Source organism: Mobula birostris, chromosome 7 (assembly GCF_030028105.1).
Source record: "Mobula birostris isolate sMobBir1 chromosome 7, sMobBir1.hap1, whole genome shotgun sequence".
Taxonomy (NCBI): Eukaryota; Metazoa; Chordata; class Chondrichthyes; order Myliobatiformes; family Myliobatidae; genus Mobula; species Mobula birostris.
The window spans coordinates 102951249-103023337 of record NC_092376.1 but is presented as its reverse complement, the minus strand read 5'-3'; the positions used below and the strand labels follow the sequence as shown (position 1 = coordinate 103023337).

Below are 72089 nucleotides of genomic sequence, written 5' to 3'. Positions count from 1 at the left end.
AGTCCAGGTGTTCTGAAAATCCCTGATGAGACTTCCCCTTTTGCCATGGTACTGTAGCCACATGCAGGGCTGGACTTTAGGTAGGGCTAGGCTGGGCTGCAGCCCAGGGGCCAGAGCTGCAGAGGGGCCCAAAATAGGTAGCTATCATCATGGCAGACAAAAAAAATACAAGAGTGGAGCACAGAAAAGAAAAAAGAAACAAGAAAAAGAGGACCGTGAGAAAGAAGCATTAAAAAAGACATTGAAATTGACAGAAATTTTTAAACCTTTTCTCGATGATGCAGCAGTACCATCGCTCTTGTCACAGTCTGAGGCCGGGGGACAAATGGAGACTTGTTCAACAGCTAGTACTAGCACCAGCGTTAGCGCAGGACCACCGTCCTTGCCACAGCAGCTAACGTTGAAGAGGCAGAGAGCAGGACTTTGGGATTCCCGACCACAGAGGCCTCTGAACAACCAAGTCGGGCCACCATTGATGTTAACGTTACCGCTACTGAGGATCCTTACAGCACTGATCCTGCTCGCTGGGGAAAGGAAACGTTAGATGATTCAGTCCGAACATATTGGGCTAAGAAAGGGCCGGAGTCCTGCCAGGATAAGGATGTGGATATCAAAGCTTCGGAACGAGTACACAAACAGCAGAGACGTTTTTCTCCAAGTTTCACTTCAAACGTAAGCTCGTAAATGGTGAGTACATATCAAGGCAATGGCTCTTATATTCCCCTCCCACTGGCTGTGTGTCTTGTTTTGCATGCCGCATCTTCAGTGATGGTAACTGTCAGTCCACCTTCGAAACTAGCTTTAGCGACTGGAAATATGCCGCTGAGCGCATAGAAGAGCATGAAAATAGCAAACACCACAGGAAAACGATACTGACCTATGTTACACTAGCATCTGACAGCAGAAGAATAGATACAGAACTGCAAAAACAGTTCGAGTCAGAGTGTGTCTACTGGACCAACGTATTGAGAAGAGTGGTGGCAGTTGTGAAGTTTTTGGTCGAGAGGGGACTGGCTATCCAAGGCTCCAGTGACTTATTTGGCAGGCCTGATAATAGAAACCATAGAAACTACAGCACAGAAACAGGCCTTTTGGCCCTTCTTGGCTGTGCCGAACCATTTTCTGCCTAGTCCCACTGACCTGCACACGGACCATATCCCTCCATACACCTCCCATCCATGCATCTGTCCAATTTATTCTTAAATGTTAAAAAAGAACCCGCATTTACCACCTTGTCTGGCAGCTCATTCCATACTCCCACCACTCTCTGTGTGAAGAAGCTCCCCCTAATGTTCCCTTTAAACTTCTCCCCCCTCACCCTTAACCCATGTCCTCTGGTTCTTTTCTCCCCTTGCCTCAGTGGAAAAAGCCTGCTTGCAATCACTCTATCTATACCCATCATAATTTTATATACCTCTATCAAATCTCCCCTCATTCTTCTATGCTCCAGGGAATAAAGTCCCAACCTATTCAACCTTTCTCTGTAACTGAGTTTCTCAAGTCCCGGCAACATCCTTGTAAACCTTCTCTGCACTCTTTCAACCTTATTTATATCCTTCCTGTAATTTGGTGACCAAAACTGAACACAATACTCCAGATTCGGCCTTACCAATGCCTTATACAACCTCATCATAACATTCCAGCTCTTATACTCAATACTTTGATTAATAAAGGCCAGTGTACCAAAAGCTCTCTTTCAGACCCTATCTACCTGTGACGCCACTTTTAGGGAATTTTGTATCTGTATTCCCAGATCCCTCTGTTCCACTGCACTCCTCAGTGCCTTACCATTAACCCTGTATGTTCTACCTTGGTTTGTCCTTCCAATGTGCAATACCTCACACTTGTCAGTATTAAACTCCATCTGCCATTTTTTAGCCCATTTTTCCAGCTGGTCCAAGTCCCTCTGCAGGCTCTGAAAACCTTCCTCACTGTCTACTGCACCTCCAATCTTTGTATCATCAGCAAACTTGCTGATCCAATTTACTACATTATCATCCAGATCATTGATATAGATGACAAATAACAATGGACCCAGCACTGATCCCTGTGGCACACCACTAGTCACAGGCCTCCACTCAGAGAAGCAATTCTCTACCACCACTCTCTGGCTTCTTCCATCGAGCCAATGTCTAATCCAATTTACCACCTCTCCATGTATACCTAGCGACTGAATTTTCCTAACTAACCTCCCATGCGGGACCTTGTCAAAGGCCTTACTGAAGTCCATGTAGACAGTATCCACTGCCTTCCCTTCATCCACTTTCTTGGTAACCTCCTCGAAAAACTCCAATAGATTGGTCAAACATGACCTACCACGCACAAAGCCATGTTGACTCTCCCTAATAAGTCCCAGTCTATCCAAATGCTTGTAGATTCTGTCTCTTAGTACTCCCTCCAATAACTTACCTACTACTGACGTTAAACTCACTGGCCTATAATTTCCCGGATTACTTTTCAATCCTCTTTTAAACAACAGAACAACATGAGCCACTCTCCAATCCTCCGGCACCTCACCTGTAGACATTGATATTTTAAATATTTCAGCCAGGGCCCCTGCAATTTCAACACTAGTCTCCTTCAAGGTCTGAGGGAACACCCTGTCAGGTCTTGGGGATTTATCCAGTTTAGTTTTCCTCAAGACAGCAAGGACCTCCTCCTTTTCGATCTGTACAGTTTCCGTGATCTCGCTACTTGTTTCCCTTAATTCCACAGACTTCATGCCAGTTTCCTTAGTAATGGTAACTACATGGGCTTCCTAGAGGCAATAAGTGAGTTTGACCTGTTTTTGAAGGCGCACATACAGAAAATTGGAAATACAGGATCAGGCACCCCTTCATATCTTTCACCTAAAACATGTGAGGAGTTTATTGAGCTCATTTCCATTTTACTTTCTCAGAACACACGGTTGAGAAAAATACCTAGATAAAAATGCTTTGGCATTGTTTGAGAAATAAGGCCTATGGTATGTGCAGCAATAGCTAAATAAAGATTTAAGATTGGGTATATCATACTTCGTCTCCCTCATAACTTTACTAAGCCAACTAAGCCTAGGTCAATTTTTTAGATTAGATTATGAGGACACGCAGTCCTTTTTTATTGTCATTTTGTAGCGCATGCATTAAGAAACGATACAATGTTCCTCCGGTGCGATATCACAGAAACACAGGACAGACCAAGACTGAAAAACTGACAAAAACCACATAATTATAACATATAGTTACAACAGTGCAAGCAATACCATAACTTGATGAAGAACAGGCCATGGGCACGGTAAAAAAAAGTTCAAAGTCTCTCGAAAGTCCCATCATCTCACGCAGACGGTTGAAGGGAGAAACTCTCCCTGCCATGAACCTCCAGTGCCGCAAACTTGCCGATGCAGCATCCTGGAAGCACCTGACCACAGTCCGACTCTGAGTCGTCCGAAAACTTCGGGCCTCCGACCAGCCCTCCGGCACTGAGCACCGAGCACCATCTCTGCCAAGCGCTTCGACCCCAGCCCCAGCCGCTAGCAACAGGCAAAACCGAAGATTTGGGCCTACCCTCCAGAGATTCATGATCGCACAGTAGTAGTGGCAGCAAACAGGGCATATCAGAAGTTTCTCCAGATGTTCCTCCGTGCTTCTCACGTCTGTCTCCATCAATTTTTGAGTGCTTTAGATGCTGCCCTTCAAACTAAGAATCTGCATTACTTTCTGTCCTCCCTCTTAAGGCCTGTAAGTTTAGAGCCTACGTATTGTACTAAACCAATGTCTTGGTCCACAGCATTGATATTTAGACCAGTACGACCTTTGCTCTTGTTCTTGCCTTTTTTTGCTTGGTACAGCAGTGTTTTGCGGTGTCGGCAGTGGCCCATCAGGGCCTCCAGCCCAAGGGCCCCGGCCCTGGCCACATGTAACAAAGTAGGAGGTGTCAGCTATACCTTCCAGGTCAATGAACCAAATGGATGAACAGAAACTACTTCCAGCCACATTGGAATGCCATGTTGTAGTTTGGAGTACAGTTACAGCCATTACACTACACCACAAGAAAGATGTGGTGGTTATGGAGGGAATGTAGAAATGATGTACCGGGATGTTGCCGGAAAAGTAGAGCTGTAGTTATAAAGAAAGACTGGGTGGGTTTATACTTCATTGAACTTACTTGATCACTCTGGGCATCAAGACTTGAAAAAATCAAGAGCAGCTTCGGGCTGGGCGGTGAAATCTAGTCGATATGTTCTAGGCCCAGAGCCTTTTACTACAGCAGTGTCTGAATCCTACGGTGAAGTACAATACACTGTTTGGACAATTTAAATAATAAACTAGAAAGGCAGGGTGTCAGGACTGGAAGCGAGAGTCAATTTCCCTCGCTGTCCTGCAATGTTAACTCCTCTCCCCACGGCGCTGAGGCTATGAAGAATGCCCCTGGCTGCTGTGCTCTGTGCCCTCTAATATGATGGACAGGTGCCAAGGCTTGGGCCTACTCCCGGCTTTTCTGGGGTTTGGAGCTAAGGACTCATTTTTGTTCCGAGTGTTGTTGCTCACTTCTTTCGTTTGCATGATTTGTGTTTTCTCCCCCTTTCTCTGTGTAACGGGTGCTGGCCTTTATTTATTTTTTAATTGGGTTCTTCCATGTTTCTTACTTTGTGGCTGCTTGTAAGCAAGCAACCCTCAAGGTCGTATACTGTATATTCTTTGATAATAAATGTACCTTGAATTCCTTTGGAACTTAGGAGACTGAGGGGTGATATAGGAGTTCATAAAATGACAAAGGTCGTAGATAGTACAGATAGTTAGAAACATTTTCCCAGTCTAGAACTAAAAGATACAGGTTTAAGTTGACAGGGAAGAAATTTAGAGCAAATCTGAGGGGTAGATTTTGCACACAAATATTGGTAAATATTGGAATAAGCAGTCACAGGCTGTAGGAAAGGGTGATACAATTTCAAAATTTGCAAAAGCTTTTGAACAGGTACATGAATAGGAAAGGACTAGAGGGATATGGGCCTAGTGTAGGCAAATAGGATAAGTGAAGTTCGGCATTTTATACTGGATGGTGTGGATCAAAAGCACATTTCTCTGCTGCACATTAATATGATTCTAACTGCCTGTGTCCCAACCTTCTGCAGATCTGGACTACATTCCTGATCTTTCTTTTGCCCCAGACCCAATAGCAAAATCTTGTTAAAACATTTACCCTTGTTTTCATTTCTCACCACCTCTGTAACCTCCTCCAGCCTTGCAACTCTGCAATCATTTACTCTGGCTTCTCATTTCTTCTTGTTTATAATGGTTTCACCATTCGCAGCTGTGCTGTCAGCTGCCAAAGCTAGAGCCAGGAATTCCTTCCCTAATTCCCATCCCTATTTCTCCCTCCTTCTCCCTCCTTCCTCCTTTCAGATGCACTACTTCTATGACTAAGCTCTTGGTCATTCACCATTTATAGCTCTGTGTTAAATTTTGTTTGATTCAGCTCCTGCAAAGTACTTTTGATTATTGTTGTTGTTGGTACAGTATTGAAATCGTCTGGATCACTCAGGTGACAACCTGTCCCAAGGTGGTGCAGAAATCTGACCGGCTTAGTATCCCTCTGAAGGGCTGATCTATATGGCTGTATACTGAGGTCAAGTAGAGGATAATTGCCATTGTTGATGGACATTTGTTGGTTTAAAATACTCTAAAACATGAACAGGGCTTCCACATTACTCTGGAGACTGAGCAAAAGGCTTAACGGCCTTCTACTGCTCTGGATTGGCAATGAATTGTAAAGATCAACAAGTAATGACTTGGTATCTTTGCATAATGTTTCCAAAAGAGCAACAGGCAACAGAGCAACCCCATCAGTCCATGATAGACTTCATTTTCCCTACCTACTGCTATATAGGTTGTAATCAAAGTTGACAGACGATTGAAGGAATTTCTATCTTCAAGATTAACAGTTTGAAATGTTAAAGACGATACAAATAGTGATTAGTTAGATTAGATTAGCTTCATTTGTCACATGTACATCAAAACATACGGTGAATATACACACATCCTTTCTCTCTCTCTCCTTTTTCTCCCTCTATCCCTCTGACTATGCCCCTTTCCCATCCTCTGGGTTTTCCCCCCCTCCCCCTTTTCCTTCTCCCTGGGCCTCCTGTCCCATGATCCTCTCATATCCCTTTTGCCAATCACCTGTCCAACTCTTGGCTCCATCCCTCCCCCTCCTGTCTTCTCCTATCATTTTGGATCTCCCTCTCCCCCTCCCACTTTCAAATCTCTTACTAACTCTTCCTTCAGTCAGTCCTGACGAAGGGTCTCGGCCTGAAACGTCGACCGTATCTCTTCCTAGAGGTACAGTGAAATGTGTTGCTTGCATCGGGGATGTGTTAGGGACAGCCCACAGGTGTCGCCACACTTCCAATGTCAACATAATTAGCCCACAACTTGCCAACACATACAAACTTTGGAATGTGGAAGGAACTGGAGTAGTGCAGCAGTTAGTGCTGTTGCCTCAAATCTCAAGTGACCAGGTTGAATCCTGACCGTGTCTAGGTGAAGTTTGCACATTTTCCCAGTGACCGTGTGGTTTTACCTGGGTGCTCCGGTTTCCTCCCACATTCCAAAAGACACGCAGGTCACCAGGATATTTGGTCAATATAGATTGCCTCTCACTGTAGATCAATGGCAAAATAACTGAAAGGAGTTTATGTGATAGAGAATGAATTGCAAGGATACAGAAAAGTAAGAAGAAAGGGAATGGGACATGGAATTGCTCCCTAGAGCTGACATTGACTCAAAGGACTGAACGATCTCTTTCTATGCCATTACAAGAACGTTATCATATCAGGACAACTATCCAGCCTGGTCGGCTGGTGGTTTGTGAAATGACTGCTGGGAATTACGTTTCATTCCATCCGGAAGGTGGCAGATTTTGGGAATGGTTTGTTGGTTGCCAAGCTATTGTTCATTTGATTACCCTCTTGGTGATGAAGGTTGCCTCTCAACCTGTTGATGGGAGGTAGGATCACCTAAACAGGTGAGTGGCTGAGTGGGATCCTGACTACTGTCTCTGGCTCAGTTTAAGACCTCTGGGGGTTTCTAGTAAAACATTACTCATACAATTGCTTCCTGCAACTCAAAAATGGTAAGTCCAGGAAATATCACAGAGGGTATCCATGAGATGAAGGAAGTAACAACATCAGCAGGTACAAATAGAAGACAGAGGAACTCCCCATACCATAAAGAATGCTGACAGGTGAAGAAGAATCCTGGTGCGGAGCCAACAACCTGTCTGTGAATGTGAACAAAACAAAAGAGATGGTTATTGACTTCAGGAGGACACGGAGCATCCACTCTCCGCTGAACATTGACAACTCCTCCATAGAGATCGTTAAGAACACCAAATTTCTTGGTGTTCACCAAGGTCCACCTCCCACCCCCCATCCTCACCACATTTGACAGAGGTTGAATTGAGAACATCCTGAGCAGATGCATCACTGCCTGGTTCAGAAATTGCACCATCTTGGATCGCAAGACCCTGCAGCGGATAGTGACGTCAGCTGACATCATCGGGGTTTCTCTTCCCGCCACTACAGACATTTACACCACACGCTGCATCGGTAAAGCAAACAGCATTGTGAAGAACCCCACACGCACCCCTCATACAAACTCTTCTCCCTCCTGCCATCTGGCAAAAGGTACCCAAGTATCTGGGGTCTCACGACCAGACTATGTAACAGTTTCTTCCGCCCAAGCCATTAGACTCCTCAATACCCAGAGCCTGGACTGACACCAACCTACTGCCCTCTACTGTGCCTATTGTCTTGTTTATTATTTATTGTAGTGCCTGCACTGTTTTGTGCACTTTATGCAGTCCTGAGTAGGTCTGTAGTCTAGTGTAGTTTTGTGTTGTTTTACGTAGTTCAGTGTAGTTTTTGTATTGTTTCATGTAGCACCATGGTCCTGAAAAACATTGTCTCGTTTTTACTGTGTACTGTACCAGCAGTTATGGTCGAAATGACAATAAAAAGTGACTTGCCTTGACTTGACTTGACGTGTCTACCTGAGCTAGGGAGCCGGGGACCCAGTGGGCACCAAGAGTGCTGAGTCCTTGTACTGTGGCTGAAGAGGCAGGATTGAGGGTTCAGGCATTACTGGATAATGTTCCCAGGTGTTGCTCAGGGGAAGTCACAGCCTTCAAAAGAATAGAACCAAGATGTCAATACACAGATCTAAACACCAAGGTATCACTACATCCTCCTGGAATTCCCTTCCATTCTAAACTGAAGCTGAGATTAAATACCACTAATTGCAGGTTTTTAGTCCCCTACAGCTTGTCATGAACCATCTGCACCTGCATCTGAGCTACAATCAGGTATGTGCTGATAAAGCTTAATAATGCTTCTTTTTTCTTTTTCTATTGTTAAATGTGTTTTTATACATAGCAAGACTATTCTTGACTCCAATAATTATGTGTACAGCAGATCTGCTGAGTCAGTGAGTTGTTCTTTGTTTGGAGTAACTAGCCGGAGTTTCGTAAGAGCCAACCAGCAGTTCAGAGAGGGTAAGTTGGCCTATCGGGCCAAGAGACTTGAGTTGGCCCATTCGAGTCAAGTCAAGTCGAGTCGGGCCGAGGGATTCAGGTTGGGCTGGGAGATTCGGGTCAGGCCGTCTTGTCGGGCCGTAGGGCCGGGGATTCGGTTCTGGCTATTGGGCCGAGGGGTTCGGATCGGGCCGTAGGGCCGAGGGATTCGGGTCAGGCCGTCGGGTCGGGCCGTAGGGCCGGGATTCGGTTCTGGTTATCGGGCCGAGGGGTTCGGGTCGGGCCGTAGGGCCGAGGATTCGGGTCTGGTTATCGGGCCGAGGGGTTCGGGTCGGGCCATAGGGTCCGGAGATTCGGGTGTGGCCGTTGGGCCAAGGGATTCGGGTCTGGCCGTTGGGCCGAGGGATTTGGGTTGGGTCGGGTTGAGGTATTCAAGTTGGGCCAAGGGATTTGGGTCTGGTTGTCAGGCCAAGGGACTCGGGTTGGGCTGTCGGATCGGGGTTTCAGGTCGGGCCGAGGGATTTGGGTCTGGCTGTCGGGCCGAGGGATTTGGGTCTGGCTGTCGGGCCAAGGGATTTGGGTCTGGCTGTCGGGCCGAGGGATTTGGGTATGGCTGTCGGGCCGAGGGATTTGGGTCTGGCTGTCGGGCTGAGGGATTCGGGTCGGGCTGAGTCAGGCCATTGGGCCGCAGAAGGATCCAGATTACATTCAGTAAAGCTGCCCTGGGTGTAGATCATGCTGCTGCCTGCTACTCAGAGGCACTGCAGTTGGTGCTTTCGAGTTTGTGAGAAGGTGACATGTAGTAAAACTGTGAGTGACTGTCTTGGAGGTGTCTTTTGGGATCACAAGATCCTGTTGGACCCTGACTGCCGTAGGCCTACTTCTCTTGTTTGGTGGCATCAAGCTGTGGGTTTGTACCCTCCAGTGTTGGATCAGTGGAATACAGGCTGGACTACGGGGAACCATCAATTTGTGGGATTTGCCACTCAGGGTCTTGGACTAAAAATGTGTTTTCTTATGTGACTACGCCTTTTTGTTTCCATTCTCACTACTTTGAATGCACGGGTATGATTTGCACCTTGGCCCCAAAGAAACACTGTCTCATTCAGCCTTCTCCTTGTATGGTTTGAATGACAATTAAACTTGATTTGATTTGATTTGATTTAAAGTAGCTTGGCTGCTAGGTGCACTCATACCATGCAAATACTAAGCATTACTATCTTCCACAGTGAGAAGTCTAACAACATATCTTCTATATGCTCCCATCATTTATCTTGGATCCCACACTTCAGAGTGGTTCCAGGCTCATCAACCATCCACGTAATCTCTAAGTCTTTCCTGCCAAAGGGATTCAGCCTGAAATGTCGACTGTAATCTTTTCCCAGATGCTGCCTGGCCAGCTGAGTTCCTCAGCATCTTGTGTGTGTTGCATCTGCAGATTTTCTCCTGTTTATGAATCTCTAAATCTGATGCATTACTCTCATCAAGCCTACAACTTTCAACATTGGGGCAAAAGGATCAGAAACATAAAGAGATCAGCAGAACTTTATAGCAAAAGACCCAGCTTCCAAACACCACTTCCAACATCTGTCCACGGTCTACAAGGTGTGAACCATGTTTGGTGGAACATGTCCCAGCTCCTTGAATGATGCTAGCTCCAAAAACACTTAGAAGCTGCCAGAACCAAGCTACCTATTTGACTATCATGACATTCACTCTGTTCTTTGTTTAAGTCTCCGTGATGCATTGACTGATGGTCCTTGACAGGGTTAAGCAGACCCACTCTGAAGCAGAAGTTAGAAAACACTTGGAACTTGGACCATCAGGCTGAAGGACAGCTTCTAAACCACTGTTAACAGATTCTTGAACAGACCATTCATACACCAAAAGATGAACGTTTGATCTCTCACTCTACCTACAAAAGTTCAAAGTAAAATGTATTATCAGAGTACATGCATGTCACCACATACAAACCTGAGATTCACTTTCTGCAGGCATACTGAGCAAACCTATAGAACATAAACTGTTGACATCAGGATCTGAAACTGTAAATATCAGGAACTGTTAACTGTAAACAAACAGATAATACATAAATAGCAATAAATAACAAGCATGAAATATCAAGATAAGAGCGTTCTTAAATGAGTGTAGCTATCCCCTTCTGTCCAAGAGCCTGATGGTTGAGGGGTAGTAACTGTTTTTGAGCCAGGTGGCGTGAGTCCTGAGGCCTCTGTACCTTCTACCTGATGACAGCAGTGAGAAAAGAGCATGGCCTGGGTGGTGAGGATCTTGGATGACGGATGCTGCTTTTCTACAGCAATGTTTCATGTAGACGTGCTCAATGATTGGTAGGACTTCACCCATAATGTACAGGGCAAAATCCACCTCCTTTAGTAGAATTTTCCCCTCAAAGGCATTGGTGTTTCCATACCAGGCCATGATCCAGCCAGTCAGCACACTTAACACCACACATCTATGGAAGTTTGCCAAGGTTTTTGATGACCTGTTGAATCTCTGCAGATTCCTGAGGAAGTAAAGGTCCTGACATGCTTTCTTCACAATCATATTTATAAGATAGGTCCAGGACAGATCCTCAGAGATAGTGACATCCAGGAATTTAGAGTTACAGACCCTCTCCACCTCTGACCCTCCAATGATGATTGGCTCATGTACCTCTGGTTTCCCTTTCCTGGAGGCTACTTTCAGTTCCTTGGTCTTATTGACATTGAATGAGAGGCTGTTATTATTATACCACTCAGCCAAATTTTCAATCTCCCTCCTGCATTCTGATTCATCATCCACTTTGATACAGTCCACAACAGTGGTATCATCAAAAAACTTGTATATGGTGTTGGAGCTGTACTTAGCCACACAGACATAGGTGTAGAGCGAGTAAAGCTGGGGGCTAAGTACACATCCTTGCACTGCTCCTGTGCTGATGGAGATTGTGGAGATGTTTTTGCCAATCCGAACCGTCTGGGGTCTGCAAGTGAGGAAATCCAAGAGCCAATTGCACAAAGGGGTATTGAGACCCAGGTCTTGGAGTTTACTAACTAGTTTTGAGGGGATGATGGTGTTAAATACCAAGCTGTTATTGAAAAAGAGCATCGTAACATATACTTCTTTGCTGTCCAGATGCTGCAGGGTAGTGTGAAGAGCCAACGAGATAGCAGCTGCTGTGGAGCTGTTGATTCAGAATGCTAATTGGAGCAGATCCAAGTCACCATTCAGACAGGTGCTGATCTGCTTCAACACCAGCCTCTCAAAACACTTCATCACTGTGGATGTACTGTACGTGCCACTGGGTGACAGTCATTTAGACAGGTTACCAGGCTCTTCTTGGGCACTGGTGTGATTAAAGCCTGCTTGAAGCAGCTGGGTACCACACACTGCCGGAGTGAGAGGTTGAAGATATCCGTAAATGCACCAACCAGTGGTCAGCACAGATCTTCAGTACTCAGTGAGGTACTCCTTCCGGACCGGATGCTTTCCTTGGATTCATCCTCTTGAAGGCAGTCTGCACATCATCTTCAGATACTGAGACCAGAGGATCATCGGGAGACATGGGGGGGTGCGATGGATCTTCCCTGTTCTGGTGATCAAAGTGAGCATGGAAGGCACCGAGCTCATCTGGAAGTGAAGCTCTGCTGTCCCCTATGTCGCAAGATTTAACTTTGTGGGAGGTTATGGCATTCAAACCCTGCCACAGCAGCCAAGCATCCCTCATTGATTCCAGTCGAGTCTGGAATCTCCACTTCGTTGTGGCCTTTGCACTTTATTTGTCTATTTGTACTGCAATTTCTCTTTAAATGTAATTATTAATCCTGCACTCTGCTTTTGCTTTGTACTATTATCGAGGTACTTATACGTGGAATGATCTGGCTGGATGGCATAGCAGCAAAAGTTTTTAGCTGTATTTCAGTACATGTGACACTAATAAACCAAAACTGATACCCTGAGGTCCCCAAGACTGTTGTCACATGGGACACCACTTCTTGGTAGTTCTTAAAAGTCAGAGAGCATTTTGAATTGAAAATGTGTTGCTATTCCTCTATTGCTGCTAGGTTACGAGCTCTCTACCCTTATCACGCCAATTAAAACCGTTCAAGAAAGTAGCTGATCACCAACTTTTCAACAGCTACCAGGTTGAAGCAATAAAGTTTGACCTCCTTACTGCCATGTGAACCTCTGGGTGAATGATGATGAAATTGGACTGGGTAGAAAGAATCTGGGTGTCTAAATGCCCTGAAATGAGGGAGGAAGAATTACACCTGTGGTGTAGTCACATGTCAGAAAATGCACTTGGCAAAGTCCATCAAAGACCAAGGAGATAAATTACAAGGCGCAGTAGCCTATTTTAATATTTGATTATGTAACAAAATATAAGCTAAATCATTAGGAGTAACTTCACACTCTTCTGTTAACATCCTGGATTTTTTAAATTCTACATATAGGATCAAATGAGCTCTTGATTTAACAACACACATCAAAGTTGCTGGTGAACGCAGCAGGCCAGGCAGCATCTCTAGAAAGAGGTGCAGTCGACGTTTCAGGCCGAGACTCTTCGTCAGGACTAACTGAAGGAAGAGTGAGTAAGGGATTTAACAGTACATGCTCAAAAATCCATTCTACAATGATTGTACTTTGGTCTGATATTTGGTCTCATATGTTCAAGAGATCAATTTATCTTAAGGCCCCTTGAACAATGAGACTAAATATCAGAGCAAAGTACAGTGATTGTAGAATAGATTTTTCAGCAGTTGCTAGGCCATGTCTTGGGGTTTTTATCAGGGTGAACTGGTAAAAAAAATTGCAAATGTTTTGAAGAAATGGAAGTGCTGTTCAGTAAGGGAGTTATGAGGAAAACACCCAGCTTACAGATTTGATGAATGGTCAAAGATTACTGCAAGGTGGTGCAAAATTTGGGAGGATGGGTTTAAGAGTTGATCCTGGCTTCCAAGTGGACTTGGAAGCAAATTGGACAATATTTAGGATAGCTCTGAAAATGTCTGCAAGCTCCTGTCCACCCCTTTCAATGTTCCAAGCTTCCTGTGGCATTCTAAACTTCAGACTTAACAAAGCCCAGATGCAGCTTCTTTCAATTATTAGAACATCGACTACCCAAACAGAAGTTCTTATCATCAGCCAGATATGGCTTCGAATTCTTTCACAAAAGCATTGTGCTATGAGGTGCTCTATCTACATTTTCATAAATAATGTTTCCATGCGAAATGATAAGATACTTGTGCAGGTTCTAAATTTTAGACTAAACAGAAGTATTTTACTTACACAACAAAAACACTCCCAATGAATTTAAAGCAGCAGCAAGCCAATGTTCCCAAAACTACTGGGGCACCGTCCTTAAAACTTTACATCTACCTCTTCCTCTCCAAAGACTAAGTTACAATCCTTCAGCCAAACTGTTAGTCATCCATTTTAATTGTCTCCATCTTTGGCTTAGCAATTTTTTTTCATTATTACATCTCATGGGCTGAGAGATGGCAGATGGAGTTTAACCAAGATAAATGTAAGGTACTGCATCTCTGTAGGGAAAAAAAACATGTTGCTGAGCAGAGAAATCTTGGGATCGATGTTCATAGCTCCTTGAAAGTGGCTATACAGGTCGATAGGATGGTTATGAAGGCTTATGAAATACTTGCTTTTATTAGTTGAGGCTTTGAGTTCAAAAGTTATGTTGCAACTTTATAAAACTCTAGGTAGACCACATGTGGAGGATTGCATACAGGTCTGGTCACCCCACTATAGAAAGGATGTTGAGGCTTTGGAGAGGGTGTAGAGGAGGTTTACCAGGATGCTGCCTGGTTTAGAGGACATGCGCTATCATGAGAAGCTGGACAAACTGGGGTTGAGCACTGGAGGTAGAGGGGAGAGCCGATAAAGGTTTCAGGATTATGTGAAGCATAGGTAGAGTGGACAGAGAGTATCTGTTTCCCAGGGTGGAAATGTCTAATACCAGAGGGCATGCATTGAAGGTGAGAGGGGGTAGTTTCAAAGCAGATATGAGGGGTAAGTTCTTTACTCAGAGAATCATGGATGCCTGGAATGCATTGCCTGCTATGGTGGAGAGGCAAATATATCCAAGGCTGTTAAGAGATGTTTGAACAGGCACATGGACGTAAGGAAGATAGAGGGGAGAGATATGGACATGGTGTCGGTAGGAGGAGTTGGTGTTCTGGTGTTTTTAATTTGCTCTTTAGTTGGTTTGGCACAACTTTGTGGGCTGAATGGCATGCTCCTGTGCTATACTGTTCTATGTTCTATGTTTGATAAATCAACTTAGGACATTTTGTTTTATATAAAAAGCACAATATAAATGCAAGCATTAAGAACTTTCAATGATTTATGCTACTAATGTCTTAACTATAAATTGCTAGGGGAGTTGGCTAAGATTGGGTGAATTAGTTAAATTATGACCACAGATAAAGATATGCCAACTCAAATGTGCTTAGCATCAAGTGAAGCTTTGTGAGTGTCAAGTTAGTGCTGTCAGTCGAAGCAACTCCTTGCAGAAGCCTGAAATCTTGTTTTTCTATGAATAAATCAAAATGATAATAGATTGGGAAAGAAAAATATTACACTTAAATAAAATTGGTTTTGTAAATCTAACAAAATGAATATGAAAAGATATGATTAAGAAATAGATTTACACAAGGCTCGTTATATTCAAGGAAGAAGTTGATTATTTCAGGTGAGCTACTTTATCTGACCTCAGGGGAAAAGTTACAAAGACATTTTGCTCCTTTAGCACCACATAATAATGTCCAAATTTAATGCATATGCATGGTAGATATAATGCTATAATGTCATTCAATCTTCCTTAAGTTTTTGCTATGATAAGGTAAACTCAGTCACTTTGATATTACTGTGTATTATCACCATGATATCAGTATGCTATATCAATATGATGTCACCAAGCACTGACATTGTTCCATTTACTGCATCACGTACCGTGGAGAGCATTCTAACTGGTGACTTCACCGTCTGGTACGGAGCGGCCACAACACAAGATCGGAAAAAGCTGGAGAAAGCTGCAAACTGCCTGTAGTAGTAATCAATAGTGTTATTCTTAAGTCACTCAGTTAGCCACTCCCACAATGGAAGAATTCACATTTTGAACAACAAAGTTATCAACAAAGTTTAGTTGAATATCCTGCAAGGTTGGCCTGCCAGTGTGTATTCTGTGCTATCCCTCAAATATGGAATACAGCATGGTGTCAGAAGTGGTTGATCTTCAATGAATTGGTGCTACAGACCAAGTGAGATTCCCAACAATCAAAATTGACGGCAAGACCGTTTGCATTTATCTGTGAAAAATATCCAGAGACTTAAATTTACCAATTGTATGCACTGCATGAATTGAGCTTGGCAACACCTTCAGCTGCATTCTAAAGTAGGTACATTATAATAATCTGTGGGCAACTGGGTTGGGGAAGAGGCACAGATGCAGCACAGAAGTCAGAGAAGTTAGTCAAACTCTTAGGAAGAGAAAAGGAGACTTCTGTAGTCAGAATAAATTAAATAATAAACAAACACACAAAGAGGAAAATGGAGCAAATACCTTCAGTACCTACATCTACTTACCTAATAAAGCCCTCCGAGAAATTTGATTTCTCTAAACCAAAGGGACTTTGAGAGATGGCTCAGATGCTTTGAGAGATTTAGGGTTGCAAGCAATCTCACTCAGGCTTCAGAAGAGCATCAAGTAAGCACACTGACTTACTGCATGGATGACAAAGCAAATGACATAATGAGTGGATTAAGACTGACAGATGCTCAGAAAAAAGAGTAAAAAACAATGCAGGACAAATTGGAAGTATATTTCACAGGAAAGCAAACTGCTATATATGAGAGGGCAAAATTCAACTCCAGAAAACAGGAGCCATTTGAAAGTGTAAATGACTTCATCACAGCATTGTATGCCCTGTCAGACAACTGCGCATAATAAAGTCTAAGAATGAATTCATTAGAGACAGGATGGTGTCAGGCTACTAGAAACCAAGTTGTCAGCAACACTTCAAGTGCAGGCAAATCTCACATCAGAGAAAGCTTTTAATGTGATCAGAAAGAGTGTGAACGCTCACCAGCAACAGGTAGAAAAACAATGCTGAGGTAAAGCTAAACACTGTACAAAAAGGATACAGAAAGACTATAGAAAGCGTGACATTAGAGCTCAGCTCAAACAAAACAGACAAGTGAAACAAAGAACTAGTAAAATGTCCAACTGCAGGAGATTCAGCAAGTCTCCATTCCACGTCCAACTGAAGAAGTGAAATGCCACCAATGCAATACAAGCCAGTGTCACCCAAAAACATTTCTTCAGGAGATTAAAAAAGATCATGATTCGGATGAAGAGAGAGCTTTCCTTGGGGCTGTAGATTCAAATAGACAAAATGGACACTGGGACAGATGTCACAGCCATCCCCAAATGTCTGTCACAGAACTGGTGAACAAAACAGACATTATGATAAACTCAACAAAGGAAGTGTTCATGGGGCCAGGGAAACATAAGCTCAGTGTGAAATAAATATTTACCACTTCCATCGTAAAAATAAAAAACAGTTAAAAGAGGATATCTATGTTGCTCAGAATCCCTTCTCTCCACTATTGGGACAACATGCCAGTGAGAAGTTGAATTTCATTGCAAGGTTGGATTCACTAAACAATGTTCATAGGCAGGAGAAGTTCCCGGAATCGTTCACAGGCCTGGACTTAATGAAAGAAGAGTATCTTATCCAACTGAGGCCAGGAGTGGCCCCTACTCTCTGACCACAGTCAGGTGTATACCAGTCCCATTGATGGACAAATCAAGCTGAACAAGAGAATGGAGTCATTTGGCATCGTAACTAGAGTGAATGGACTTACTGACTAGTGTTTGGATATTGTTCCTCTTCCCATGCTAGGTGGCACAGTGAGGATCTGTGCTGATTTGACGATATTGAATAATGCAGTGAGGTGGGAGAAGTTTATTCTGCCTTCTGCTGAACACACATTGGGTATGCTGAGTGGAGCAAACTAGATACAAACACAGGGTTTTGGCAAATCCATTTAGCTCCCGAGTTACAGGAGCTCACAACCTTTATCACACTATATGGATGCTATCTCGTCAAAAGACTCCCTTTTGGCATCTCATTAGCCCCTGAACTCTTTCAGATAAGGATGTACCAAATTTTGGAGGGACTGGAAGGTATAGCCTGCCACATGGATGATATACTCATCTTCAGAGGCTCCGGTGAAGAACATGCCAAAAGAGTAGAAGCTGCCTTGGAGAAACTGAATCAGGCTAGAATCACCCTGAACAAAAAGAAATGTAGATTTGAAAAAGTGGAGGTGAAGTTCTTAGGCCACCAACTGTCTTCAGAGAGAGTGCAACCAGATTCAGACAAACTGGCTGAAGTTCAGAACATGGAACAACTTATGAATGTTTCAAAGACCTGCAGTTTCCTTGGTATGGTAAACCAGCTGGGAAAGTTTTTCCAGATTTGGCAGAGAAAACAAACCCACTAAGCGACCTCCTTTCTCAGAGAAACACTTGGACCTGGGATGCACCACAGGAGAAGTCATTCTCATAACTTAGAGCAGAACTTATTTCTACACCAACATTGGCATTCTTTGATTTGGTCAAAGCAACTAAGGTGTCAGCAGACACCTCTTCTTTTGGCCTAGAGGGAGTGCTCATGCAATACTGCAGTGTGTTATGGAAACCAGTGGCATGTACATGAAGATCATTGACTCCTATTGAATAGCATTATACCCAAATCAAAAAGGAGATGTTGGCTCTTCTGTGGTCTCAGGAACAATTCAGCTGCTACTTGATAGGCTCTAAATTCTTGTTTGAAACAGGCCGCAAGCTACTTGTCAGCCTCCTCAGCTCGATGTACTTGCACGACTCACCTCCACATCAGCAAAGACTCAGAATGAGACTTATGCAATATTGTTATGATATTGAACATGTCTCTAGCAAATCTTTCACAACACCAGACACCCTGTTGAGGATGCCATGCAAAACTGAGTGGATAGAAGCTGACTCCACCCTCATGGCAGATACCAACATCTACTTAGCTAACTACATGAAAGCTTTCCTGCATAGCAGAGTTAAATGGACAAAATTCACACTGAGTTGAAAAAGGACCAAATCTGCAGCAAGGTCATGCAATACCGTGACCATGGGTGGCCAGCTGTTCCAAAAGGAGCTCACCAACTCAGACCTTACTGGCTTGAAAGAGACACACTCACCTTCCATGATGATTTGCTGCTGAAGAGCTCCAGACTCATCATTCCTGCCTCTACGCACAACAAAATCATCAGTCAAATACACCAGGGACATCGAGGATCGAAAATGTTGCCTATGAACAAAGCAATCTTTATGGTGCCCTGGGAGATTATGCAAAGCAATGTGAAGCATGCAGAAAACTGCACAAAAATCAACCTGAACCTCTCTGACCCACAGAATTCCCAGACTTACCTTGGCAAATTGTAGGCACAGACATTTTTGATCTGGATAAAGACAAATATCTTCTCACCCTGAATTATTACCCTTGGAATGTTGAGGTGATCGAGCTGTCCTCTACATCCACAGCAGCAGTTATACATCATCTGAAAGGTGTACTCACTCACCATGGAATTCCAGGGACACTTGCGTCAGACAACGGTCCACAGTTCAGCTGCTCAGAATTCAAAGCCTTTGCAAGGGACAGTGGGTACTAATTGCAGACAAGCAGTCCATTGTACCCACAGGCAATTGGAAAACCAGGAAGTGCAGTGACAACTGTTAAAAGACTCCTACTGAAGGCAAAAGACCCCTACAAAACACAGCTATCTCATCTCTCCACACCACTTGCAAATGGCTATAGTCCATCAGAGCTGTCAATGAGCTGGGACTGAGAACAAGCCTGCCTGTCTCCTCTTCCCTTCTCCAACCTCACTTACCAGACTTAGACAAAGTGAGAAGTTTTGAGACACTGAAGATTATGCATGATCTCAGACACCGAGCAAAATCTTTGTCACTGCTCAGGAGGGGTGAAACTGTTTGGTTTTCACACAAATTTACCAAAGGAACAATAGTCTGGGAGCATTCACCATGATTATTTGTGATCAAAGTGAAATCAGGTGTGCGCTCAAGTCTACAAAAGTTAGAGGATGGAATGGAGTGGCCTGACCCTTATGATGAGGACCACTTACCTGAGGTGGGCGCACCTGTTCAACAATCTTCATCTGCTCCAACACTTCCAGGAACCTATACCAGGTTGTTTATCTGCCGCACCACAGAGATGCTAGTAGCTTAGGGCAAGTGACTAAAGAGGTAGAATAATCCTTTCACTTTGCCGGAGTATTCAGGTAGCCTACCCTGATCTCCATCAGATTTAAAAACGCAGACAATCCTGACGAAGGATATCGGCTTGAAAGGCGACTGTACCTCTTCCTAGAAATGCTGCCTGGCCTGCTGCGTTCACCAGCAACTTTGATGTGTGTTGCTCTCCATCAGATTTAGTGTTTTTTTACGAAGAGGTCTAATGTTGAAAACATTTTGCAGAATGAGACTGTTCTTAAAAAAAGGGAATTGGTGGAACAAAGGAGAACAATAAAGAGAAAAAGACCATTAAAAACAAAGAGAATGATAGTTAAAATGTTGGCAATTTTTTTTATATAAAGAGAGTGAAAGACAGTCAAAAACAAAAAGAAAAAAGTTATAATGTTGGCAATTCTTATTGTTTATGTAGGGAGCATAAGTTACTTGCTATGGGTACAGTGAACTGAATTGCTCAATTTCAGTGACTATAATTTCAATGCAGCTCTGTAGACCAGGAGTACATACCTAGTTTTGCTTTTTTTACCAAGAAGGGGAGACTTATTGATTGTCAATAGTGTTTTTCTTATGTCACTCAGTTAGCAGCTCCTACATGGGAGGAGTTCACATATTGTACGAGCAAGGCTATCAATGAACTTCAGCTGAATATCCTGCAAAGCTGACTAACTGGTGCTCTGCACACTCCCTCAATATCGAACACAACACAGCTGGCTCCAGCTCCAGCATGGGCACTAGGGCATCTTCAAAAGGTGATGCCTTGAAAAGGTGGCATCCATCATTTAGGACCCTTGCCACCCAGGACTGCGCTGTTCTCATTGCTACCATCAGGAAGAAGAAAAGAAGCCTGAAGACACTGTGACGAGAATACACATAGACTAAGATGTTAGCTGTCCTGTGCTGGCACCAGTGGGATCAGCAGTTAGTCTGCCACCTGTCTTCAGGAGAGAGAGAGATAAGGAAAACAATGAAGCAGCATTTGGAGATGTTAATGAAGGGACGGGAGAGAGTAACGGAAAGAGAGCTGTCAAGATCGGCTCACACTTTGAACCCTGAACTGTTTGAAGTGATGGACAGGCGACACCCCAGCAGGGGGATAAAAAGGGACAGGTTCGCTAAGGCAGGACACACACGACACCCCGAGGTAACGAGACCCTGGAAGCGATGCGTCTCTCACAAGTCGGTGGGAAGTTTTGGAAGGCCGGTTGCGGGACCAGGCCATAGACGCACAGGGTGGAAAGGCACGATCGGCGGGAACCTGGTGTGTGTCCACCCTTGCCTGGGTGCCGGGTTCACCACAGAGAAACGATTGTATCTGGAAATGGAGGGGGTCACGGTCGGTGACCTCAGATGACATCACAAAGGACTCGCCCGAAAGCTGACTGCGAAGGTCTGTGTGGAAGCCGTTTTGAATATTCATTCGTTTTGCTCTCTCTCTCCTTCCCCCCACTGTCTGCGAACTGAACTGAACTAAATTGAACTGAACTTTGCGTCACCTTGAAACTGGTCATTTACCCCTAGACAACGATAGAGCTTGATTGATCCTGTTATCTTAATTCTGTGTACATGTGTGTTTATCATTGCTGAACTGTTGCATTCATTATCCTTTTGATTAGAGTACTGTGTTGCTTGTTTCTTTAATAAAACTTCCTTAGTTCTAGTAATCCAGACTCCAACTGAGTGATCCATTTCTGCTGGTTTGGCAACTCAGTTATGGGGTACGTAACATAAGTGGGGTTCTCATCTGCGATTTTGAACGCTAAATTTGGGACGGAGTAAATTGATTGGATCAAAATTCCCGAAAGAAAGAAAAGACAAACAGCAGAGATGGAGGCTGAGGAATTTATAAAGGCGCCGACCTTGGAGGCATTAGAGGATGCCAGGAAATCGGAATTGGTAGCTGTGGCCAAACGGTTGAATCTTGCTAAGGGGAAGTCGACAATGAGGAGAGAGGAGATACACAGAGCTATCGTAGAGCACTATGTATCTAAAGGTGTGTTTCCCCAAGGCGAGCTGGAGGTGGTGTCTATTGAAAAACCTGCTGGAGACGCGGTACAGGTGCAGCTTGAAAAACTGAGACTCGAGCACAAGTTCCGGGTACAGCAGTTGGAGCGAGAAGAGAAAGAGAGGGACAGACAGTTGGAGCGAGAAGAGAAGGAGAGAGAGTTAGAAAGGCAGGAGAGAGAGAGAGACAGTTGGAGCGAGAGGAGAAACAAAGGGAAAGGGAATTCGAGCTGGAGAAGTTAAGGATAAGGGCAGAGCAGGGGCCCGTGCCGAACCAAGGTGAAGGGTTCTGGGCGACCCAGGAGGTTAGGCTGGTTCCCCCATTTGACGATACCAATGTGGATCTGTACTTTCTCCATTTCGAAAAAGTTGCTACAAGTCAGGACGGGCCGAGGGATAAATGGGCTGTTTTGCTTCAGAGTGTACTGAAAGGGAAAGCCCAACAAGCTTACTCAGCTTTGTCCGCAGAAGATGCCCAGAGGTATGAGGTGGTGAAAGAGGCCATCCTCAGGATTTATGAGTTGGTCCCGGAGGCATACCGGCAGAGGTTCCGGAATGTGAGGAAGCAGTGGGACCGCACGTATTTAGAGTTTGCCCGTGAGATGCAGACATATTGTGAGCGTTGGTGCGCCTCGAAGGGGGTAGAGGGTGATTATGACAGACTGCTACAGCTGATCCTGATTGAGCAGTTTAAAGGTTGTGTCCCTGAGGGTATGAGACCCTACCTAGATGAGAAAGAGGCAGCCACGTTAGCCGCAACTGCTAAGTTAGCGGATGAGTATGCGTTGACGCATAAAATGAAGTTTTCCCCGAGTAAAGGCTACCAGAAGGGTAGTCAGGACGGCGGGGAGAGTCCACCAGAAAAGTCAGTAAGTAAGCCGGGGACTAGTGAGAAGGATAAGGTAGACCGGGAGCAGTCTGGTAGGAAGTCTCCTGGGGCCGTCTGTTATAATTGCGAGAAGGTCGGACACTTTGCGTCCAGATGCTTTGCCCCAAAGAAGGAGACGGGAAAAGGAAAAACGGCGATCTTGACTGGCTGTATCGAGCTGATAAACGAACCGCTAGGAGAGGAAAGGTCTGCCAAAGTTCAGGAAGGGTGCGAGAGGTTTATCTCGGCCGGATTGGTGTCAGTGAAGGAGGGGTTAAAACCAGTTCCAGTGCGGATCTGGAGAGACACAGGAGCGTGTCAGTCACTAATACTGAAGAGTGTATTAGAGTTTAGCTCAGAGACCCAGACTGGGGAGGTCAAGGTCAAAGGTACTGGGGAAGGGACAGAGGCAGTCCCTTTGCACCAGATACACTTACAAAGCAACCTGGTCTCTGGACTAGTCACGATCGGGGTGAGGTCCGAATTACCGATGAAAGGCGTGGAAGTCTTGCTCAGTAATGACCTCGCCGGGGGAATCGTGTTCCCAGTCGGGAGATTGACAGGTCAGTCTGCCAGCATTGAGGCCCCGCCCATGGACTCACAGGTTCATCATGGGGCTGCGGTGGTAAATTTAGCTGAGACGTTTCTGCCAGCCTTGTACGTGAAGGGGGTAGAAAATGAAAAGAAGGAGTGTAGTGAAGCAAGAGGTAGTGAGGGAGCTGAGACAGACTTGGCATTAGCCAGGAAAGAATTTGTGCAGACGCAGGAGCGAGATGAGGGGTTGATGGTTTTGGTGGAGGAGGAAGTGCTAAGGAAGAAAGGGAGACCAAGTACCGTGCCCACAGATGAGGAATGGGGGGTGATGCAAAAGAGTTATGGGGATGAGATTTTTAACCTGGCCCACAAGGTACCCCCCCGGTGGACATTTTGCGGTGCTGGAGGAAACAGTTGGTGGAATCATGAAAGAGGTTTACCGGCTGCCCAGGAAGAAGGATGTTATTGATTATGGCCGACGCGAACTGAGACGGTCACAGGCTTTTGATATGCTAACAAACCTAGTCGGTGTTAGCGCGGAAATCAATGAAGCTAGGGTCCCCCTGATAAGAGAAAAAAAACATTTTGAAAAGATGAGTATGGTATCAACCAGATGGGAGAAGGCTATTGTTTTGGCCAGCTCTGCTGATAAGGTCTCTCCCTTAATCCCCGAACAAAGCGACTCTTTAGGAGAAGTAAATAAACAACTCGCACACGTGTGTTTGATTGTCCCGAGGCAATGCAAAGAACTGGGACGTTGGGTGGTGTTTGTTACACTAGGGCAGCCTAGCGAGCATCAACCCTATAGAATGAGTAATTCAGTGACTAAAGGGCTGACGAACACAGAGGTGTGTATTGGCGATGTAATACGGCTGTCTGAAGCCAGCTTGATAGTGAATCTTGAAAAAAATGAGTTCGGCCACACGAAGGTCACTTACCTGGGAATTGTGGTGACACAGGGGTACCTGGCAGCAATGAAAGCTAAAGTGCGGGCTATCTCTGACATCCCAACCCCGACAGACAAGAGGGCCCTCAGAAGGCTCTTGGAGATGGTGGGGTACTGTAGGAACTTTTGCAATAACTCTGCGGTTACTACCCCTCCCCCTCCTACTAAGCCCTTGCGAGAGAAAACCAAGTCGGAATGGGACGACCCTTGTTATTGTGGTCCGGGACGAAACCCAATGAGAGGTTACATTGATCGAAATTCATCAGTGTTTTTGGCCACTATGAAGTTTGCTAAGTTGGAGCCTGGTCTAAGGGATTATTAATAACACATATAAAAGGAACAGGAAATGTGATTGCTGACTGTCTGTCAAGGTGTTGACAACTTCAAATTCGCTGTATTAGCCAAATAGCTGATAGAGATGTGTATTTGTGTGTATCAAATAATGTATTCATGTTTGTAATTTTTACCCCGGTAAAAATCCTTTAAAGGGGGGAAGTGTGACGAGAATACACATAGATTAAGATGTAGCTGTCCTGTGCTGGAACCAGTGGGATCAGCAGTTGGTCTGCCACTTGTCTTCAGGAGTGAAAGAGAGATAAGGAAAACAATGAAGCAGCATTTGGAGATGTTAATGAAGGGACAGGAGAGAGTAACGGAAAGAGAGCTGTCAAGATCAGCTCACCCTTTGAACCCTGAACTGTTTGAAGTGATGGACAGGCGATACCCCAGCAGGGGGATAAAAAGGGACAGGTTCGCTAAGGCAGGACACACACGACACCCCGAGGTAATGAGACCTTGGAAGCGGTGCGTTTCTCACGAGTCGGTGGGAAGTTTTGGAAGGCCGGTTGCGGGACCAGGCCATAGACGCACAGGGTGGAAAGGCACGATCGGCGGGAACCTGGTGTGTGTCCACCCTTGCCTGGGTGCCGGGTTCACCGCAGAGAAACGATCGTATCTGGAAACTGAGGGGGTCACGGTCGGTGACCTCAGATGACATACAAAGGGCTCGCCCGAAAGCTGACTGCGAAGGTCTGTGTGTGGAAGCCGTTTGAATATTCATTCGTTTTGCTCTCTCTCTCCTTCCCCCCACCGTCTGTGAACTGAACTGAACTAAATTGAACTGAACTTTGCGTCACCTTGAAACTGGTCATTCACCCCTAGACAACGATAGAGCTTGATTGATCCTGTTATCTTAATTCTGTGTACATGTATGTTTATCATTGCTGAACTGTTGCATTCATTATCCTTTTGATTAGAGTACTGTGTTGCTTGTTCCTTTAATAAAGCTTTCTTAGTTCTAGTAATCCAGACTCCAACTGAGTGATCCATTTCTGCTGGTTTGGCAACCCAGTTACGGGGTACGTAACAACACACACTCAACATTTTAGGAACAACTTCTTCCCCTCCGCCATCAGATTTCTGAATAGACAATAAACCACAGTACACCACCTCACTATTTCTTATTTTTTGCTCTCTTTTTGCACTACTAATTTAATTTTATACATATACACCATCAAGCTCAAGGACAGCTTCTTTCCCACTGTTATAAGACTATTGAATGGTGTCCTAGTAAAATAAGATGGACTGTTACCATATGGTAAATTTACCAGATTACCAATTTAAAGTATCAGTAAACTGGTTTATTATTATCAACACACACAAAATGCTGGAGGAACTCAGCAGGCCAGGCAGCATCTATAGAAAATAGAACAGTCAACGTTTTGGGCTGAAACCCTTCCATAGGACTGCAGGAAAAAAACTGAGGAGTAAATTTGAAAGGTGGGGGAGGGGAGTTCTATCCTCTTGTTTGTTTGTTTGTTTGTTATTATCACATGTACTAAGGTACAGTGGAAAACTCATTTTGATCATTTCATCACATTGGTACATCAAAGCAGTACAAAGGAAACAGAACAAGAGAATGCAGAATACAGAACACGGTGTTAATGAATTACTGTGCAAAAGCAAAATGGTTTCAGTAATTCAAGCAATTTTTGACAACTGTATACTTGCACTGCATTGAACACAGTGCAGGAAATGCACTTCACCTGTGCACACGGATCTCTGATCAGTGTCTACACTCCCAACATTTGTCATCTCCAACAAGCTTTGATGGAGTTTGTTAGGGCTTTGTTAATGATGTTTCCATCCCATATGTCCTGTTGCTACTGACAAACTATGGCCAACTGCAGGGAAGTAACGGCTGACTCAGTTGGACTTTCAAACATGCAAAAATGTGAATGAGAGCAAGTCCGTAAACTATCCTGTGCATACTATTCCAGTAAAGCACGTGTTACTGTACACAGCAATGTATCCATCTGAACATCCGTATTTCCACTTCTGGAAGTTCTTGGTTACACATCTGTTGTGGTTCAACTGAAAAATCATAAAGCAAACCAATGTGTCGAACATCTCTTTAATGAACTTCTCTGGGAATTCTTTCTTTGAGTATGCTAAAACACTTATTTTAAGCTGAAGCAACAAAGAATAAAAGATACTGTTTAGTCATAAAACTTGGGAGTCACTCTGAATGAATACTACAGCACCAGCGATAGGCTTGGAGGTCATAAGCCCCGCAGAGTACTTTTACTGAAATTATTTTGCACTTCAGTTTCTCTCCTTCACTTCTAATGATGTGGGGTAAAATCATGGGATGGTGAGGACCAGGAATCTGGACCATTATCCAAGGTGACGTTAACTGGCTTAGCAAAAAACTGATTATTAGAATTGTGGACCTCCCTATTTCGTATGACCCAGAGCCACACTGGTCAGTAAAGCTATGCAAAGTGCTACATTATAGTGTGCATTGCATGTCATTGTGCACAGATGTGTCTGTGCTACAGGAGGAAACTTAGACATTTTGAGTCACAGAGAAAATAATACAGCCATGCCTCCTTCCTTCTTTTACAAACTCAGAGCTCAATCCATACAGGACCGGTGAAATACAAAGCATCGAAAAATGCTTACTACCACAGATCTGCAGAGCTGGCAGAACAAGTGCTCACTGGTGTCTCCTGCAATTTCTAAAGAACTCGCATTTCAATAATAGTTCTCACTACCTCATTTATCTCAAAAAGCATTACTGCCAAAGAACTATTCAAGGGAAGACTCTCCGGCAAAATAGAAAACGAGGAGGTGAGAACTGTTACAAAGTTGTGGTATAGTACGCTGTCATGGTAGGTAATATGTGGAGGACAATACAGTTTTGAAGGTGCCCCATTATTCTCCAAAAGAAATTCCACTCACCTCAGTTTCAAGAGGACATCCCTTTATTCTAAGGCTTTGCCCTTGGGTCCTAGATTCTCCTACTACTGGAAGTATCTTCTCCATGTCTTTCAGTATCTGGTAGGTACTGAAAGACATGGAGATCCCCTTCATCCTTCTGAACACCAACAAGTACAGACCCAGAGCTGTCAAACACATCTCATACATTAAGCCCTTCATACCTGGGATCAAACTTGTGAATCTCCTCTCGCCCGTCTCCAGGGCCAACATATCTTTCTTTAAATACAGGATCGTCATCCCCATGTTATTCTCCTCACATTATCATTATCTCTGTCCAGATTCTACCCCTAACCTATGCACTGGGGCAAGTTCTAGTAACCGACTACATACCAGCCTGCACATCCTGAGGATCCTAACTGGAGCACCCGAAGAAAACCCATGCATTCACAGGGACAATGTGTAATCTCCATACAAACCACTCTGAAGATCAGAATCAACCTGATTGTCATGGTCCCGTCTGGCAATTCCCCACCTTGCTATTACCTCAGTAACTGGGCCTCAATCCCCTCGTCTAATTTTCAATCATTCCCAGTTCCACTAATTACACACCCCTACCTTCCATCAGTAAATTCAAGATAAAAACCCTATAATCACAGCAAGGAGCTGCCAGTTTTTTGGTCGACTCCAGTGTGAGTAAACCTCGTTTCCTGATTCCTGAGAACTGTCAGTTCTAAGTTCCGCATCGTTTCCTGGATACTCTACGTGAACTTTGTTCCTGTGTAAGGACTCTCCTAGATACTGGTTCCCAGTTCGCGGTGGTGCTAACGCCTAACGACTCTGCCTCAGCGCCTGTGTCCTGCATTTGGGTTCGTCCCCAGCCATGTCCTTGCAACAGAATGAACTGGCCAAGTATGAACCCAGTGGACACGGACCCCGTGCAACAGACCCTCACTATCCAGGCCAGGCAGCATCTCTAGGAAGAGGTACAGTCGACATTTCAGGCCGAGACCCTTCGTCAGGACTAACTGAAGGAAGAGCTAGTAAGAGATTTGAAAGTGAGAGGGGGAAGGGGAGATCCAAAATGATAGGAGATACAGGAGGGGGAGGGATGGGGCCAACAGCTAGACAGGTGATTGGCAAAAGGGATATGAGAGGATCATGGGTCAGGAGGTCCGGGGAGAAATAAAGGGGGAGGGGAGGAAAACCCAGAGGATGGGCAAGGGGTATAGTGAGAGGGACAGAGGGAGAAAAAGGAGAGAGAGAGAAAAAGAATGTGTGTATATAAATAACGGATGGGGTACGAAGGGGAGGTGGGGCATTAGCGGAAGTTTGAGAAGTCAATCTTCATGCCATCAGGTTGGAGGCTACCCAGACGGAATATAAGGTGTTGCTCCTCCAACCTGGGTGTGGCTTCATCTTTACAGTAGAGGAGGCCGTGGATAGACATATCAGAATGGGAATGGGACATGGAATTAAAATGTGTGGCCACTGGGAGATCCTGCTTTCTCTGGTGGACAGAGCGTAGTTGTTCAACGAAACAATCTCCCAGTCTGCGCTGGGTCTCGCCAATATATAGAAGGCCACATCGGGAGCACTGGACACAGTATATCACCCCAGCCAACTCACAGGTGAAGTGTCGCCTCACCTGGAAGGACTGTCTGGGGCCCTGAATGGTGGTAAGGGAGGAAGTGTAAGGGCATGTGTAGCACTTGTTCCGCTTACAAGGATAAGTGCCAGGAGGGAGATCAGTGGGGAGGGATGGGGGGGACGAATGGGCAAGGGAGTTGCGTAGGGAGCAATCCCTACAGAAAGCGGGGGTGGGGAGGGAAAGATGTGCTTAGTGGTGGGATCTCGTTGGAGGTGGCGGAAGTTACGGAGAATAATATGTTGGACCCAGAGGCTGGTGGGGTGGTAGGTGAGGACCAGGGGAACCCTATTCCTAGTGGGGCGGTGGGAGGATGGAGTGAGAGCAGATGTGCGTGAAATGGGAGAGATGCGTTTGAGAGCAGAGTTGATGGTGGAGGAAAGGAAGCCCCTTTCTTTAAAAAAGGAGGGCATCTCTCTCGTCCTGGAATGAAAAGCCTCATCCTGAGAGCAGATGCGGCGGAGACGGAGGAATTGCGAGAAGGGGATGGCATTTTTGCAAGAGACAGGGTGAGAAGAGGAATAGTCCAGATAGCTGTGAGAGTCAGTAGGCTTATAATAGACATCAGTGGATAAGCTGTCTCCAGAGATAGAGACAGAAAGATCTAGAAAGGGGAGGGAGGTGTCGGAAATGGACCAGGTAAACTTGAGGGCAGGGTGAAAGTTGGAGGCAAAGTTAATAAAGTCAACAAGCTCAGCATGCGTGCAGGAAGCAGCGCCAATGCAGTCGTCGATGTAGCGAAGGAAAAGTGGGGGACAGATACCAGAATAGGTTCGGAACATAGATTGTTCCACAAAGCCAACAAAAAGCAGGCATAGCTAGGACCCATACGGGTGCCCATAGCTACACCTTTAGTTTGGAGGAAGTGGTAGGAGCCAAAGGAGAAATTATTAAGAGTAGGGACTAATTCCGCTAGATGGAGCAGAGTGGTGGTCCCTCCCCGCCTCTCTCTGCTTTCCGCAGGGAGCGCTCCCTACGTGACTCCCTTGTCCATTCGTCCCCCCATCCCTGCCCACTGCTCTCCCTCCTGGCACTTATCCTTGTAAGCAGAACAAGTGCTACACATGCCCTTACACTTCCTCCCTCACCACCATTCAGGGCCCCAGACAGTCCTTCCAGGTGAGGCGACACTTCACCTGTGAGTCGGCTGGGGTGATGTACTGCGTCCGGTGCTCCCAAAGTGGCCTTCTAAATATTGGCGAGATCCAACTCAGACTGGGAGATCGTTTTGCCGAACACCTACGCTCTGTCCGCCAGAGAAAGCAGGATCTCCCAGTGGCCACACATTTTAATTCCACATCCCATTCCCATTCTGACATGTCTATCCACGGCCTCCTCTACTGTAAAGACGAAGCCACACCCAGGTTGGAGGAACAACACCTTATATTCCATCTGGGTAGCCTCCAACCTGATGGCATGAACATTGACTTCTCTAACTTCCGCTAATGCCCCACCTCCCCCTCGTACACCATCCGTTATTTATATACACACATTCTTTCTATCACTCTCTCCTTTTTCTCCCTCTGTCCCTCTCACTATACCCCTTGCCCATCCTCTGGGTTCTCCACCCTCCCCCTTTTCTTTCTCCCCGGACCTCCTGTCCCATGATCCTCTCATATCCCTTTTGCCAATCATCTGTCCAGCTCTTGGCTCCATCCCTCCCCCTCCTGTCTTCTCCTATCATTTTGGATCTCCCCCTCCCCCTCCCACTTTCAAATCTCTTACTAGCTCTTCCTTCAGTTAGTCCTGACGAAGGGTCTCGGCCTGAAACGTCGACTGCACCTCTTCCTAGAGATGCTGCCTGGCCTGCTGCGTTCACCAGCAACTTTGATGTGTGTTGCTTGAATTTCCAGCATCTGCAGAATTCCTCGTGCTCACTATCCAGGGCTACTTTCTAGGCGCCCACGACCAACTGCTCAGGGAGGTCACGGAAAACCTTCGTACGCTATCCACGAATGTGAGGAAGGTCAGTGAACAAGTGGATTGGGTATCCGCTTCCCTTACTCTGTCCCTCCAAGAACCCTGACTGCCCAAACCACACAGCCAGGGATGGCTACGCCCCTGGGATCGGCAACACAATCCCCTCGAGAGCTGTATGTACCGGAACTGGAACCCTATGCTGGGGACCTAGGGAGGTGCCGGGCCTTCTTATTACAATGCTCTTTGGTCTTTGAGCAACAGCCATGTACGTACACTTCGGATAGATCAAAGATCGTGTACATCATGGGGCTGTTATGAGGGGATGCCTTGGCATAGGCCACCGTGATCTGGGACAACTGACCAGAAGTTTTGTTCCTCCTTCCCCTCCTTCGTCTCTGAAATGAGAAAGGTCTTCGAACAGCCAATTCATGGTAAGGACGCCGCAAGGCACTTGCTGACTCTCTGTCAGGGTTCACAGAGCGTAGCGAAGTGCTCCGAGTTTCGAACCTTAGCGGCCGACTCAGGGTGGAATGACAAGGCCCTGTCGGAGGTGTTCCGACAGGGCCTCTCAGATAAGATAAAAGATGAACTGGCAGCGAGGGATGACACGGACAGCCTGGACTCACTGATCTCTCTAGCCACTAGGCTAGATAATTGACTTTGAGAGCGTCTGAGAGAAAAAAAGTCGCCCCGCTCCTCGGGTCAGCCCACGTTCCACCTTACCGTCTTCAACCAGCACTAACCTCCTTCTCCCCTCTGTTCCTCACAGAGCTCTCGCTCCTACTGTTCTGGTGAGTCAGACGACCCTCCCTTCTGTTCCCTAAACAGATCCCGGCTACCATGAATTATCAACAACAGTCCCTGTCCTTATCCGCCTTGGTGGATTCTGGTGCCGAGGGAAATCTGCTGGACAACGACATAGCCTTCCAAGCCGGAATACCTCGAGAGTCGCTACATACCCCACTGGAGGCCTGGGCGCTGGACGGAAAACTGCTGGCTCAGGTGACCCATGGTATGCTATCCCTGACCTTGATTCTTTCCAGAAGCCATCGGGAGGAGGTACGGTTCAATCTCATCCATTCGCCTCAAGCCCCAGTAGTTCTAGGATACCCCTGGCTGAACCGGCACAATCCCCACATCGACTGGTCCACCGGGACGATAGCCAGCTGGAGCCCGTTTTGCCACGCCGACTGCCTGCGATCGGCTCCATCTCCCAGAGAGACTACCGCGACCCCGCCTGTCTTGGAACCCCTCGACTTGTCCAGAGTCCCCACAGAGTAACATGACCTGGGACAGGCATTCAGTAAACAACAGGCTCTTTCCCTGCCTCCGCACCGCCCATATGATTGTGCCATCGACCTCTCCCTGGGGCCTCACTACCCACCAATCATCTTTATAACCTATCCCGACTGGAGAGAGAGGCAATGGAGAAATACATTAGTGAGTCCCTCGCGGCGGGCATTAATAGATCTTCATCCTCCCCGGCGGGCACCGGTTTCTTCTTTGTAGAAAATCAGGATGGGTCGCTTCATCCTTGTATTGATTACCAAAGCCTAAACAATATAACAGTTAAAAATAAGTACCCACTACCCCTCATTAGTTCGGCATTCGAACCACTGCATGGAGCCACCATCTTCTCAAAGTTAGACCGTTGTAGTGCATGCCATCTAGAAAGGATGAGGGAGGGGGATGAGTGGAAGACAGCCTTTAATACACCTCTGGGTCACTTCGAATACTTGGTCATGCCGTTTGGCCTCAACAATGCTCCTGCCATTTTTCAAGCCCTAATCAACGATGTGACTTCATTAATCGCTTCGTATTCATTTACCTCGATGATATCTTGATATTTTCTAGCAGCCCCCGAGAACACATTCACCACTTCTGTCTAGTCCTCCAGAGACTGTGGGAAAAACAGTTATTTGTGAAAGCAGAGAAATGTGAGTTCCAGATTCCTTTGGTCAGCTTCCTGAGTTATATCATTCAGAGTGGGCAGGTGAGAGCAGACCCCGAGAAGATCTGGGCAGTGGAAGAATGGCCTAGGCCCACGACTCGCAAGCAACTTCAATGATTCCTGGGGGTTGTGAACTTCTACTGCCGATTTATCAGGGACTATGGTCGAGTGGTGGCCCCCCTCTTACCAGGCTTACCTCGCCTACCACACCTTTTTGTTGGGACTCTGAAGCTGACTCGGCGTTCACTGGCCTAAGGAGGCATTTCACAACCGCTCCCATCCTCATCCATCCGGACCCTTCCCACCAATTCATTATTGAGGTGGACGCCTCTGACTCCAGGATAGGAGTGGTCCTGTCCCAATAATCAAGTCCGGACGAAAAGCTTCATCCCTGTGCCTTCTTTTCTCGCCGGCTGTCCCCTGCCGAGTGGAATTACGATGTGAGGAATCAGGAACTACTGGCCGTCAAGCTAGATTTGGAGGAGTGGAGGCACTGGCTGGAGGGGGCGGAACACCCATTTATTGTTTGGACTGATCATAAGAATCTGGGTTATATCAGACCACCAAACGTTTGAACTCCCGCCAGGCGCGTTGGGTATTATTTTTTTGGGCGGTTCAAGTCTTCCCTCACATACCGTCCAGGGTCCAAGAATGGCAAGCCGGACGTGCCCTCCCGCCAATACAACTCCAAGGAGGACACCTCCAGCCCAGAGGCTATCCTCCCACCATCCTGTGTGGTGCAACCCTCACTTGGGAGATTGAATCCATAGTAAAGAAAGCCCAACGGGATGATCCTGACCCCGGCAATGGACCCGGTGATCACCTGTATGTGCCCGATTCCATTAGATCCCAGGCTCTCTAGTGGGGGCACACATCTCAGTTCACCTGCCACCCCGGGAGTGATCGGACCCTAGCACTCCTGAAAAGACACTTTTGGTGGTCTTCCATTGAGGCGGATACCCGTTCCTATGCCTCTGCATGTTCCATCTGTGTCCATGATCATCGACCACCTGGGGGGTTATTTCGTCCTCTACCTGTCCCTGGTCGCACATCACCTTAGACTTCGTCACCGGTCTACCCCCTTCCCACGGAATCACCACTGTCCTCACCATGGTAGACCAGTTCTCCAAGACAGGCACTTTGTAGCCCTCCCTAAACTCCCTTCCGCACAGGAAACTGCTGACCTTCTCGTCCACCACGTCTTCTGCTTCCATGAAGTCCCTGCGGACATCGTCTCCGATCGAGGTCGCCAGTTCGTCTCGCAGGTGTTTCTGTCAAGCCTGAGGTGCATCGGTCAGCCTGTCACCCGGCTTCCACCCCCAGATGAACGGGCAGATGGAACAGGCCAACCAAGACCAGGAGACGACACTACATTGTGTAACGGCAAACAACTCGTCTACCTGGAGCGACCACCTCCATGGGTTGAGTACGCCCACAACACTCTGGTCAGTTCTGTCATTGGAAGGTCTCCATTCGAGTGTTCCCTTGGGTTCCCTGCGCAAGAAGAGGAGATTGCGGTGCCATCTGTTCAGGACCATATCGATTGGTGCCTTAAGGTTTGGGAGGAGACATGCACGGCCCTACTCAGATCAGCAAATCGCAATAAGATGACCACGGACCGACACCGGACTCTGGCACCTGAGTACCGACCTGAGCAGATGGTGTGGCTTTCATCCAAGGACATCCCACTCAAAAACAAGCCTAGGAAACTCACCCCTCACTTCCTGGGACCATTCAAGTTCGAAAGGGGCATCAATCCCACAGCAGTCCGACTTAAACTGCCAAGATCTATGCATATCCGCCCTACCGTTCATGTTTCCCAATTAAAGCCAGTTTCCATCAGCTCCTGGTGTCCTCTGACTGAGACTCCCCCACCTGCCCATATCATCGACAACCATCTGGCATACACCATCTGACGACTACTGGATGTGCGCCGTCGGGGCAGGGGTTTCCAATACCTGGTAGACTGGGTGGGGTACGGTCCAGAAGAACATTCCTGGGTTCCCCGCTCCTTCATCCTGGACCCTTCTCTCATCCAGGACTTTCATCGGGACCATCCAGACAAGCCTAGAGGATCGCCTGGAGGGTCCTGTTGTGTGTGTGTGGGGGGGGGGGGGGTTACTGTTATGGTCTAGTCTGGCAATTTCCCACCTTGCTATTACCTCAGTAATTGGTCCTCAATCCCCTCGTCTAATTTCCAATCATTCCCAGTTCCACTAATTACACACCCCTACCTACCATCAGTAAATTCAAGATAAAAACCCTGTAATCACAGCAAGGAGCTGCCAGTTCGTTGGTTGACTTTAGTGTGAGTAAACCTCGTTTCCTGATTCCTCAGAACTGTCAGTTCTAAGTCCCGCGTTGTTTCCTGGATACTCTACGTGACCCTTGTCTCTGTGTAAGGACTCTCCTGGATACTGGTTCCCTGTTCATAGTGCTGCTAACATCTAACAACTCTGCCTCAGCGCCTGTGTCCTGCACTTGGGTTCATCCCCAGCCATGTCCTTGCAACAGTCATGGGTCACTGGAACTGTGAGGAGTGGCTCTACAAGCAGCACTATTCTGCTGTCTTTGTTGGAGATATTGTCCCAAGATCAGCTGCTTTGAGTCATTCCTACGGTAACCTTTCTTTCAGAATCCTGATCTGGGTGACAATCCAACTAAGGAAAGCCTCATCCTTAGTTTTATCCTTTGGGCCCTGTTCATTTCTTATTTCCTGCAGCACCAAATTCTCAAATCTCTGACCTTCCCCTTTCTTCAGAACTTCCATTTCTCCACTCTCCTCCCTAATCATCTGCATTCTGAGCTTGCACAGCCCAGCGATTCTCTAAGACCCAGTTTGAGGCTCCATGTTCCACCACTCCCAGCTCCCAGCTCCTCTGATTGGTGACCAAAACTCATCTATTCCTGATCGCTGAGAGCTACAAATAGCACCTACCAATGCTCCCACCCAACCTACCAGCTATCTCCTTACCTGATCCAGACCACCAATCTTTTCTGGATCTATCCTCAGCCCTGCATGGCCCATATTTACTCACAAAGAAGTGCAATGCCCATTTAGTAGCAGCCAAGTCTCTGATAAGATTTGCAACGACAGCCCCACAACTGTGATGGAGGTTGGTATGTTGCTCAGTGACCATTCGGTGGTCTGCAGCAACATGCTGCAATTTCCAAGCTCTTTTAGAAACAAAGAAACATAGAAAACCTACAGCACAATACAGGCAACACACATAAAAGTTGCTGGTGAACACAGCAGGCCAGGCAGCATCTCTAGGAAGAGGTGCAGTCAACGTTTCAGGCCGAGACCCTTCGTCAGGACTAACTGAAGGAAGAGTGAGTAAGGGATTTGAAAGTTGGAGGGGGAGGGGGAGATCCAAAATGATAGGAGAAGACAGGAGTGGGAGGGATTGAGCCAAGAGCTGGACAGGTGATAGGCAAAAGGGATACGAGAGGATCATGGGACAGGAGGTCCGGGAAGAAAGAAAAGGGGGGGGGGACCCAGAGGATGGGTAACGGGTATATTCAGAGGGACAGAGGGAGAAAAAGGAGAGTGAGAGAAAGAATGTGTGTATATAAATAAGTAACAGATGGGGTACGAGGGGGAGGTGGGGCCTAGCGGAAGTTAGAGAAGTCGATGTTCATGCCATCAGGTTGGAGGCTACCCAGACGGAATATAAGGTGTTGTTCCTCATCGACTTCTCTAACTTCCGCTAATGCATCGACTTCTCTAACTTCTGCTAATACATCCACTTCTCTAACTTCCGCTAATGCCCCACCTCCCCCTCGTACCCCATGTGTTACTTATTTTTATACACGCATTCTTTCTCTCACTCTCCTTTTTCTCCCTCTGTCCCTCTGAATATACCCCTTGCCCATCCTCTGGGTCCCCCCCCACTTGTCTTTCTTCCCGGACCTCCCGTCCCATGATCCTCTCGTATCCCCTTTTGCCTATCACCTGTCCAGCTCTTGGCTCCATCCCTCCCCCTCCTGTCTTCTCCTATCATTTTGGATCTCCCCCTCCCCCTCCAACTTTCAAATCCCTTACTCACTCTTCCTTCAGTTAGTCCTGACGAAGGGTCTCGACCTGAAACGTCGACTGCACCTCTTCCTAGAGATGCTGCCTGGCCTGCTGCGTTCACCAGCAACTTTTATGTGTGTTGCTTGAATTTCCAGCATCTGCAGAATTCCTGTTGTTTGCGTTTAAAAGCACAATACAGGCCTTCGGCCCACAATGATGCGCCGAACACATGTACTTACCCAAGAAATTACCTAGGGGGGTACCCATAGCCCTCTATTTTTCTGAGCTCCATGCACCTGTGCAGGAGTCTCTTAAAAGACCCTATTGTATCCGCCTCCACCACTGTCGCCGGCAGCACATTCCACGCGTTTACCAGTCTCTGCCTTTTTTAAAAAAATCAACTTACCCCTGACATCTCCCCTGTATCTGCTTCTAAGCACCTTAAAACTGTGCCCTCTTGTGCTAGTTATTTCAGCCCTGGGAAAATGTCTCTGACTAGCCACACGATCAATGCCTCTCATCATCTTATACACTTCAATCAGGTCACCTCTCATCCTCTCTCACTCCAAAGAGAAAAGGCTGAGTTCACTCAACCTATTCTCATAAGGCATGCTCCCCAATCCAGGCAACATCTTTGTAAATCTCCTCTGCACCCCTTTCTATAGTTTCCACATCCCTCCTGTAGAGAGGCAACCAGAACTGAGCACAGTTCTCCAAGTGGGGTCTGACCAGGGTCCTATATAGCTGAAACATTACCTCTCGGCTCTTAAACTCAATCCCACGATTGATGAAGGCCAATACACCGTATGCCTCCTTAACCACAGGGTCAACCTGCACAGCTGCTTTGAGCGTCCTATGGACTCGGACCCCAAGATCTCTCTGATCCTCCACACTGCCAAGAGTCTTCCATTAATGTTATATTCTGTCATCATGTTTGACCTCACACTTATCTGGGTGGGACTCCATCTGCCACTTCTCAGCCCAGTTTTGCATCCTATCAATGTCCAGCTGCAACCTCCAACAGCCCTCCACACCATCCACAACACCTCCAACCTTTGTGTCATCAGCAAATTTACTAAACAATCCCTCCACTTCCTCATCCAGGTTACTTGAGGCACACGACTGGTCACTGACCTCCATGCAGAATATGACCCGTCTACAACCACCCTTTGCCTTCTGCGGGCGAGCCAGTTCTGGATCCACAAAACAATGTCCCTTTGGATCCCATAACTCCTTACTTTCTCAATAAGCCTTGCATGGGGTACCTTATCAAATGCCTTGCTTGAAATCCATATACACTACATCTACTGCTCTACCTTCATCAATGTGTTTAGTCACATTCTCAAAAAATTCAATCAGGCTTGTAAGGCACCACCTGCCTTTGACAAAGTCATGCTAACTATTGCTAATCATATTATGCCTCTCCAAATGTTCATAAATCCTGCCTCTCAGGATCTTCTCCATCAACTTACCAAATACTGAAGTAAGACTCACTGGTTTATAATTTCCTGGGCTATCTCTACTCCCTTTCTTGAATAATGGAACAACATCTGCAACCCTCCAATCCTCCTGAACCTCTCCCGTCCTCATTGATGATGCAAAGATCAACGCCAGAGGCTCAGCAATCTCCTCCCTCGCCTCCCACAGTAGCCTGGGGTACATCTCATCCAGTTCTGGTGACTTATCCAACTTGATGCTATCTAAAAGCTCCAGCACATTGTCTTTCTTAATATCTACATGCTCAAGCTTTTCAGTCCACTGCAAGTCATCACTACAATCACCAAGATCCTTTTCCATAGTGAATACTGAAGTAAAGTATTCATTAAGTACCTCTGCTATTTCCTCCGGTTCCATACATACTTTCCCACTGTCACATTTGATTGGTCCTATTCTGTCACGTCTTATCCTCTTGCTCTTCACATACCTGTAGAAAGCCTTGTAGTTTTCCTTAATCCTGTCCACCAAGGCCTGTTTCATGGCTCCTTCTGGCTCTCCTAATTTCATTCTTAAGCTCCTTCCTGTTAGCCTTATAATCTTCTAGATCTCTCTCATTACCTATTTTTTGAACCTTTCGTAAGCTCTTCCTTTCTTCTTGACTAGATTTACAACAGCCTTTGTACACCATGGTTCCTGTACCCTACCATCCTTTCCCTGTCTCATTGGAATGTACCTATGCAGAACTCGACACAAATATCCCCTAAACATTTGCCACATTTCTTCCATATATTTCCCTGAGAACATCTGTTCCCAATTTATGCTTCCAAGTTCCTGCCTGATAGCCTCATATTTCCCCTTACTCCAATTAAACATTTCCCTAACTTGTCTGTTCCTATTCCTCTCCAATGCTATGGTAAAGGAGATAGAATTGTGATCACTATCTCCAAAATGCTCTTCGACTGAGAGATCTGACACCTGACTACGTTCATTTCCCAATACCAGAGCAAATACAGCCTCTCCTCTTGCAGGCTTATCTACAAACGTACGTATTGTGCCAAGAAACCTTCTTGAACACACCTAACAAACTCCATCCCATCTAAACCCCTCGCTCTGGGGACATGCCAATCGATATTTGGGAAATTAAAATCTCCCACCACAACAACTCTGTTATTATTACACCTTTCCAGAATCTGTCTATCCATCTGCTCCTTGATGTCCCTGTTACTATTGGGTGGTCTACAAAAAACACCCAGTAGAGTTATTGACCCCCTCTTGTTCCTAACTTCCACCCACAGGACTCCGTACACCATCCCTCCATGTCTTCCTCCTTTTCTGCAGCCGTGACACTATCTCTGATCAACAGAGCCACACCCCCACCTCTTTTGCCTCCTCCCTGTCATTTCTGAAACGCCTAAAGCCTGGCACTCGAAGTAACCATGTTTTGTCTTTGACTACCACAGACTGGCAAAGGAGAAGGAAGTTTTACTTTTGTAAGCACTGTCCCTCAGCTGCATTATGAACTGCATTGTCCTGGAGTCATACTGATTGTGTCATAATGCCTGGAAAGTGAATCAGCTGACCTGAAACAAAGCAAAGGTAAGGGTGCATCAATTGGCCAGTGGTGTGAAGAGCCATTGGGTGTTCTCACTTCTGATCATTGCCTACTGACAGCTCAGATAAGTGGATAGAAGTCCAAGACGGCACCAGGCTCTGTTGACAGCCCTCCCTGTCTAAGCCTGAAAATTAAGTCACAGCTTTTTGAGTGTTGTGAAAGTCTCTGTCTCTACCACCTCCTCAGGCATCATAGTACAGAGCCTGTGTGAAAGAATTCCCTCAGATCTCCTCTAAACCTTCTGCCCCTTACCCTATATCAAGGCCTAGTTCGAGTACTACCATCAAGAGAAAGCTATGCTTACTATCTCCCCTATCTATCCATTTAGTTTACTCCTATCCGCTCATCCCTCCTTGGCAGTAAGCTTGGCCCTATCCAACCAGTCCCTGTAACTGAAATGCTCCCATGTAGACAACATCCTGCTGAATCTTCTCTGCATTCCCCCTGGTACAACCACATCCTTCCTATTGTGTGGTGACCATGACAGAGAATGGGTGAGGTTCTGGGAGAGGAGGAGTGGCACAGGAGTGGCTTTTTATAGTGGGATGATGATGGGAAGAAAGAAGGGGAGTTAATGAGAGTATTGTCAGCATGAAGGGGGTATGATCTGCTGCACAGGCCTGATTCCTCTCTCCAGTCTCTGAAGAATGTATGGCATTGAGCAGGCTGAATACAAGACTTCTGGGACCAACAGCATCAATCATTTGACTTTGATAAGAGTTCGTGCTGGCAAGTGTTGTAGGCAGTGCTAATCAAGGAACTTTTTTTTCCAAATATTTGCCTTCCTTTTTAATTTGAAAAACTGAAATACTTCGACTCCCCTTTTATATCTAGGACAAGAAGTGCCACAAGTCCCACATGTAACAGATCCCTGGAAGAGAGAGAATGAGCCCTACCAATGAACTGAGGGTTGCTTTCTGTAATTACGGCATGTAAAGAACAACTCACGTTTTTCATACAAGTGCGAGGGATGGAACCTCCCAGCACGGTACAAAGATGCAAGGACAGTCTGAAAAATATGTAGCTTCTTTTTTGAACATTCAGAACATTATTTTGCTCAGGCAGCCAATAGCTTTCCATTAGGTTAGATATCTAAGTTATTGAATTCTGGCATGACTTTGTAACATTCTTGCACCAAAACAAGAAGGCTGTGGATTCAAGCTTCATGTTACTCTAGTCCCCAGTCAGAACGCAGGGAATGCCACATTGTTGAGAATGCCAAGTTCCAGATGGGGAATTAAACTGAGCCTTGCTTGCCTTCTCAGGAACACAACAGCCAAAGCATTCTCTGGGAAAGAGCTGTGAAGTTCTCTTTGTATCCTGGACAATGTTTGTCTTCAAAACCAAACTGCAATAAAATACTTAGCTGTTTATTTTCTTCAATATTCTCTGTGTCTCATGGATCACAATATTGGCCACACCTCACACTAAAGGGAGAAAAAAAATCAATCGCCTGTGAAGCACTTGGGGGTGTTTTGAGGTTTTGAAAGGCACTTTATGTATAAGTTCTGTCTCTCATTACATGCTTGTGTCTGGTATGCTTTGTTAGTCTTGCTAAAGTTTGATGTTCCAGCAGCATGCCTGAAATAGGACGTTCTGAAAAGTTAAAGGGCTCACTCCCTTCACTGTCTTACCAGACTCCGTTTTTAATTTTTATGAACATTTGTAAATCCCAACCAACGGGAAATATCACTATTACTGTCCAGAGAAAGATGCCTCAAGAATGACTCCATATATATATCCTACCCACTTCTAATGGATATCAGATCGGTTCCAACCATCAATGATAAAACTTCCTCATTATGTTGTAGTGCTGAGTCAACACTTGGAGCATCATGTACACATGCACCGCTGTTTGGTAGGAAGGGTGCATTAAGCTAGAAAGAGTGCAAAGAAGATTTACCAAAATGTTGCCAGGACACAAGTTTTAAGAAAGGGTTGGGCAGGCTCAGACTTCATTCCTTCAGGTGTAGGAGAATGAGGGTGACCTTATAGATGTGTATAAGATCATACAGGGCATAGGAAAGGTAAATGCATGTAGTCGTCTTCCCAGGGAACTGGAAGCAAACCTATAGGGTATAATTAGGATTGGACGTGAGAGGTGAAAGACTTAAAAGGGACACAAGGAGCAACTTGTTCATGCAGAGGATGGTGTATATGTGGAGAAGGTAGCTGAGGAAGGTACTGAAGAAACTGGGTAAGTAAATGCACAGCAAAGTATAGGGGCCAAACATGGGCACCTCAGTTAGACCAAAGGGTCTATTCTGTGTTGCATTACTCTATGACTTTAGGTCCTGCTGCATTCTCAGGGCCAGTGTTTATTTCCTGTCCTTCGGCATGCTTGCAAAGTTGATGAGCTGCCTTTAGTCTGGAACAAGGGTGGGAAGGAGGGACCCGTAACAGATGTTTTGCATTTTCTTTTGTTTCTGAGAAGCAAATGAGCAGCGCACCATACAGTCCTCTGGTACTGACACAGGATGCGGGACTGACCTTGGCAAGTTTCCTGATAATAACAAACTCTGTCAATACTGATCTATAACATTGGTGCTTGACTATTGTTTTTAAAACAAGGTGGCCACTCTTCACAGGTGGTCTACCAGACAGTTTGCTCTGTTTCTTCGTTGCTAAGAAACAGAAAGGAAAAACAACTATATGCTTCACTCTTCAGGGAAGGGAGACCTTGTGATAACATCCAGCCACGTATCCATAGCCATGTGGAAACAATGGGGTGTGAGAGTGCAGGAAGAGTGTGTGCTGCCCCAGACAGGATGAATTACACACAAATGCCCATACCTCTATTGTTCCCAACAAGAGAGGAAAGTTCTGAGATACAGCCTCTGGCTGCTCTGCTCTCCCACCCCCACCCCCACTGCAATAAAAAGCAGCTAGAAACATCATATTTATTTTCCATGGGGATTGTGACAGTCATTCTAAACAAGAGCATCATAATTTTTATTTTTAATTACATTTCCCCATCAGTGTAGAAGTATCTTTGTCCCTTTCCTTCCTGAGTGTACTAGGCTGTACCAGTGGTTGACTCTGTTTATCTTGTCATCAGTGCCTTGCTCCAGCAGTTACACTACCCATGCCTGAGACCAGGCAGGACTATAACCAAATACATTCAGCAACACTGTTATACCAGGAGCTGTGCAATTATTCCTGTTCGTTTTAGTAAAAGTTCAGATGCTAGCAATTCTCAGCTTTACTTTTCCAGGTGCTCTAACTACATATTTACATTGTAGAGGAAGAAGCAGTACTCACATTTGTATAGCACCTTCTGTTACTTCAGAAGATCTCAAAGCACTTAGCAGCTAAGTGTGGAACTCTGTAGTGTGTGGTCAGTGCCAGGAGAGAATGTTGCATTCAATTTGCAAGGTGTTATAAATTGCAGTGATAGATCAACCAGACTCTTCTGGTGATATTGCTGGAAGGATAAATATTGACAAATGGAAGAATATATTCAGCCCATTGTGTTCTTCCAATTCCATCAATCCCATTCCCCCACTTGTTTCTCTGCAACCTACTCTTTCACATGTGCACACCAGCATCACATTGGTTTCCCCGCTGCCTACCTACACTTGGGGAAATTTACAGTGCCCAATTCACCATCATGCAAATCAGCCTCCATTTCATTCACTCCTTCATCACTTCCCACTGCCTGAGAGAAACAGTCAACATGATTAATAACTCAGCCCATCTAAATCATTTTCTCTTCTCCCCTCTCCAGTCGACTAGGAGATAGCAGATACTCCAAGGACATAGTGTTAAATTGAGAAGGGTGAATTTAAATGAACAGAGGTGGAAATAGTTATGATAGTAAAGTTTGAGACTTAAAGATTAAGTTTGAAAGTGTATACAACCAGAGTCAGGAACGGGTCCAATCCCATAGTTATTTACGTCTTGAACAGACCTGCCATATGCTGAAAGATGTGGTAGATGAACTTGTGTATTCCTTGTATTTTATTTGATTACCTGCACTCCACTCACCTCTGTAACTGTTAAATTACTTTCTGCATTATTTTTACTACCACAATGTACTATTCCCATGTATGCACATGATCTTCTGCTGCTGTAGCCCATCCACTTTGGGGTTTGATGTGCTGTGCATTCCGAGATGCTCTTCTGCATACCACTGTTATTTAAGTTACTGTTGCCTTCCTGTTATCTCGAACCAGTTTGGTCATTCTCCTCTGACCTCTGGCAATAACAAGGCATTTTTGCCCTCAGAACTGCCACTCACTGGATTTTTTTTAGTTTCTCACACCATTCTCTGTCCCAGGAGGCAGTAGTTTCTGCAATACTCAAACCACCCTGTCTGGCACCAACAATCATTCCATGTTTGATCAAAGTCACCCAGAACACAATTCTTCCTCATTCTGATGTTGTTCTGAACAACAACTGAACCTCTTGACCATGTCTGCATGCTATTATGCATTGTTGTTGCTCATGATTGGCTGATTAGATTGGCATCAACGAGTAGGCGTATAAAGGGGCCATCGAATGTAAATATGGCATGATCTGACTGGATGATATGAAAACTCAAGCTTTTCACTGTATCTGATAAAGTAACATTAATTAAGCAATAAAAACAACTAATCTAGCATGGCTTTTGGTTTAGGAGTAACCAGAGCACCTGATGAATGACACCTGATGAGACTAATGCCACCACAAGGTCGCATCACTAGGAATGCCAGCTGTTTACTGGTTAGCGTTTACTGTTTCCCTGTGCCGCACACTGCATGCATTTAGAATTACATGTTGTTAACTTATTTGTGGTAATATCTTATGTGTTGCGTGTGATATATGTTTTGTGGGTAGTGCCATGGTCCAGAGGAATGTTGTTTTGTTTGGTTGTACATATGTTCAGTCAGATGACAATGAACTTGAACTTGAAGAGGAAGCACGTACACTCACAGGGATAACGGGCAGACTCCACACCCTCAGTCTTGGAGGTCAGGACTAAACCTGGCGCTGTGATGCAGCAGCACTACCTGCTGTATCGCTGTCCCACCCTTGATTTGGGTTCATCAAGTTAATAGAATGGTTTTGAACTTCAGCCTAGTGGTAAATGCTTTCAAACTTTTGTAACATTAACTCTGCTTCTCTTTCCACAGATGCCACCTGACCCACTGACTGTTTCTTGCATTTTCTGTTTTCTCTTACCTTTTCTTTTTGGTTTCTGTCATCAGTTTCCTAGCAGATACTAAGAATCATTAAACCTGACAGAATATGATCCAACTCTTCCCTGTAGACTGTACTAACTAAAATTCAGCACTGTTATCTCTCCAGAACCTCCGTTTCGTGTAGCAAAGCCACACCCAAGCCTTTGCCGATACTAGACTATTCAAATGTGCTCCTGACTCTCCACCCTCATACCACTGTTTGTAAACTTGATGTCATCCCAAGCTCCCAATGTGTAGCTTCTCTTGTACACATGGTCTCCACCCACTTACCTAACCACACTCTCAAACTTACAGTAAAATTTTCCCAGTAACAAGCTCTTTCTCTTTGCAATCTCCTGCAGTCCTACAACCCTCTGAAACTTTCCCTTCTCAAATCCTACCTGTTTGTTCATTTCAACATAAGTCATTCCGCCACTGGTGGCTATGACTTCAGGTGTCTGATTCCAAAGCTCCAGGATATTTTTCATAAACCTTTGCCCATGCTCTCTTTCTGCCTTTGACTTGATACTTAAAACCTTGTTCTAACTAAACTTTGGTCACTTGGTATCAGTTTTCCAGTGAAAGTGTTCCAACGAAGCATTTTGGTTTAAGTTTGAGTTTATCATCATGGGCAAGCAAACACAGGGCAGATACACCATGAAAATTAGCTTTCTCCAGCAGCAACACTTATACTATACGACAAAAACAAACATAAGTTAACATAAGCTGCGGCATTCAAGGCTGGCAACCCAAGTCTGTACAAGAAAACCAAGGTATAACTTGCGGAGAGTTATCTCAAGGGCAAAGAGACAATTTTGATCGAGGTTTGGAAGTGACATGGGATATACAACAACTCTGTCAGCATTTGCAAGATATTACCTCCTACAAAGCGAAACCCAATAGCATGAATGGCAGCAATGCTTCACTACCAGATCAACTCAACACCTGCTATACCTGCTTTGAAAGGGAGAATATAACTACAGCTGTAAAGATCCCTGCTGCACCCAGTGATCCTGTGATCTCTGACTCAGAGGACAATGTTAGGCTGTCTTTAAATTTAAAGAGAATGAACCCTCGCAAGGCCAAAGGTCCTGATGGAGTACCTGGTAAGGCTCTGAAAACCTGTGCCAACCAGCTAGCGGGAGTATTCAAGGACATTTTCAACCTCTCATCCCTACGGGCAGAAGTTCTCACTTGCTTCAAAAAGGCAACAATTGTACCAGTGCCTAAGAAGAATAATGTGGGCTGCCTTAATGACTATCGCCCAGTAGCACTCACATCGACAGTGATGAAATGCTTTAAGAGGTTGGTCATGATTAATCTGAACTCCTGCCTCAGCAAGGACCTGGACCCACTGCAATTTATCCATTGCCACAATAGGTCAACGGCAGACGCAACCTCAACAGCACCTCATTCAGCATTAGACCACTTGGACAACACAAACGCCTACATCAGGAAGCTGTTCATCGACTATAGCTCAGCATTTAACACCATCATTCCCACAATCCTGATTGAGAAATTACAGAACCTGGGCCTCTGTACCTCCCTCTGCAATCTGTGCAGATTGGTGATAATCTCTATGGAGGACATAAATAATCTTCCGGAAATAGTAGGGGACAGAGGGTCCAGTGAGTTGGAGGAACTGAGGGAAATACATGTTAGGAGGGAAGTGGTGTTAGGTAAATTGAAGGGATTGAAGGCAGATAAATCCCCAGGGCCAGATGGTCTGCATCCTAGAGTGCTTAAGGAAGTAGCCCAAGAAATAGTGGATGCATTAGTGATAATTTTTCAAAACTCATTAGATTCTGGACTAGTTCCTGAGGATTGGAGGGTGGCTAATGTAACCACACTTTTTAAAAAAGGAGGGAGAGAGAAACCGGGGAATTATAGACTGGTTAGCCTAACATTGGCGGTGGGGAAAATGCTGGAGTCAGTTACCAAAGATGTGATAACAGCACATTTGGAAAGCAGTGAAATCATCGGAGAAAGTCAGCATGGATTTGTGAAAGGAAAATCATGTCTGACGAATCTCATAGAATTTTTTGAGGATGTAACTAGTAGAGTGCATAGGGGAAAACCAGTGGATGTGGTATATTTGGATTTTCAAAAGGCATTTGACAAGGTCCCACTCAGGAGATTAGTGTGCAAACTTAAAGCACACGGTATTGGGGATAAGGTATTGATGTGGATAGAGAATTGGTTGGCAGACAGGAAGCAAAGAGTGGGAATAAACGGGACCTTTTCAGAATGGCAGGCAGTGACTAGTGGGGTACCGCAAGGCTCAGTGCTGGGACCCCAGCTGTTTACAATACATGTTAATGACTTAGACGAGGGAATTAAATGCAGCATCTCCAAGTTTGTGGATGACACGAAGCTGGGCGGCAGTGTTAGCTGTGAGGAGGATGCTAAGAGGATGCAGGGTGACTTGGATAGGTTGGGTGAGTGGGCAAATTCATGGCAGATGCAATTTAATGTGGATAAATGTGAGGTTGTCCACTTTGGTGGCAAAAACAGGAAAACAGATTATTATCTGAATGGTGGCCGATTAGGAAAAGGGGAGGTGCAACGAGACCTGGGTGTCATTATACACCAGTCATTGAAAGTGGGCATGCAGGTACAGCAGGCGGTGAAAAAGGCGAATGGTATGCTGGCATTCATAGCAAGAAGATTCGAGTACAGGAGCAGGGAGGTACTACTGCAGTTGTACAAGGCCTTGGTGAGACCACACCTGGAGTACTGTGTGCAGTCTTGGTCCCTTAATCTGAGGAAAGACATCCTTGCCATAGAGGGAGTACAAAGAAGGTTCACCAGATTGATTCCTGGGATGGCAGGACTTTCATGTGATGAAAGACTGGATTGCCTAGGCTTATACTCGTTGGAATTTAGCAGATTGAGGGGGGATCTTATTGAAACATATAAAATCCTAAAGGGCTTGGACAGGGTAGATGCAGGAAGATTGTTCCCGATGTTGGGGAAGTCCAGGACGAGGGGTCACAGTTTGAGGATAAAGGGGAATCCTTTTAGGACCGAGATTAGGAAAAACTTCTTCACACAGAGAGTGGTGAATCTGTGGAGTTCTCTGCCACAGGAAACAGTTGAGGCCAGTTCATTGGCTACATTTAAGAGGGAGTTAGATATGGTCCTTGTGGCTAAAGGGATCAGGGGGTATGGAGGGAAGGCTGGTACAGGGTTCTGAGTTGGATGATCAGCCATGATCGTACTGAATGGTGGTGCAGGCTCAAAGGGCCAAATGGCCTACTCCTGCACCTATTTTCTATGTTTCTATGTTTCTATGTATCTCCTCTTCGCTGACAATCAACACTGGTGTGCCTCAGGGATGTGTGCTTAGCCCACTGCTCTATGCTCTCTACACCCATGACTGTGTGGCTAGGCATAGCTTAAGTACCATCTATAAATTTGCAGATGACACAACCATTGTTGGTAGAATCTCAGATGGAGATGAGAGGGCGTACAGGAATGAGACATGCCAACTAGTAGAGTGGTGTCGCAGCAACAACCTGGCACTCATATCAGTAAGACAAATGAGCTGATAGTGGACTTCAGGAAGGGTAAGATGAAGGAACACATATCAATCTTCATAGAGGGATCAGAAATGGAGAGAATGAGCAGTTTCAAGTTCCTGGGCATTAAGATCTCTGAGGACCTAACCTGGTCCCAACATATATTGATGCAGCTATAAAGGAAGCAAGACAGCGACTATACTTCATTAGGAGTTTGACGAGATTTGGCATGTCAACAAAACTCTCAAAAACTTCTGTAGCTGTACCGTGGAGAGCATTCTGACAGGCTGCATCACTGTCTGGTATGGGGGTGGTGTCTACTGCACAGGACCAAAAGAAGCTGCAGAGGGTTATAGATTTAGTCTGCTCCATCTTGGGTACTAGCCTACCCATCTTTAGGGAGCGGTGTCTCAGAAAGGCAGCATCTGTTATTAAGGGCCTCCAGCACCCAGGGCATGCCCTTTTCTCACTGTTACCATCAGGTAGGAGGTACAGTAGCCTGAAGGCACACACTCAGCGATTCAGGAATAGCTTCTTCCCCTCTGCCATCTGATTCCTAAAAGGACATGAACCCATGAACACAACCTCACTTTTTAAATATATATTATTTCTGCATTTGCACAATTTTTAATCCATTCAATGTACATATACTGTAATTGAGTGACTTATTTATTTTTTATCTTTTTCATTCTTCTTCTATATTATATATTGCGTTGAACTGCTGCTGCTAAGTTAACAAACTTCACGATGCTTGCCGGTGATAATAAACCCGATTCTGATCTAACATAAAATATACATGATACACGCAGGATACAATAATGAATGGAAATTATTATTTTCATTGTTGAAAGGCCTGCCCATGAATGTGGGCCTATTTTCTCCTTTGAGATAGGGACAGACTGCTGACTTTTATATCAGGTTTGTAGTTTTATTTATCTATCAGCAAAAAACTTTCCATTTGTGCTTGAGCCACACTGAAAGTATCTTGCTAAAGAGCACAACAGAGCCCTTTAATAGTCTGGATATGCTTCATTTGTGAACAGAAGCAAAAATAAACTCAATTCTATTTTAGTAACAGTTAAGGCATTCTGTTTATGCTGATGTGCACTGATATTTTAGGCACTGGTCACAATTTGCAAGCTTATTGCTTTGTTACAAACTTAAAGTGAGTTTTTTCTTATTCTTTTAATTAAAATATAAGCAGGATTTATTTATTTGTAAATGCAAATTGTGATTTTTTTTGTCATAGCACAGGTCTATATTTATCACTAAAAATTATCCTCATCAAGGTTCCAAATCCAGTCATTTATTAAACGTATTGTACTGCAGCATGTGAGACTCCAAATCATTGCAAGAGTGTCAACGGTCTGTGTATACATGGAGAGGAGAGGGGAGGGAAGAGGATAAGTTACACAATCATTTTAAAAGGTCTACCTCACTTTAGATTTTTTTAAATCATTTTTAAGTTAGTTTTTCATTTAAAAAAATAAGGTGTGCTGAGCTTAAAACCTTTTGTGAGCTGCAGTTTGCCATTCCAAGGTCACCGGGACTGTCCCAGTTTAACAATCAGTTCTTTTGCCAAAAATGAAATGTTGCTATAAGGACAATTGCTCAATGGAAAAAAAAAGACTTGACAAAGCAGTCAGCTGCCTGCAGATCTTTGTCATCCTGCCACTATTAGAGCAGGAGGAAGAGAGTGGAGAGTGATGTCTTTCAGGTCATGGACTGATCCTGCTTTGAAATTAATCCATTTTCTTCAGGGATTTTAATTTTTTTTTGTTACTGGTGGTTCAGCTTGGCTGTTTACTTTGAAAAGTTAGCTGGCTCTGAAGCAAGGCTAAGTGCAGATAGTGTCCCCAAGCATTGCTTATTGTTGATTAACATCGACCAATCTCCCACTTACGTCCACCGGCCTTCCTGAAGATTCAATGCTTCTGCATGTTCTCAATTTAAAATAGCAAAGCTCAGAGAAGCAGGATTAAAAAAATACAGAGCAAAATACGGGAACTCAGAGGGTCAGGCAGTATCTATGGAGGCAAAGGGATGGACAACATTTCGGGACAAGAGCCTGGGTAAGGACTCAAAGTATAAAGGGGTGATCGCAGTAAAAGAATTGAGGGGATGAGCTTAGGCAGGAACTGACAAGTGATGGGTGGATGCAGGTGAGGAAGGGTTGGTGAGCAGATGGAATGTAGAGGGAATGGTAGAGACATTGACAGAAGCTGGGAGGTGATTAATGGAGGAAACAAATTATGGAATCTAATCAGAAAGAAAAATGATGAGTGAAACTAGATGGGGAGGAAGTTGGTGAAGGGATAGAGGGCCAAGTAGGTGGAATTTGTGGCTAATTGGCAGGCCAGGTAGGGGAAGGGAAAGAAACTGGGGCATCATCACTGTTCAGCTTCCATCTCTGCTCCCTGGCTTCTGTTTTTAGTTCATTCATATGATTGGAGGACACTTTATTTTGGTTCTCATCAGATTTGGTGATTTCAATTCTGTCAATTGTTGCTGCCTGTGGAAATATAAGCATTCCTCATGTCCTTTAGCGCCACTTCCCCTGCAACCATTGGCTGGTTACTCAGCGCTTTGTGCCAATTTCAATTCGAATCCTTCCATGTCTACAGATCTTGTTCCACCGTCTGTAAATTGAAGTCAATCTGAATTCTTAAACCCTCCAGTGGGCATGGAGAATGAATTAAACAGTGGGAGTTCTTTCTTAGCTAGTCCCTCGAGATATAGAATGACCTGCTTTCATTCTGATTCTGTGGGAGCAAGATGGTTGATGTACTGTACCAAGTGGCACAGATTTGCTCTATAAGAGGTCCATTCAAGAGTTCAACAGCGGGATAGAAGCTGTCCTTGAGTCTGGTGGTGCGTATTTTCCAATGGAAGGGGGAGAAGCGAGAGCATCAGGGGTACATGGGGTCTTTGATTATGCTGGCTGCTTTTCTGAGACAGAGAGTAGTGTAGGCACGTCCAACAGAGGGGAGCTTGATTTTCTGGCTGGACGGAGCTATGTCCACACCACTCTTCAGTTTCTTGCAGTCATGGCAGAGCAATTCCCATACCAGTTGCCAGGCTATGTATTCCATTAACCATATGTTTTACCTCATGGCTGAGACGTGGACTTCAAGTTGTCAATGCTATTCTAAATGATCCTGATCCACTCTAAGCATTAAAGTGACAACGTTTCTTGGAAGTTAGTCGGATGATTCTTGGAAGTTAGTCAATTTTTCAAAGTGTTGATAATGTCCCTGAATCTTTTCCTGTAGCCTTCTGGTAACAATTCCCAAAACAGGCTTCTTCTGAAATTTGGGTATCAGCCAAGTCAATAAGCTGTCCAATGTAGCTGGCTGACCATAACTAGAGGCATAGTATTCAGGATACTGACTTGAGAAAAACACTAATGTTGTTTGATTTATATTTCCAGTAGATTTGAAGGATTTTGAAGAGACAACATTGGAAATATCTCTTAGATGCTTGCTGTAAGTAGTCAAAGTCTCAGAAACATAGCAGGTTGCTGCCTGATAGATAAGGAGGTTAAGGTATTGATTATCAAACAACCAAATCCTCGGATTGTATTGACACATTGAGGACAATAGTAAATTTTATCATCGGTTGTCTTTATTGAGAGCTATGAGCAGATATTTTCCAGGGTCCGAAGTTGAATTTTTATTGTCAGAGGGTGATGCCGATCACTTCTATTTAAGTTACATATCTCTTAAATACCTTCCAGCTCCAGTTAATCATCTCAGTAAAGGATATTTCAATTTGTTTTTTTTCAGACTTTGTCAATGAATCTCTGTCAGTCCACTTTGCTTGAAACTGGGAGCAGTGGGAATACTAGCAATTGATTAAGGGAACTTACCTCAGCTACAACTGATCTGATGAAAGTTGGCTTCTTTTATCATCTCAAGAGAGAGACTTGGCATTGTTCCTCTTCAAGTCTAAATGGGGTGTTCAAAATAATGAAAGAATTTGATCAAGTGAATGACATTTTTCTATTGGCAGAGAGATTAACAGAGCTGGCATTGAAACTTAGAGCATTAATTGGCTTTTTAAATTTTCCCTTCCACTGCCTTTTGAAGTTGATCAATTTCCAGGGCCTTGTGTATAGCACCATTCTATATGCAAAGGCCTAGACAAAAATGTTGGCAGACTTTATAAGACTAGTGGGCATCAATCAAGCCAAACTACTCCTTTCTAATACTCCAAACTGCATGGTCCTCCAAATGGGACCAATGAGTTATGTATTCCTGTCCAAAGCAGCTGTGATAGGTTTAACTCCCAGACAGCAGAGGTGGAAAATCAGGTTGGCGCCAGTAACACTGGGTTATTGCCCACTATGTAATGATATGAAGAAGTGGAAACAGGCAGCATTTAAAGCTGGAGCAGATCAAGGCCAGCCAGGGAAATGAGGTGGGAGGTGATATTCCATACTTGGAATATGGCTTCTGCTTCCTCACCATGTCATAATGCATCCCAGGTGCAAGATTACAGAGGACAAAGCCTCTATTAGGGAAAATACAGGACCCAGAAATCTACCTATTCCATCAGACTGAGTTGTCCCAAGTTCTATTTAGCCTATAGCCTCTAGCTGGCCTCCAGCGTGTATGATTCCCTTCTCCCTAACCCAAGGCTGCTTTTACTGCCAAGATCACTCCATGTAGAAACCACACATTACTGAGACTTTTGATTGAGATTGTTATTCTATTCTGAAAGCTCCATTTATTGGCCTGAATGTACATTCTAATCACATCACAAAATAACTTTTCCAAGCCCATTCTAAACACAAAACATAGAGAATGGCAGCACTGGAATGGGTCCTTCTGTCCATTGTGTCTTTGCTGATCATTTAAGCCATACTTATTTATTTAAAGATACAGCATGGAGCAGGCCCTACTGGCCCAACAGACAGCACTACCCAGCAACCCACCTGTGTGTGTGATCTGGACCCATTCCCTTTCATGACTCTGTTTATCTGTCCCTTAAACTTTATTATCATATCTATTTTCACCTCTACTCATGTAAATCCACCCCTCTCAATTTAACACAATGTCCAGTGAGATTTTGCATACCACCCTGGAGAAAAAGAACCTCCTGCAGCCTCTTGTAGCTCCACTTTGACTTTCTATCCAATCCATGCCTCTCATAATTTTAGACATATCTATCAATGTTTCCTCAGCCTCCGACACTCCAGAGAAAACAACATAAGCTCATCCAATACCTTATACTCTTTTATCTAAGCAACATTCCAGTGAACCTCTTAAAAGCACATCCATAGAAGGGTCCTGACGAAGGGTCTCGGCCTGAAACGTCGACTATACCTCTTCCTGGAGATGCTGCCTGGCCTGCTGCGTTCACCAGCAACTTTTATGTGTGTTGCTTGAAATTCCAGCATCTGCAGATTTCCTCATGTTTGCGTCTATAGAAGTTTGTTAGTGTGTGCGGTGATAAGCCAAACCTCCTTAACCATCTAAGAAAGTAAAGATTCATGTGCTCTTTCCTTGATTGCAGATATGTACTTCCCCCAGGCAGGTCATGCACTATGCTAACACCCAGGAAGTTCACACTGCTAATGGATGATCAGGACCTAGCGTATATCAATGACAGGCATGATATCAAGTCTACAGAGGGTGAAGTTTGGGAAGTTGGGTAAAAGGATATTGTTACACCCGACTTTAAATAATAAAGGTATGGGTTCAATTTTCAGTGGCTTGAGAGCTGAGGTTCATGTGCAGACAGGAGATGTCCCAGGAAAAGGCTGTAATGGTGGAGCCGATGGACACAGCTGGAGTCTGCCACTTATAATCAGCTCCAACACATAGTATGTTTGGATTCTGAATAAGCACCCATTACATTGGATCTATTGATGCTTCAAATAGAACTTGAATGGACGTCAAAAGAATATAAGGCAACAGGAATGTGGGTGGATAATAAAGGACGCAAGTGTATTTTATCAAAGGTTATTAGAGTGCACACTTTAAGGTGCAAATATTGTGGTCTCAAGGGAATGATGGAGCCCAACATAGATCAGGAAGTCAGGAGGTCTTTGACAATTGAATTGAACATAACATTTGGAAGACTAAAGGGCATGGCAAGGTTTCTAATGGTGAAGTGAGATAGGAAACAGAACATAACTATTAACTATCACTCCTCTAAAAGATGAGGGTGCTGGCATCTAGTCATTTGGCTAAGATGTCTGACACAACAATGTCAACTGTTTGAAACATTGGGATAGTGGCTAGACAACTTTAAATGAAGGCTTGCAATTAGCATGAAAGAGATATTGGAAACAATATAAAATGGAGCTAAAGGGTATGGATTATACTGCTGGACACTAGTTTAAATGTAATGAGCTCAAATACTGATAAAAGCATCACCAACAAACAATAATAAGAATTGATGTTAACATTTTTAAAAGACATAAAATTTTACAACACTAGATTGGGAATTCTAGTCCAATTAGCTTTTACCAATTCATGCGTGATGTTGATGGTGACCCCCCATCAGGCTGTGATGGGAAATGAGGTGAGTGTGGCTGACAAAATAATCAGCTATATAAAGCATTACTTCTTTAATTTAATGTAAGCTCTGAGGAATTAGCATTTAATGGCAACTTGTTAACTGAGTATCAGATCAACAAATACCTTGTCTATTTTTTAAAGAAATTTGGTAACCTGCAATATCCATCAAAGTTTGAGGAATTGTGTGGAATGACTAGAATGTGATATGCAGCTGATTTTGGTGCATGTCACCTGTTCTCATGCAGTTATGGGGTTACAGAGTTGTACAACTCATTAACAGCCCCTTTGACCCATTGAGTCTGTGCAACAATCAGACATTCATTGACAAGATTCTATTCTACCAATCTCCTGCACATCAGGGAAACATGCAATGACAAATTAATCTACCTTTGATCTCCTGGAGGAACAGCGTGTAGAGAACGCATGCAAAATCCATTCAGACAGGACAGGAGATCAGGACTGAATCTGGGTATTGAGCACTCTGAGGCAGCAGCTCTGTTTGTTGTGCCATTTTGTTGTGTTTTGAGATATATTCCTTGTGATAATCAGTTATGCAAAGTCTGTGACTAACAGAGTCTAATCCTCTCTCTGATGTCTGATGTGTAGTAAACGCTATACAGTATAGTTTATCTACTGATACAGACCCATCTAGAACCTCCTGCAAGACAAGCTTGCTTTGCATTCCAATGGTTTTCAATTGGTATCAGAGGCTTCACCAATCTAGGTCAGAGAAGAAGGAGAAAGTGAAAACTTCATCTATCGTCTCCTTGCCATATTTAAAAACCTACTCAAAATGTGCCTTTTTGACTTATCTGACCACCAGATCTCCAAATTGTCCTATTTCTGTTTTTTTTATTCTATCAAATGAAAACCACCTAGGGACAATGAGAGACAATCTGATTTAAGAGTCTTTGCAGTTTATTTCAATCAAAGACAAGCACTGGTAATTAGGATCATGTGTTGGCAGAGAATATTGTTCTAAATGTCCTTTTTTCAGATGATAGGTTTATGTCAAGTACTTAGGGGTGTTTATTTTTTACTTTTTGTGTTCTAATTGTGTTCTTTCTTGTATAATTGTGTATAACACATGAATCATTTATGACTTTCACTTCGCATCTTCATAAAAATCAATTAAAGCAAGAGAGTAGAACTCCTCTTGTCATCACTTAGTCATCATTTATCCCTTGACAAAAGATGATCTCACTCTATTTTATTTCTGTTTAGTAGTCATGGAAAAGTACAGCACAGAAACAGGCCCATAGGCTCATCTAGTCTGTGCTGAACCATCTTTACCTACAAACTAATTTCAAAAAGAACTAACTAGCTGTGAAATGTTTTACATAATGGAACAGGTTTTCAAATACCTAAAGGTTAAGGCCATACAAGAAAATTACAACTTAAAGAACAAATGATGGGTGGAATGAGGGAAAGAAATTTAGAACACCTTGATAATTGTTACATATGTGGATTCTTTAGCATTCTTCACAATCCAAACACTCAAGGATTGGGTGCACAGAAAGACGAAACCAAAGGAGCCTTTCAAGGATGGAGAGGAAATCAGTGTCCTCTAGAAGCAGCACTTTGAAGAATACCTCAAATCCAAAATCTTTCCTTGAAAAAATTGATCCTTTTTCTATTCCACATGATACGAACAGATCCAGTCTTACTGCTACCAAACATTGTCAAAAGGATATGCACTAAATTTTTTTTTTAAAAAAAACAGGTCTCAAGTTGATGATATCTCTTCAGAAATTCTGAATCTTGGTTGAAGTTCTGAAATAAATTCTATAGCTTCACCTCCAACAGCTGGAAAGGAGACGATGTGCTTGATAACTTCCAAAATGCTGTAGTCATTACACCTTAAGGAAATTGTGGACTGTTTCTTGTATCTCAGAAACAAACCTCTAGGGTAAAGACAGGCATGGATGATGAAATTCATCACAAGCTTTGTCTGTCTGAGGAGCATCTGAAGACTTCAAGTCTTCAAACGCAGTACTAAGCTCTTGGACTACAGTACTGAACGGTGACTCCTGTACATGTGTATGCTTCAGTGATAAGGTTCTTAGGGCAATAGAGAGGCATCAACAATGACGTCTTCCTAAAATCATCCAAATCTAATGATCAATGTCAATGCCAATGTCCTGTCCAACAGCATAGAGATTACTTCTCATTCTGCTTCATTGTGCATGTCAATTTTTTCATATGCCTGACTATGAAATTCTGAAACACTCTACACTCTATCATGGTTGTTTTCAAGTCACCCTGAAAAGATATAATTTTGCCAATGACTCTTAGAAATCCCTAATCCATGACCACTCAACATGGGGAAGAGGTAGTCAGGATGGCATTGAGAACCTTGTGTTTCTTCTTCAGGGCTACACAGAAGTCCAATGAAAATAACAGAAGTGTACCACCTCCAAAACTAAACACCCTCCAATCCATCTACCCTATTATCCCTCTCCTTCCTCTTCTGTACCAAGATCTGTGGTTCCCACATTGCCTTCAGCAGCCATTTCATAACTGATGGACCTTGAGAGAGAGTAGTCACCCTCTACTCCAAGAGAATGTCAAGGAAAGCTGAAATATGAGTTGCTGGAGAAACTTTAGGCACAATGTAAACATAACATGTTCTTAATGTATTAACTACAGCTGTACAAGCACAAATAATTACTGCTGTAATGGACATAGCAGTAGCTGAAGCTGAAGCAGATGTGTAGATGGGGTCAAAAGTTATAAAGGGATTAACTGGGTGGACAAGTCATGTCAAATGGAATTTAAAATGAGGTTCTACTGTGCATCTGAGAATGGTATTTCTGTATTTTTCTTAATACAGTACTGAGAGATTAAATGGTGAGGATTCACATGGCTGGATGTCATTGTACTCAGACAACTGAAAGTCAATGTATAACCAAGCAGGGAAGCATTAGGCTAATGGATACTGGCTTTTATCTAAAAAAGTGAGGAAATGATGACTCAATTTTACCTCAGTCTATGTTTGCCTTTGGAAATTTGTGGAGAAAATTTTGTCGATAGTCTTATATGGAGAGGCAGAATTTGACCTTATGAAACCGGACAAGTGGTGGAATTGTTCCAGGAGGAACATTTTGGGAGCAGTGACTGTAATTACATCAGTTTCTAGATAGCCATGAATAAGCTTGGTCAGGTTAAGGTCATTAAGTGCTGATTTCAATAGCAGAAGAGAGGACCAGATAAAAGAGGGTTGGAAGCAGATGGTTCAGGTAAATTGGTGATCCAATAGAGGTATTTGATTTTGAAAGGGTTTATTAATGTAGGCTTAGAGACAAACTTGGCACATGAAGAAGGGACCACAGATAGTGGATATGGATACGAGTGAAGTCAGCAGAAAGCTTTTCCCCTGAAGGGAGTTGAAGAGGTGTGTGTTGGTCAGCTTCTGGAGAGAATCCCTATTAATTAAAGGGAGCAAGATGATTGCATGGGGCAGTTACAGAGAGAATGTACAAACTTCACAAGTCCATCTTCAAATCTCGACTGCTGGACTTGTAGGACAGAAGAACTAGCTGCTATACTACTGTGCTGACCAAAACTGAAGATGTAAGTATCCATATATTATTAATTTTGGACTGTACTCCTGAGGTTTTAGAGTTTATTTTATGTATATATTCTTCTTCATGCTGCAAAATGTTGAGCTGCTAAACTGTGCTTCATTTCTCCACAACAATGACAATAAAGATATTCTTCTTCTTCGTCGTCTTCTTAAACAACTTAATCTCCACTGATATCATCACTACGGTATATAGGACTATACTAAATCCCAGTAGAGGTCACTTGTGAATAGCGAAGAAAAATTTTGAAAGATGGAAAGATAATACCTATGGATGGAAAAAATGCATCTTGATAGATATTTCCAAAACTAGGAGTCACTTCCTGTGAAAATCATCAATGCAGCAGAACTTGCTAAGTGCCATTGAACACTGAGGACAGATATATGCAGGAGATTGGGGAAAGGTGTACTCCTGAAGAAGGGTCTTGTTCCAAAACATGGACTATCTATTCATTTCCATCGATGCTGCCTGACCTGCTGAATTCCTCCAACATCCTGCATGTGTTGCATAAGATTTGTGGTCTATTTGGATTCAGAATTGGCTTGGCCTTAGAAGTATTGCTCAATGCCTAGTCTTCTGCAGGGATCTGTATTGGGACCTCTGCTGTGTATGACATGTATGTAAGTGACCTGTATGAAAACATAGAGGGATGTGTTAGCAAGTTTGCAGATAATGATAACTGGTGGTGGTGTGAATAGCGTAGAAAACTGGCAAAGGATGTAGTAGGATACAGATTGGTTACAGATATAGGTGAAGAAATGGCAGATGGAGTTCAGCCTGGCAAATGTGAAATATTGCACTTTGAGAGATCATATCTAAAGAAAGAAGCTTTACACTATTTATGACAAAAGAGTTATCTGGAGGTTAAGTCCATAGCTCCCTGAAAGTGGCTGCACAGCTTGATAGAGTTGTTAAGAAGGAGGATGGAATGTTTGCCTTTATTCGCCAAAGATATTAAGTTCATGAGTCAGGATGCTGCAGCTTTATAAGCTAACTTTCTAGTTTGGCCACATCTGAAGCATTGCATTCAGCTCTGGTACCCTATAGATGAAAGACGTTGAGGCTTTGGAGAGGGTGCAGAAGAGGTTTACCAGTTAGAGGGCGTGTGCCATAATTGTCACAATGGGGGCAGGGAACAGACCCAAATGCGAGACACAGACACTGAAGTACCAGGAACAGTACTTGACTAGAGTAGGGACGTGACAAGATACAGGCAAGAAGCAGGGACAAGAACGCAGACTTGGGCTAGGGAAAGCAGGACCAGGACTGGAAACCATGGACTAGGAGACAAGGCTTTGACTCTGAGCCTGAGACTGTACAAGGACCCAGAACCTGGGTCATGCCTTGGGCTTGGACCCCAGAACCAGGCAAGGACGTGACATGGCTTCAGGACAGGACATGGCTGGGGTCTAGAGGTCTGAGCTTGCAGACAGGCTGGGGTCTTTGCTCTTGAGGCTTGAGGCTGGGGTCTTTGCTCTTGAGCTTGGCTGCAGGCTGGGGCCTTCAGGCTCAGCTTCTTGGAGCTTGACTGCAGGCTTGGGATCCTCGAGGTTCGTGTTCTTGGAGGAACACCTGGGCAGGACGCGGAACTTCACCCCACAGAGGCAAGGGACAGGGAGGGACAGACCTAACCGCAGGGTATCAGCAATCAGCCTGGCTTACCTGACAATAGCAAGGGACAGGAAGGGACAGAACAAACCACAAGATAACAGCAGTTACAGCCTGGCTTACCCAACAGAGGCAAGGACAGGAAAGGAGCTCAATCCAGGGTGGCTCTGACTCTCAGGGTAGCCAGCAACCTTGGCTGACTACAGAAACAGCCAAATCCATACCACAATGACTGTTCCAGCAAGTGGCAACAAGGCTCCATGAAGCAGTGGTCCTCCAACCAGGCCTAGAGATCACAAATGGTTTCACTAGCCTTCCATCAGCAGGTTGCTCCAAGGGGGACTGACAAGACAAACCAGCAGCCCACACTCAACCCCAAGGCTACTTATATTCCAAGCCCCAAGACGGGAATCAGGTTCCTATGCTTAACTCAATCAAACGAGGGACAGCTGGAAGACTGAGAGTCCTGAGTCCACGGACCAGTGGGTGAACCAGAATGCGGACTTCACGGACCGGACCATGACAATAAGGAGAGTTTGGACAAATTTGGATTATTTTCTCTGAAGTGACAGAAGCTGAGGTGAGTCCTGATAGAGGTTTATAAGATTGAGAGGCATAGATAAAGTAGACACTCAGTACTTTTCCCCAAGGTTGAAATGTCTAATACTAGAGGCAAAGTAGTTAAGGTGAGAAAGTTCATAGAAAATGTGTGGGTCAATTTTTTTTACGTAGACTGTGGTGGGTGACTGGAATGCACTGCCAAGTGTGGTGGTGGAAGCAAATATGGTAGAAGTGTTCAAGAGGCTCTCAGTAGGTGCATGAGTTTGCAGGAAGTGGAAGGATATGGACATGCATCCACTGAGAAGGGAGTTGGGATTGATGTGTAGGTAGGAGAGATTCGTTTAGCTGGGCAATTGATTATAAATTGAATTAGTTTGGCAGAAAATCCTGGACCTAAGGACCTGTTCTTATGCTCTAATGTTCATATTCTATGTTCTTTGAACTTGCCTGCATGTTAACAATGACTGCATTTATTTATTATTTAGTAATCTCAGTAGACAGAAGCTTATCCAAACTGTAATATTTTAGTGACACACACGAAATACTGGAGGAACACAGCAGGCCAGGGAGCGTCTATGGAAATGAGTAAACAATCGACGTTTCAGGCAGAGACTCTTGATCAGGACTGGAAAAAAAAGAGAAAAATATTACCATGGAGGAAATGATCTTCTATCCTGTTCTAATAAAAGTTGCTGGTGAACGCAGCAGGGCAGGCAGCATCTCTAGGAAGAGGTGCAGTCGGCGTTTCAGGTTGAGACCCTTCGTCAGGACTAACTGAAGGAAGAGTGAGCAAGGGATTTGAAAGTGGGAGGGGAAGGGGGAGATCCAAAACGATAGGAGAAGACAGGAGGGGGAGGGATGAAGCCAAGAGCTGGACAGGTGATTGGCAAAGGGGATATGAGAGGATCATGGGACAGGAGGCCCAGAGAGAAAGAAAATTGGGAGGGGGAACCCAGAGGATGGGCAAGGTGTATAGTGAGAGGGATAGAGTGAGAAAAAGGAGAGAGAGAAAAAGAAAAAGAATGTGTGTATATAAATAAATAATGGATGGGGTACGAGGGGGAGGTGGGGCATTAGCGAAAGTTTGACAAGTCAATGATCATGCCATCGGGTTGGAGGCTATCCAGACGGAATATAAGGTGTTGTTCCTCCAACCTGAGTGTGGCTTCATCTTTACAGTAGAGGAGGCCGTGGATAGACATATCAGAATGGGAATGGGATGTGGAATTAAAATGTATGGCTACTGGGAGATCCTGCTTTCTCTGGTGGACAGAGCGTAGTTGTTCAGCGAAACAATCTCCCAGTCTGTGTTGGGTCTCGCCAATATATAGAAGGCCACATCGGGAGCACTGAACGCAGTACATCACCCCAGCCAACTCACAGGTGAAGTGTCGCCTCACCTGGAAGGACTATCTGGTGGTAAGGGAGGAAGTGTAAGGTCATGTGTAGCACTTGTTCCGCTTACAAGGATAAGTGCCAGGAGGGAGATCGGTGGGGGGGACGAACGGACAAGGGAGTTGCGTAGGGAGCGATCCCTGTGGAAAGCAGAGGTGCAGAGGAAGGAAAGATGTGCTTAGTGGTGGGGTCCCATTGGAGGTGGTGGTAGTTACGGAGAATAATATGTTGGACCCGGAGGCTGGTGGAGTGGTAGGTGAGGACCGGGGAAGCCTATTCCTAGTGGGATGGCGGGAGGATGGAGTGAGAGCTGATGTGTGTGAAATGGGGGAGATCTGTTTGAGAGCATAGTTGATGGTGGAGGAAGGGAAGGCCTTTCTTTAAAAAAGGAGGACACCTCCCTCGTCCTGGAATGAAAAGCCTCATCCTGAGAGCAGATGCGGCGGAGACAGAGGAATTGCGAGAAGGGGATGGCATTTTTGCAAGAGACAGGGTGAGAAGAGGAATAGTCCAGATAGCTGTGAGAGTCAGTAGGTTTATAGTAGACATCAACCGATAAGCTGTCTCCAGAGATAGAGACAGAAAGATCTAGAAAGGGGAGGGAGGTGTCGGAAGTGGACCAGGTAAACTTGAGGGCAGGGTGAAAGTTGGAGGCAAAGTTAATAAAGTCAACGAGCTCAGCATGCGTGCAGGAAGCAGCGCCAATGCAGTCGTCGATGTAGCGAAGGAAAAGTGGGGGACAGATACCAAAATAGGTTTGGAACATAGATTGTTCCACAAAGCCAACAAAAAGGCAGGCATAGCTAGGACCCATATGGGTGCCCATAGCTACACCTATATTTGGAGGAAGTGGGATGAGCCAAAGGGGAAATTATTAAGAGTAAGGACTAATTCTGCTAGACGGAGCAGAGTGGTGGTAAAGGGGAACCGGTTCCCCTCTACCACCACTTCTGCTAATGCTCCACCTCCCCCTCGTACCCCATCCGTTATTTATTTAGATACACACATTCTTTTTCTCTCTCTCCCTCTGTCCCTCTCACTATACCCCTTGCCCATCCTCTGGGTTTTCCCCCCTCCCACTTTTCTTTCTCCCTAGGCCTCCTATCCCATGATCCTCTCATATCCCTTTTGCCAATCAACTGTCCAGCTCTTGGCTCCATCCCTCCCCCTCCTGTCTTCTCCTATCATTTTGGATCTCCCCCTCCTCCTCCCACTTTCAAATCTCTTACTAGCTCTTCCTTCAGTTAGCCCTGACGAAGGTCTCGGCCCGAAACGTCGACTGTACCTCTTCCTATGGATGCTGCCTGACCTGCTGCGTTCACCAGCAACTTTTCTGTGTGTTGAAGGAAATTCCAGCACCTGCGGATTTCCTCGTGTTTGCGTTCTATTCTGTTCTATCAGATTCCCCTTCTCCAGTCCTTTTTCTCTTTTATCTATCAGCTTCCAAGCTCTTTACTTCAGCTCCTTCCCCCTCTCCCAGTCTCAGCGATCACCTATTCTAACTTCTCTTTTCATCCCTGTTCTGATGAAGGGTCTCGGCTTGAAACATTACTGCTTACTCTTTTCTGATGCTGCCTGGATTTTGAGTGTGTTGCTTGGATTTCTAGCAGACTTTCTCATCTTAATATTTTACTGGCCTTGACTTCAGTTGACCTGCGTAAAGCAAAATTCTTAATGCCTGCTATGGAAAAATCAAAAGGGGGTTGCCATGTGTATTAGCTTAACAATACCTAGACTATGCTTTCAAAAAGTTAGGAAGTTAGACATTAATATCTCAAATGTGTTTCCTTAAGTGCTATTGTGAAATAAAAGTAGTCAAAAAAAAGAATTATTTCTAACTTTAATTATTTTTACAGCCTAAGCTAGAGAGGTGAAGTTTAAGCAGTGAAGGAAGTCACAATGGCAAATGCTGATTTTTTATTAAAGATTCACAGATAAAACCACAAGATTGATCCACTCTTTTTGATATCAGGGAGTTAAAAGCTGCACATTGTCACAGCTGTCAACAAATTGCCTCTTTGAATGGCAGAACGTTTAGAGATAAAAGAGTTTGAACAGTGACCCTTTAGCCATACGGTAGCTGGAAATACACGTGTATTGGAGCACATCAGTACCTTCCATCCTCTCAAGCAGCTTTTCATATAGAGTACCAGAGCACTACAGCACAGAAACCGGTTAAGTTTCAAACAAGGAAAGGAGGAAACTATCACCACTACCTCTTCCTATCCCACAATCTGTTTTGAGTAGACATCCATAGTGATGTTCAAAATGAGGGAGAAGTCAGAATACACATGTGGCTCATTTTGGTATAGAACAGTAAAAATAAAACTAATTGCTTTGCATTGTTACAGTTACTGCCTAAGCCAGTGCATATCTGAGTTATACTGTCAGTCCCATACACCAGTTCGTGCCAGTGTGCAAATTACAAGTAGCTGTTATGTTATGAAAATGCTAATCTCCTTCATTTATTTGTACATTGGACATGGACATTATTTTCCAAGTCTATATTCATTATCCATCCCTCAAATGGTACTCAGTGGACAATTTAGAGTTACCACAAGGGTGGTTCTGGAGTCACAGATGTACCAGATGAGGACAGGAGGGCATATCTTCTGTTCACAAAAGCAAAGAAAGTTTTATTATAGCACAATGCCATAAGTTACAGAACCTGGGCCTCTGTACCTCCCTCTGCAATTGTATCCTTGACTTCCTAACCGGAAGACCACAATCTGTGTAGATTGGGGATAATATCTCCTCCTTGCTGACGATCAACACTGCTGCACCTCGGGGGAGAGGGGTGTGCTTAGACCACTGCTCTACTCTCTCTATACCTATGGCTGTGTGGCTAGGCATAGCTCAAATACCATCTATAAATTTGCTGATGACACAACCATTGTTGGTAGAATTTCAGGTAGTAATAAGGGGGTGTACAGCAGTGAGATATACAGTGGCATGCAAATGTTTGGGCACCCCAGGTCAAAATTTCTGTTACTGTGAATAGTTAAGTGAGTAGAAGATGAACAGATCTCCAAAAGTCATCAAGTTAAAGATGAAATATTCTTTTCAACATCTTAAGCAAGATTAGTGCATTATTTTTGTTTTGTACAATTTTAGAGTGAAAAAAAAGGAAAGGAGCACCATGCAAAAGTTTGGGCACCCCAAGCGATTTGAGCTCTCAGATAACTTTTACCAAGGTCTCAGACCTTAATTCACTTGTTAGGGCTATGGCTTATTCACAGTCATTGTTAGGAAAGGCCAAGTGATGCAAATTTTAAAGCTTTGTAAATACCCTGATTCCTCAAACCTTGTCCCAACAATCAGCAGCCATGGGTTCCTCTAAGCAGCTGCCTAGCACTCTGAAAATTAAAATAAATGATGCCCACAAAGCAGGAGAAGGCTATAAGAAGATAGCAAAGTGTTTTCAGGTAGGCTTTTCCTCAGTTCGTAACATAATTAAGAAATGGCGGTTAACAGGAACGGTGGAGGTCAAGTTGAGGTCTGGAAGACCAAGAAACTTTCTGAGAGGATTCCTTGTAGGATTTCTAGAAAGGCAAATCAAAACCCCTGTTTGACTGCAAAAGACCTTCAGGAAGATTTAGCAGATTCTGAAGTGGTGGTGCACTGTTCTACTGTGCAGCAACACCTGCATAAATATGACCTTCATAGAAGAGTCATCAAAAGAAAACCTTTCCTGCATCCTCACCGCAAAATTCAGCATCAGAAGTTTGCAAAGGAACATCTAAACAAGCCTGATGCATTTTGGAAACAAGTCCTGTGGACTGATGAAGTTAAAATAGAACTTTTTGGCTGCAATGAGCAAAGGTATGTTAGGAGAAAAAAGGGTGCAGAATTTCATGAAAAGAACACCTCTCCAACTGTTAAGCTCGGGGGTGGATCGATCATGCTTTGGGCTTGTGTTGCAGCCAATGGTACGAGGAACATTCCACTGGTAGAGGGAAGAATGAATTCAATTAAATACCAGCAAATTCTGGAAGCAAACATCACACCGTCTGTTAAAAAGCTGAAGGTGAAAAGAGGATGGCTTCTACAACAGGATAATGATCCTAAACACACCTAAAAATCCACAATGGACTGCCTCAAGAGGCACAAGCTGAAGGTTTTTCCATGGCCCTCAGAGTCCCCCGACCTAAACATCATTGAAAATCTGTGGATAGACCTCAAAAGAGCAGTGCATGCAAGACGGCCCAAGAATCTCTCAGAGTGAGAGGCAACAGAGTGATAGGGCTTTGGCCCAACAGGCTTAGGCGGTAACAGGACAAGGCGAGGTAGGTTTACCGGTGTTATTTGTGGAAAGTAGGAAGTATGTGTGTGAGGCCAGTTTTCTGTGCTCAGTGTTAGATGTGGGAGGTCCAGGAGTCTCCCAGCCTCCCAGACGGCCATACCTGTACCGGTGTGTTGAGCTGCAGCTCCTAATGGACCGAGTTGGGGAACTGGAGATGCAGCTCGATGACCTTCACATGGTTAAGGAGAGGGAGGAAGTGATAGAAAGGAGTTATAGGCAGATGGTCAGAACGGGGCCACAGAAGACAGACAAGTGGGTCACAGTCAGGCGGGGGAAGGGGAAGAGTCAGGTACTAAAGAGTACTCCTGTGGCTGTATCTCTTGACAATAAGTACTCCTGTTTGAGTACTGTTGGGGGGGACAGCCTACCCAGGGGAAGCAACAGTGGCTGTGCCTCTGGCACAGAGTCTGGCCCTGTGGCTCAGAAGGGTAGAGAAAGAAAGAGGAAGGCAGTAGTGATAGGGAACTCTATCGTTAGGGGGTCAGACAGGTGATTCTGTGGACGTAGGAAAGAAACTCGGATAGTAGTTTGGCTCCCGGGTGCCAGGGTCCAGGATGTTTCAGATCGTGTCCAAGATATCCTGCAGTGTGTGGGAGAATGGCCAGAGGTCGTGGTACATATTGGTACCAATGACATAGGTAGGAAAAGGGACGAGGTCCTGAAAAAAGACTACAGGGAGTTAGGAAGAAAGTTGAGAAGCAGGACCGCAAAGGTAATAATCTCGGGATTACTGCCTGTGCCACGTGACAGTGAGAATAGGAATAGAATGAGGTGGAGGATAAATGCATTGCTGAGGGATTGGAGGAGGGGCAGGGATTCAGATTCCTGGATAACTGGGACCTCTTTTGGGGCAGGACTGACCTGTACAAAAAGGATGGGTTGCACTTGAATCCCAGGGGGACCAGTATCCTGGCCGGGAGGTTTGCTAAGGGTACTGGGGAGTTTAAACTAGAATTGTTGGGGAGTGGGGACCCGAACTGAAGAGACTGGGGAAGAGGAGGTTGGCTCACAAATAGAGAAAGCCTGTAGACAGTGCGAGAGGGAGGATAGGCAGGTGATAGAGAAGGGACGTGCTCAGACCGAAGGTTTGAGATGCGTCTATTTTAACACAAGGAGTGTTGTGAACAAAGCGGATGAGTTAAAGAGCGTGGATCAGTACTTGGAGATACGATATGTCAGCCATTACAGAGACTTGGATGGCTCAGAGGCAGGAATGGTTACTTCAAGCGCCGGGTTTTAAATGTTTCAGAAAGGACAGGGAGGGAGGCAAAAGAGGTGGGGGGTATGGTACTGTTGATCAGAGATAGTGTCCCAGCTGCAGAAAAGGTGAACGCCATGGAGAGATTGTCTACGGAGTCTCTGTGGGTGGAGGTTAGCCACAGGAAGGGGTCAATAACTTTACTGGGTGTTTTTTATTGGCCGCCCAATATTAACAGGGATATCAAGGAGCAGATAGGGAAACAGATCCTGGAAAGGTGTAATAATAACAGAGTTGTCGTGATAGGAGATTTTAATTCCCAAATATTGTTTGGCATCTCCCTAGAGCAAAGGGTTTAGATGGGGTGGACTTTGTTAGATGTGTTCAGGAAGGTTTCTTGACACAATATGCAGATAAGCCTACAAGAGGAGAGGCTGTACTTGATCTGGTATTGGGAAATGAACCTGGTCAGGTGTCAAATCACTCAGTGGGAGAGCATTTTGGAGATAGTGATCATAATTCTATCTCCTTTACAATGGCATTGGAGACAGATAGGAACAGACAAGTTAGAAAAGTGTTTATTTGGAGTAAGGGGAATTATGAGGCTATCAGGCAGGAAACTGGAAGCTTAAATTGGAAATAGATGTTCTCAGGGAAAAGTACAGAAGAAATGTGGCAAATTTTCGGGGGATATTTGTGTGGAGTTCTGCATAGGTATGTTCCAATGAGACAGGGGAGTTATGGTAGGGTACAGGAACCATGGTGTTCAAAGGTTGATTGGTTTGTTTGTGGAAATCAGCAGCAATGGATGTTGGGAAATTTCTGGCATTGCCAGCTCCTGAGGCATTAGCGAAAGCCAAAAGGGATGAGGCACTGGAAATTGCTAAAGAGCTGGAGCTTACTGACATAAAGCCAGCCATGACAAAGCCTGAGTTTCAGAGGAAAATAGTTGAGTATTACATAACTAAGGGGAAATTTGATGAAGCGGTTTTAGAGAAGTTTCCTGTGAGTAAAGATGTGATATGGTTACAGCTGGAACAAATAGCATTAGAGAAACTTAAACAAGAGGCTGAAGTGAAATGACAACAATAGAGGCTGACTTACAACAAAAACGATTAGAGGCTGAGTTGAAACGAAGTTGATTAGAAGCTGCAGAAAAACAGAGGCAGTTTGATGCTAGAGAAGCAAATGGAGGGAAGAAGCAGACAAGCAGAGGGAGTTTGAGCTAGAAAAGATAGAGAGATTGAAGTAAGGAGGTCTAGCAGTAGACTCTGGTGTTAAGTTTGTTGCCAGTCAGGAAGTAAAATTGGTCCCTCCATTTAATGAGGCAGAAGTTTATAAATATTTCCAGCATTTTTTGAGAAAGTTGCTTTGAGTTCACAGTGGCTGAAAAATCGTTGCCCTATCCTTTTACAAACTGTAATTAAGGGTAAAGCACAACAAGTTTATATGGCCTTATCCATTGAACAGGCAGCTGATTATGATACTGTGAAGCAGGTTATACTTAAAGCTTATGAATTGGTTCTGGAGGCTTATAGACAAAGATTTAGAAATCTGAAGAAATTGGTGAACCAGACTTATGTGGAATTTGCCTATGACAAATCTATGTGTTTTGAGCGATAGTGCACATCTAAAAATGTGAATGGACGTTATGACAACTTGAAAGAGTTGGTTTTAATTGAGGAATTTAAAAGGTGCGTCCCTAATGACATAAAGGCATATTTGGTTGAGAAGGACACTGCCACATTGCAAGAGTCTACTAAATTAGCAGATGAGTTTGCTCTAACCCACAAGGGTAAGTTTACTTTGAGTAAAACTTTCCAAAAGAGTAGCAGGTATAGTCAGGGTAAACCAGAAATTAAATCGGAAGCTAGTGATAAAGGTAAGGATGAAGGGAAGTAAGTGAAGGAAAAACATTTTGGTCCTATTTACCACTATTGTAGGAAATCTGGTGATGGTATGGGGCTAACTGTTTCCGTCTGAAGAAGGAGGAAAAAGGGGCAGTCCCAGATGCCTATGTGCAACACTTTGAAACACCAATAAACCCGCAAGGTTCGGGACATTCAAAGGAGGCTCTGTCAGGGTCTGAGAGGTCTAACTGAGTTAGGAAGGGATTTGATCATTTTATGTCAGAGGGATTTGTTTCTGTGAATGAAGGGTCCACCCAAGTACCCGTAAAAGTTCTTCGGGATACTGGGGTTTCTCAGTCACTTATGTTAGATAGTGTTCTAGAGTTTAGTGATGAGACTGCCATTGGTGAGGTAAATCTTATATGAGGTATTGGGGCCCAGCTTATGTCTGTACCTCTGCACGAAGTAGTTTAAAGTCAGGGTTAGTTTCAGGACCTGTTAAAATCAGACTACGTCCCAGTTTAGAACATAGAACATAGAATAGTACAGCACAGTACAGGCCCTTCGGCCCACAATGTTGTGCCGACCCTCAAATCCTGCCTCCCATGTAACCCCCCCACCTGAAATTCCTCCATATACCTGTCTAGTAGTCTCTTAAATTTCACTAGTGTATCTGCCTCCACCTCTGACACAGGCACCAACCACTCTCTGAATAAAAAACCTTCCTCTAATATCCCCCTTGAAATTCCCACCCTTTAGCTTAAAGCCATGTCCTCTTGCATTCAGCAGTGGTACCGTGGGGAAGAGGTGCTGGATGTTCACTCTATCTATTCCTCCTAATATCTTGTATACCTCTATCATGTCTCCTCTTATCCTCCTTCCCTCCAAAGAGTAAAGACCTAGCTCCCTTAATCTCTGATCATAATGCATACTCTCCAAACCAGGCAGCATCCTAGTACATCTCCTCTGTACCCTTTCCAATGTTTCCACATCCTTCCTATAGTGAGGCAACCAGAAATGGACACAGTACTCCAAGTGTGGCCTAACCAGAGTTTTATAGAGCTTCATCATTACCTCACGACTCTCAAACTCTATCCCTCGACTTATGAAAGCTAACACCCCATAAGCTTTCTTCACTACCCTATCCACCTGTGAGGCAACTTTCAGGGATCTGTGGACATGCACCCCCAGATCCATCTGCTTCTCCACACTACCAAGTATCCTGCCATTTACTTTGTACTCTGCCTTAGAGTTTGTCCTTCCAAAGTGTACCAGCTCACACTTCTCTGGGTTAAACTCCATCTGCCACTTCTCAGCGCACTTCTGCATTCTATCAATCTCTCTCTGCAATCTTTGACAATCCTCTACACTACCTACACCACCACCAACCTTTGTGTCGTCTGCAAACTTGCCAACCCACCCTTCTACCCCATCATCCAGGTCGTTAATAAAAGTCATGAAAAGTAGAGGTCCTAGAACCAATCCTTGTGGGACACTACTAGCCACTACCCTCCAATCCAAATGTACTCCCTCCACCATGACCCTCTGCCTTCTGCAGGCAAGCCAATTCTGAATCCACCTGGCTAAACTTCCCTGGATCCCATGCCTTCTGACTTTCTGAATAAGCCTACTGTGTGGAACCTTGTTGAATGCCTTACTAAGATCCATATAGATCACATCCACTGCGCTATCCTCATCTATATGCCTGGTCATCTCCTCAAAGAACTCTATCAGGCTTGCTAGTCACGATCTGCCCTTCACAAAGCCATGCTGACTGTCCCTGATCAGACCATGATTCTCTACATGCCCTAGATCCTATCTCTAAGAATCTTTTCCAACAGCTTTCCCACCATAGACATAAGGCTCACTGGTCTATAATTACCTGGACTATCCCTACGACCTTTTTTGAACAAGGGGACAACATTCGCCTCCCTCCAATCCTCCGATACCATTCCCATGGACAACGAGGACATAAAGATCCTAGCCAGAGGCTCAGCAATCACTTCCCTCGCCTCGTAGAGCAGCCTGGGGAATATTCCGTCAGGCCCTGGGGATTTATCCGTCCTAATGTATTTGAACAACTCCAACGCCTCCTCTCCCTTAATATCAACATGCTCCAGAACATCAACCTCACTCATATTGTCCTCACCATCATCAAATTCCCTTTCATTGGTGAATACTGAACAGAAGTATTCATTGGGGACCTCGCTCACTTCCACAGCCTCCAGGCACATCTTTCCACCTTTATCTCTAATTGGTCCTACCTTCACTCCTGTCATCCTTTTGTTCTTCACATAATTGAAGAATGCCTCGGGGTTTTCCTTTAACCTACTCGCCAAGGCCTTCTCATGCCCCCTTCTTGCTCTCCTCAGCCCCTTCTTAAGCTCCTTTC

The 72089-nt window shown here is 44.7% G+C and overlaps 1 long non-coding RNA gene across 1 annotated transcript; it reads left to right on the top strand.

Moving 5' to 3' along the window:
- Positions 1-31910: 31910 nt before the first annotated feature.
- LOC140200780 (uncharacterized) lies at positions 31911-41350 on the top strand. Its single transcript, XR_011886729.1, has 3 exons — positions 31911-31982; positions 39837-39972; positions 40823-41350. It is a non-coding gene; the product is annotated as an uncharacterized lncRNA (long non-coding RNA).
- Positions 41351-72089: the final 30739 nt, after the last annotated feature.